General features: G+C 39.4%; 7 protein-coding genes, 2 long non-coding RNA genes and 2 other non-coding genes across 11 annotated transcripts; 4 read left to right on the top strand and 7 right to left on the bottom strand.

The window, feature by feature from the left end:
* Positions 1–3,537: 3,537 nt before the first annotated feature.
* Positions 3,538–5,314, bottom strand: LOC121746480. The gene is made up of 3 exons (XR_006039044.1): positions 5,186–5,314; positions 4,253–4,317; positions 3,538–3,784 (listed from the first exon to the last, which is right to left on the bottom strand). It is a non-coding gene; the product is annotated as an uncharacterized LOC121746480 (long non-coding RNA).
* A 5,996-nt stretch (positions 5,315–11,310) lies between these two features.
* Positions 11,311–15,059, bottom strand: LOC121746479. The gene is made up of 3 exons (XM_042140328.1): positions 14,676–15,059; positions 13,743–13,807; positions 11,311–13,274 (listed from the first exon to the last, which is right to left on the bottom strand). Exon 3 carries the CDS (start codon positions 12,124–12,126, stop codon positions 11,476–11,478), a length of 651 nt encoding a protein of 216 aa, XP_041996262.1. The 5' UTR covers positions 12,127–13,274; positions 13,743–13,807; positions 14,676–15,059; the 3' UTR covers positions 11,311–11,475.
* Positions 15,060–20,799: 5,740 nt separating this feature from the next.
* Positions 20,800–24,548, bottom strand: LOC121746478. Its single transcript, XM_042140327.1, has 3 exons — positions 24,165–24,548; positions 23,232–23,296; positions 20,800–22,763 (listed from the first exon to the last, which is right to left on the bottom strand). The coding sequence occupies exon 3, from the start codon at positions 21,613–21,615 to the stop codon at positions 20,965–20,967; it is 651 nt and encodes a 216-aa protein (XP_041996261.1). The 5' UTR covers positions 21,616–22,763; positions 23,232–23,296; positions 24,165–24,548; the 3' UTR covers positions 20,800–20,964.
* A 7,568-nt stretch (positions 24,549–32,116) lies between these two features.
* Positions 32,117–32,189, bottom strand: TRNAA-UGC. Its single transcript has one exon. It is a non-coding gene; the product is annotated as a tRNA-Ala (tRNA).
* Positions 32,190–35,358: 3,169 nt separating this feature from the next.
* TRNAA-UGC lies at positions 35,359–35,431 on the top strand. Its single transcript has one exon. It is a non-coding gene; the product is annotated as a tRNA-Ala (tRNA).
* A 2,388-nt stretch (positions 35,432–37,819) lies between these two features.
* On the bottom strand, positions 37,820–38,593 carry LOC121749209 (auxin-responsive protein SAUR21-like). Its single transcript, XM_042143797.1, has 2 exons — positions 38,361–38,593; positions 37,820–38,078 (listed from the first exon to the last, which is right to left on the bottom strand). The coding sequence occupies exons 1-2, from the start codon at positions 38,591–38,593 to the stop codon at positions 37,820–37,822; spliced, it is 492 nt and encodes a 163-aa protein (XP_041999731.1).
* Positions 38,594–42,175: 3,582 nt separating this feature from the next.
* Positions 42,176–42,818, top strand: LOC121749853 (auxin-induced protein 15A-like). Its single transcript, XM_042144505.1, has one exon. The coding sequence runs from the start codon at positions 42,360–42,362 to the stop codon at positions 42,624–42,626; it is 267 nt and encodes an 88-aa protein (XP_042000439.1). The 5' UTR covers positions 42,176–42,359; the 3' UTR covers positions 42,627–42,818.
* Positions 42,819–45,250: 2,432 nt separating this feature from the next.
* Positions 45,251–48,086, top strand: LOC121749851 (serine/threonine-protein phosphatase 7 long form homolog). The gene is made up of 5 exons (XM_042144502.1): positions 45,251–45,284; positions 45,360–45,447; positions 45,534–45,980; positions 46,077–46,314; positions 47,950–48,086. Exons 1-5 carry the CDS (start codon positions 45,253–45,255, stop codon positions 47,979–47,981), a joined length of 837 nt encoding a protein of 278 aa, XP_042000436.1. The 5' UTR covers positions 45,251–45,252; the 3' UTR covers positions 47,982–48,086.
* A 507-nt stretch (positions 48,087–48,593) lies between these two features.
* On the top strand, positions 48,594–48,978 carry LOC121749854. Its single transcript, XR_006039667.1, has 3 exons — positions 48,594–48,628; positions 48,712–48,827; positions 48,922–48,978. It is a non-coding gene; the product is annotated as an uncharacterized LOC121749854 (long non-coding RNA).
* Positions 48,979–53,470: 4,492 nt separating this feature from the next.
* On the bottom strand, positions 53,471–54,305 carry LOC121749852 (auxin-responsive protein SAUR21-like). The gene has a single exon (XM_042144504.1). The coding sequence runs from the start codon at positions 53,988–53,990 to the stop codon at positions 53,712–53,714; it is 279 nt and encodes a 92-aa protein (XP_042000438.1). The 5' UTR covers positions 53,991–54,305; the 3' UTR covers positions 53,471–53,711.
* A 995-nt stretch (positions 54,306–55,300) lies between these two features.
* On the bottom strand, positions 55,301–60,342 carry LOC121749850 (pescadillo homolog). The gene is made up of 13 exons (XM_042144501.1): positions 60,274–60,342; positions 60,098–60,183; positions 59,003–59,251; positions 58,782–58,919; positions 58,574–58,658; positions 58,389–58,496; positions 57,954–58,047; positions 57,537–57,787; positions 57,263–57,370; positions 56,672–56,793; positions 55,955–56,168; positions 55,608–55,811; positions 55,301–55,534 (listed from the first exon to the last, which is right to left on the bottom strand). Exons 1-13 carry the CDS (start codon positions 60,295–60,297, stop codon positions 55,448–55,450), a joined length of 1,770 nt encoding a protein of 589 aa, XP_042000435.1. The 5' UTR covers positions 60,298–60,342; the 3' UTR covers positions 55,301–55,447.
* Between the last annotated feature and the right edge of the window lie 10,741 nt (positions 60,343–71,083).

Here is a 71,083-nt window from a genome sequence, read left to right as displayed (position 1 = left end):
CTTTCTTACTATCGAGGAGAGTATAATCCAAGAGTTCAGTAAGATGCGCTTGGAAGTGGTGAGAATGCCCGAGACTGTGGAAGGGATAGTAGCCACGTTGGTGATGGAACCCGACTTAAGAGCCAGAATTGTGGAAGCTCAACGGCGAGATACGCTACTAGAAAGGATTCGCTCAGAAGTGAGGACGGGTGAACCCGGAAGTTTCCGTGAGGTAGCGGATAACGGTATCACCTACAAGGGAAGGTTGTGTGTGCCTAAGGATGAAGGCCTGAGGATGGAAATCATGAGAGAAGCACATGAAACCCCATACGCTGCTCATCCAGGGAGCACCAAAATGTATCAAGACTTGAAAAGACAGTTTTGGTGGAACGGTATGAAAAAGCATGTTGCAGCTTTTGTGGAGAGATGCCTAGCGTGTCAACAAGTAAAGGCGCTACACCAACGGCCCTATGGGAAATTGCAACCCCTCGAGATTCCGGAATGGAAGTGGGAACATATTGCAATGGACTTTGTGATAGGACTGCCAAAATCCCAGCGAGGGAACACGGTGATTTGGGTGATTATAGATCGTCTCACCAAATCTGCCCACTTTGTACCGGTTCGCGCTACTTATGGATCCGACCAGTTGGCTAAGGTATATGTACGGGAGATTATACGCTTGCATGGAGTTCCAGCGACAATCACATCTGATCGTGATGCTAAATTCACTTCTAGATTTTGGACAAGCCTGCAACGCGAGTTGGGGACTAAGTTGAATTTCAGTACAGCTTTCCACCCTCAAACCGACGGGCAGTCGGAGAGAACGATACAAGCCTTGGAGGACATGCTACGAGCCGTGGTGCTTGATCGAGGCTGGGGTTGGGAAGAAGTGTTGCCATTGGTTGAATTCGCGTACAACAATAGTTACCAGGCGACTATCAAGATGGCCCCATATGAGGCCTTGTATGGAAAGAAGTGTAGATCACCACTTTATTGGGATGAAGTGGGTGAGAGAAGAATTCTCGGACCAGACTCTGTAGAAGAGATGATAGAGATTGTCCGACAAATCCGTGGGAGGATCAAGGAGGCACAAGATCGACAGAAATCTTATGCGGATGTTCGAAGGACCGAGTTACAGTTCGAGGTCGGGGAAAAGGTCTTTCTGAAAGTTTCCCCTTCTAAGGGAATAACTCGTTTTGGAGTGAAGGGAAAGCTGAGACCCCGATTTATTGGTCCATACGAGATTTTGGATAGAGTCGGCGTGGTAGCATACAGGTTGGCTCTACCACCAAGCTTTGGAAATGTGCACAACGTCTTCCATGTGTCACAATTGAGGAAGTACGTGTTTGACCCCACACACATAGTTCACCGAGAAGAGATGATGGTCCTAAATCCCGATCTAAGCTATGAGGAGAAGCCCGAGGCCATTTTGGATCGAAGAGTGCAAGAATTGAGGAATAAGTCAATTGCTTCGGTGAAAGTACGGTGGAGGAATCATGGAACCGAAGAGGCAACATGGGAATCAGAAGATAAGATGAGAGAGAAGTTTCCAGAGCTGTTTGAGTAATCTAACAAATTTCGAGACGAAATTTTGTTAAGGTGGGAGGAATGTAATACCCGAAATTTGTGGAATTTTATTCTTTTAATTAAGGATGAAATTTTTATGTTTTTGTGTTTAAAATATGGTGTGGAAAATATTATTTGTGTTTATTTGATTGTTGTGGATGTGGTATTTTCTACCTAGGCAAATTAAAATGGAATTAAGTAATTAAGCTATGAATAAAAACTCCTAATTAACAAATTAAATCTCTCCCTCCCCAATTCTCTCTTCTTTTTCGAAAAAAAAACCTCCCCCATCACCCCATGATTCTCTCAACCGCCCCCACTCCCTCATAACCGATTTCCCCCCCCCTCTTTTCCATTCGTTCTCTCTTCTCGGTCTCTCTCTCTCTCTCGCTCTCTAGCTCTCATCTCTCTCGAAGTGTGCTCTCACGGTAAGCTCTCGCCCCTCTCTCTCTCGGTTTACCTTTCCCCATTCATCCCCTTCTCATCATCATCTTGGCTTCTTCAAGGTGTTACGCTCGTACGTTGTAAATCGGTGTAGGGAAAGCTTCGAATTTACGTTTGAACTATCCAAGAAAGGTAACCAAACCCTAACCCTTGTTTAATTCGAAAACTCATGCATATAGGACGTTTTGGATGGTTTAGATGCTGAATAGGGTTTGTGGCTATGTGATATGGTTGAGCATGTTTTTGGTAGTAACTGGCAGTGGGTTCTGACCCCTTTTTATCTAAGCAAACGATCTCCGTTGGGTACGAATTTTGAACTGTATAAAGGTTAATGTGGCTTCTGTGTGGTGTGTAATTTTCAGCCTCTTTGGATGTCGTATGAATTTATTATGATTTTTGCAAGTAAACTGCGCAGTTTCGCGAGTTGTATGTTTTTGGGAGATGTTTTCATGTGCAATTGGCGTGATTCTGAGTGCTATGTTTTTGTGATGAATGTGGGTGTGTTTGACCAAGAGATGGCTCGGGAAAATCAGTGTTTGGTTCGAGGGTTTTGCGTGGGTTGGCCGAGAGTTTTAGTGGCCAGCCTAGGGCAGTGTTGTGGGGGGGTTTTGAAGGGATGATCCCAGGTGTCTGGGTGTGTTTTGGGACGGAGAATGTGTGGTGTGAATGTTGTACAGGGTTTGAGAATCGGAAGTTGGAGGAAAGTGAGTATGCACGGGACGAGCCAGGCGGCCGAGGTGCCGAGCCAGCGGCCGAGGTGCCGAGCAGGCGGCCGAGATGCCGAGCCAGCGGCCGAGGGGCCGAGCAGGCGGCCGAGGTGCCGAGCCAGCGGCCGAGGTGCCGAGCAGGCGGCCGAGGTGCCGAGCAGGCGGCCGAGGTGCCGAGCCAGCGGCCGAGGTGCCGAACAGGTGGCCGAGGTACCGAGCCAGCGGCCGAGGCACCGAGCCATGTCGAGACGCCGATCCTTTTTCCGAGTTTTTCCGAACCTTTTCCGAGCCAAGTGAGCCGTTTGCACAGTAAGGGTATGCCAGGACTTGGAGTGCTGTGTTCGTGTGTCGTGTGCGCGTTTTGGGTACGTCGTTTGCGTGCGGGGTGTGTTTCGAACGTGTGACTTTGTGTGTTTGTTTTGTAACATGTTGTTAAGTGTATGTACGTGTAACGTGCTAGATGTTGAAGTCGTCCACGTAGGAATCATGCATTGTCGTTTAAAGTCTCGTCTCTTCTGACTCTAATCATGATACAATTTATCTTTCAAAAGGGTGATCGTTTACGAGGAAAGTGTGGTTGAAGAAGGGAATTATTTTAAAAGCTAAGCAATCGAGGTGGGCTTTTCTACCCTACTTTTACGTGGGTTGTTTTTAATACGGACTCTGTTCCGGAATTGTTTATGGAGGTGAACTGTTTGTGTCACGACCGCCCCTTAGGGTTAATAAAAGCGGGCGATCGCGACTTAAAGGGGTTTAGATGAACGGCATAGAAGACTAGGGTTTTCAATAAAATTTGACTAAAAACTAAGTCTAATAAATAATGCGACCAAGAGTATTAGGGTTTAATGAATAAAGACTAGGGTTTAGCATTTATTCAAAAAGTGTAACGAGTTTCAAACATCCCATCATAAAATAGTTTCAGAATTTAAATGAAAAGTATTCTAAGAAAAATATCACAGCGGAAGCATCCAAGAGAAGAGTGACGTCATGTGTGAAGACACAACGACACTCGAAATTTCAAAACCAAAACAACCACAGTTCATTATTAGTTCCTGCTCAACACCGCCAACCGCCCGTCGCCGCTCAACCTACATATAGGGAAAACATATGCAGGGCTGAGTACTATGAAATAATACTCAGTGGCTCATGCCGAAAACATTGTAAATACAGTTTATGATATCATGCCGTACGTAAGTAACCGTCGGGGTTTTTCTTTAGAAAGGCCCGAGGCACTCAAAATCATTTTTTCATTTCAAACATCGACTGATCAGTCATTTTTCCCATAGACGTTAACCATATCTGCCAATACATGACAAGGAATGCGGCCGCAAACCAGGTCACTAGACCGGCCAGCCCGTACGCTAGCACACAGTCTACCATAGGTGTACACTAATCCAAGTAGGGTTTGCTGCCCTACGAGGACCCGAATTCGATTTATAAATAGTGGCAAAAACCACATCAGATAGGCACGTAAAAACCAAAACAAGGCATGAAATCACATTTATTCTCATTGATAAAACATTAGGACATGGTCCTTATTTAAAAAGAGAGCCCACCTCGATCCTTTAGTTTTCAAGTTTCGCTTTTCCTTTGGTATCACGCGTCTCGCACAAAATTTCACCTTTGGATAATGTGTCCCCGATTAGTCACTAACATGGACTAAAATCATGCATGTCCTAGATCACTCCCCTTTCCCAATCAACAATAGGAATCACATCATATCACCCATCTTTGCATATCACATCACCTCATCACATATGTAAACTCATGTATGTCATTCAAGCATACAAATATAGTTGTTTAACCAAAGTAGAGATCTGGCAGCTCTGCGCAACTTTTTTGTAAAAATTATTTAAAAATCATCCGACCTCCGATGGGGCTAAAACTTTATGACAAGGCAGTAGACTCATCAAATAACATTCAGTTTAAATTTCATGTCAAAATACCACTTTTAAGTCGGGCAAACCAAAGGCGTAACCTACTGGTCGAGAAAACACGTTTTTGGCAGAATCGCGCAGTCAACTTTAAAAATTCACCATAAATTCATCGTTTAGCCAAATGGGTCGAAATTTACACACAATATAGAAGACATCACGAAGTTTACACAGGAAGAAGAATCGGTCAAATCGGAGTTCGTTTGGTTGGTCAAAAATACATCAGAACACACTGTTCGGAAATCACAGATTTTCATACTGATAGCAATTCGAATTAGGGTTTATCCCTACTCATTCAAAATCAATCTTTTCATGGTTTTGATATACAATCATGCTCAAAAGAGTCCTTAAACACATATTTTCATGAAATCGCACATCAATCACCGAGGATTCAATAAATCAACAAGCAATTGCAATCAAAACGCACTCACACATATGATTTCACATTCCCACCGATTAAACCCTTAGATCTTCATTCCCTACACTCTCTACATGCATGAGGGAGTCAAAGAAAGTCTAGATGGAGAGGATTGAAGAATATGGGTTTGAATTTACCTTTTCTTGGACGAAATAATCGGTAGGAAGCAATTAAAACCTTGGTTCTTCAACAATCTCTTGGAAAATTGATAGGATCTTGAGTGAAATGGATAACAAGTGGGAGAAGAGATGAAAAAGGGGGTGGGGGCGTGTGGTTTGAAGAAGTGGGCGTGTGATTTGTGTGTTAGGTTTAGGGGTTGATCCTTTGTTTATAGGATTAAGAAATATCCCACAATTAATTGAAGATTTGGGAGAATAATTGAAATAAATGATTGAGATATTTGGGAAGATTTTGGGGGAGGAAATGGCGTGTCATTGATGGAGAAATAAGGAGGATATTTTGTAAATCATGGCTATTTAATTAGCCATTGATTTAATTTAGTATTTTCACGGAGCAGAATAAAATAATACGGAGCAAGAAAATCAATAAAAACCCTCCCAAATAATATGAAAATAGGCGTGTTATTCAATTCCTCCCACAAGGAATAATTTCCAAATATTGATAAATAAAGTAGGGAAAGATTTGCTAGGATATTCCAATTAAAACATGGAAGGAAATAATTAGGGATCAAAATAATTAGTGAATAATTTCTTCTTCCACAAGCTAGGAGATTTCGAAATCTCCCTAATCAAAACAATAGGGGCCGATTTTATCAAGAAATAAATAAGATAATTAGGCTTTAGGATTTAATTTGGATAATTATCCCAAAACAAATAATTAAATCCAAGAAAAATAAATTCCTCTCCAAATAATAATAGTGGTCGAAAATTCCCTTCATAAAAGGGCAAGGTAATTATTTATGATCCTAATTAAATCTCACTCCCCGAAATAATATAATTCACCATGATATATTTCATTCCACATTAATTAATTTAAGCCACTTCATAAAATCAACGAATTTGACTCGATCAAATCAAAATTAGGTCACCATTTCAATCACATAATAAATCCGTCATTTAATTCGGCAATCAAAGCAATAAGTACAACATCTTAGGGTTCGAAAAATTAGGGTTCGAAAAGTGGGGCGTTACATCCTACCACTCTTAAAAGAAATTTCGTCCCGAAATTTGGTACTCTCATGGGAAGAGTTCTGGGTATAACTCCATCATCTTGTCCTCAAGCTCCCATGTGGCTTCTTCGTGCCCGTGGTTTCTCCACTGCACTTTCACGTAGGCAACTTGCTTATTTCTCACGTTCTGGACTTTTCGGTCTAAAATCGTTTGGGGTCTCTCCTCATAGCTCAGGTCCGAATTCAACGCGACCTCCTCGTAGTGAATCACGTGCTTTGGTTCGAACACGTATTTACGTAACTGTGACACATGAAAGACATTGTGCACGTTCCCAAGGTTCGGAGGTAGCGCCAAGCGATATGCAACAGGACCCACTCCTTCAAGGATTTCATACGGTCCAATAAATCGCGGTTTCAATTTTCCCTTGACGCCGAAACGTGTTATCCCTTTCGACGGGGATACTTTGAGGAAGACTTTGTCGCCAGCTTGAAATTGCAAGTCGGTTCGCCGTGCATCCGCGTATGACTTCTGTCTGTCTTGAGCTTCTTTTATCCTTTCACGAATTTGTCGAACGATTGCAACCATTTCTTCGACTGCGCCGGGCCCGAGTACCCTTCTCTCGCCAACTTCGTCCCAGTAGAGCGGGGATCTACACTTTCTCCCGTACAAGGCTTCGTACGGCGCCATGTTTATCGTTGCCTGGAAGTTGTTGTTGTAGGCGAATTCGATCAAGGGGAGTGCGGACTCCCAACTTCCTCCTCGGTCTAACACTACGGCTCTCAACATATCCTCGAGGGTTTGGATCGTCCTCTCGGATTGTCCGTCCGTCTGCGGGTGAAACGCCGTGCTAAAATTCAAACGAGTCCCTAGCTCCCGTTGTAGGCTGATCCAAAATCTTGAAGTGAACTTCGGGTCACGATCAGACGTGATCGTCACTGGGACTCCATGCAGTCGCACTATTTCCCTTATATAAATTTGAGCTAGCTTATTTGATCCATAGGTTATGGGAATCGGTATGAAGTGCGCACTCTTGGTGAGTCGGTCTATAACTACCCAGATGGCAGTATTCCCTCTTTGCGTCTTTGGCAATGCTGTCACAAAATCCATGGCGATATGCTCCCATTTCCACTCGGGAATTTCTAGTGGTTGCAACTTTCCGTACGGTCGTTGATGTAGAGCCTTCACCTGTTGGCAGGCTAAGCAGCGCTCCACAAATGCCGCTATATCCCTCTTCATACCATTCCACCAAAAGGTCTTCTTCAAGTCTTGATACATCTTCGTACTCCCTGGGTGGGCGGTGTAAGGAGTCTCATGTGTTTCACTCATGATTTCGTTTTTGAGTCCTTCGTCACTCGGTATGCAGAGTCTCCCTTCGAATGTGAGAGCATTGTCGGATTCCTCACGGAAATTCCCAGATTCGCCAGTTCTTACTTCGACTCGAATTTCTTCCAATTTCGCGTCCATGCGCTGGGCTTCAACAATTCTTGTTCTTAGATCAGGTGTAACCATCAAGGTGGCAATTCGACCCTTCACTGTTTCGGGTGCCCTTACCACTTCCAAACGCATCTTGCTAAATTAGCGTATCAAGCTTTCTTCTTTGGTGAGAAAAGCAGCCAGTTGGGAATGACTCTTCCGGCTCAAGGCATCTGCCACTACATTTGCCTTGCCGGGGTGGTAGTTGATGCCACAATCATAGTCCTTTACCAATTCGAGCCATCTTCATTGTCGCATGTTCAAATCCTTTTGCTCGACGAAATATTTCAGGCTCTTGTGGTCCGTAAAGATCTCACACCGAACTCCGTAGAGATGATGTCTCCAAATCTTTAAGGCATGTACCACCGCTGCCAGTTCCAAATCGTGGGTTGGATAGTTCAACTCGTGTGGCCTCAATTGCCGGGATGCGTAAGCAATCACCTTGTTGTTTTGCATCAACACACATCCAAGTCCCACCTTCGAAGCGTCCGTGTATACCACGTAGCTCATTCCAGGCTCTGGCACGGCTAAGATTGGTGCGGTGGTCAGTTTATCCTTCAAAAGTTGAAAACTTGCCTCACACTCCGGGGTCCAATTGACTTTTACCCCCTTCTTGAGTTGTTGGGTCATTGGTCTCGCTATCTTGGAAAATCCCTCTATAAATCTTCGGTAGTATCCTGCCAAACCCAGGAAGCTTCGAATCTCGTTTGGTGTCGAAGGTGCCTTCCATTGTTGTACCGCCTCAACCTTGGCGGGATCCACTCGGATTCCTTCTGCCGACACAATGTGACCTAGAAAGTTGACTTCTTTCAGCCAAAACTCACACTTGCTGAATTTGGCGTATAGCTTCTCGGTCCTCAACGTCTCCAAGGTAATTCGCAGATGCTCCTCGTGCTCTTTCTCATCCTTCGAGTAAACAAGTACGTCATCTATGAAGACCAAGACGAATTTATCCAAGTATGGGTGGAATACTCGGTTCATCAAATCCATGAATACTGCGGGTGCATTTGTCAATCCGAACGGCATTACAACAAACTCATAGTGACCATATCTTGTGCGAAAAGCGGTCTTTGGTATGTCCTCCCTTCGGACTCTCAATTGATGGTATCCGGACCTTAGGTCCATCTTTGAGAACACACCGGCTCCTCGGAGTTGATCGAATAGGTCATCTATTCTCGGCAGTGGGTACTTGTTTTTGAGGGTCATTTTGTTCAACTCCCTATAGTCGATACACATCCTCATCGACCCATCCTTCTTCTTGACAAAGAGCACCGGAGTGCCCCACAGTGAGACACTGGGTCTAATGAAACCCAGGTCCATAAGCTCTTGAAGTTGTATCTTGAGTTCCTCTAACTCTTTAGGCGCCATTCGGTATGGTGCCTTGGACACGGGTGCCGACCCTGGCTCTAGGTCGATTGTGAACTCCAATTGTCGATCTGGCGGTGGTCCAGGCAAAGCTTCGGGGAAGACGTCTGGAAACTCTCGTACAACGGCAACATCTTCCACTTTCCTTTCTCCTTTCTCCTCTCCTTGTAGATAGACAAGATAAGCAGGACGCCCTTTTCTCACCATCGCACTAGCTTGAAGAGCGGAGATGATAGACGTTCGCCGGTTCATCGAGATTCCATAGTATATGGTGGGTTCCTTCCCCGGGGCTTGCAGAGATATTTGTCTCTCCTTGCAACGAATAGTAGCAAAATTCGTAGCTAACCAATCCATTCCCAAAATTATGTCAATATCCCCCATTGCCATGACTTGTAGGTTGTGAGCGATTAACTTAAGTCCTCCCATAACAATTTCTACGTTCGAGCATGTTCGAGAAACCTCTATTACCCCTCCCACTGGTGAGGACACCATCATCTTATGTTCAGATTTGTAAGCAGGTAAACTTAAGGTGTCCACACACAATTCAGATATGAATGAATGTGATGCGCCCGTATCAAACAATACAACAATGGGTGTGTCGAGGATTTTGCCCATACCTGTCAGGTTTCCCTTCTCGTGACTCCCATGTTCAGTCTTGGGTTGTTTCTGACTCAAGGCATATGCTCTAGCCTGAGAAGGGAGTCTTGGGCGGTAAGGTTGTTGTTGTCGCGTAGGTTGATCGCGATTTCCCCTTGATTCAATTTGCAGTGCCCTTGGCTGCTGGCGGGATCCTTGAGTGTTCTGCCTCGACCCCATTCCCACATTCTTGCTCGGACACTCTCTAGAGAAGTGGCCATTTCCCCCACAGTTAAAGCACTTGGTGGTGTTCTGAATTCTACACTCTCAAAAATGGTACTTGGAGCACACATTGCATTGGGGTGGCTTGGGCCGGAAGTCGCCTCTCTGGTTGGATGAGTTTTGCCCTCCACCATACTGTGGTCGGTTCTGGGTGGGCTGGTACCTCTTGTTGTCATATGGGGTCCCATTCCCCTCCCACTTCCTCTTCTCTCGAGAGTGGTGTGGTGGAGGTAGTGCCAAAGTAGTGTTTTCCTTCATCCTCTCCTTGGGCATAGCTGCCTCAATATCTAGCGCAAGGGCTAACGCTTCCGCGTAGGAGAGTCTCCCACGACTAGCCAACGACATCCTTATCTCATGCCTTAGTCCCTCACGGAACTTTTCAGCCAGCTTCTCGTCAGTATCGACTTGGTCAGGTGCGTACCGGGTCATGTTGTTGAGCGCACGGTCATATTCGGTCACAGTCATGCGCCCTTGGGTCAAATTGTAGAATTCAGATGCCTTTGCCTTCCGGTAGCTCTTGGGCACGTACTTATTATATATTTCTGTCTTGAAGCCTTCCCAAGTCATCCCCGCTGCTTGATCTCGGGGCATTGTCTTCATCCTGGTATCCCACCAGAAGTCAGCAGACTCGGTTAGTTGGTAGGTCACACAACTCAACCGTTCCCTATCATTGCACCCTAAGATTGCAAAAATGCGCTCCAATGCGCGTATCCATGATTCAGCCTGGGCCGGTTCTCCCATTCCATCAAAGACGGGAGGTTTTTGCTCTAGAAAAAGCTTCACAGTTTCACGGTCAACCGGAGGTGGAGGAGGCGGTGGTGGAGGGATGGGTTGTGTCACACTCTCTTCCATCGTCTGAGGGGTAGGTTCGGGATTGTTACGTCTTATGTTGCGTCTTGGCGGCATTCTGATTCAGTACCACACGAGTTACTATCGCATTTATTCAAAATCCAAGAATAGTCATGTGGCATAGTTGAAAAGTGGAGATCAAGGGGCAATTGCATCATAAAGAGCTTTTGCAAAGGTATCAAATACAATTGCACAGAATGATAACAAGAGAGCAATTGCAAAATAGCATAGCAGGAGGTGATTGTAGAAGAAGGCGATTGCTCAACAGGGTAGAAAAAGGTAATTGTTTAATAATGTAACAAAAGACAATTGTACAATAGAATAGCAAAACATAAGGGCACAATTGGGATAGAAAAAGGCAGTTGCACAACAGAATAATACAATTGCATAATAAGACGGCAAAAGGCAATTGTACAATGGAGTGGTCAAAAGATAGTTGCGCAATAGTACATCAAAGGTAATTGTGCAATATGATAGAAAGTGACAATTACAATATAGTATAGCAAGAGGCCATTGCGTCATAGGCTAGCAAAAGATAATCGCACAAAAGATAATAAGGGATGGTACCAAATCATTACACAATAGGATAGCAAAAGACAAGAATTTCCCATAGAAATATGAAAAGTTGCCTCGAAGAGGTCTTAGTTCCATTATAACGAAAACAAATGACAAAACGATGTCAAGGTCAAGCAAAAATGGTAAAGTATCCAAAACATGGGAAATCGTAATAAAATATTATAGAATTATTATGTTTAATCCCTTCCATCCTCATCTTCCTTCTCCTCGGTCTCTCCAACGCTCTCTCTAATTGGGTCCTCCTCCTCTACGGGATCCTCTTCCTCGGGATCCTCTTCCTCACTTTCCTCCTCGACACCCGCAGGTGGAGGGGTCATCCCAAACCTCCCATTGACCTCTCTGTTGCTTCTTTGAGGGGCTGCGACACGCATCCCGAGTCTCCTTGTCTTAGGAACACGGGAGACGCGTGGCTCCTCGTCGCATCGATACTTCCGCATGCGGGCTGTACCCGGCGGATAGATATGTGGAGGTGGATCACGTGGCGGTCCATCAAATGCCGCTGTCATGGCCGGAAGCAGCACCTTTATAAGGCCAACCAAATCCCCTCGCGCGGTGTAATCGAGCGGGCTATACCATATGAAAAACTGAGACGCCTGAGCGGTCCACTCGCTCCAAGGAGATGGTAGAGTGTGGATGAGCTTTTGGATCCCCTCGTGATGGGTAGCTCCCCCATATGCATAGGCGTTCATCCATTTACTGTAAAACTCGGTGACGTAGGTCATGAGGAAGAGCTCCCCGTCCCACTCGTAATCTCGGTAGCGCTCAACCGGGTGGTCCCTTTCGCTGGAGTAGCGATTACGCATCAGAGCATAATACCGTTGGGCCATAAAAACTCAGCATCAGCACAAGGATCGAAAGAAATAACGGTGTATGAGGTTTCGAATGATGCTGAGAATATGATGGGTGCGTATATATAAATCTCCAATGATGGAGGTGTGCGGGTAGTATCATATCAAGAATGAATGGAATTTCATTTCCGAAGCAAAAAGGTTCGTGCGTTTTTGCATTTCGTTAAGTCGCGATATATATCCCCACGCGTCGCTTGCCTTGCGTTAGGCTTTTCCTGCCTCCACGTTCGACACTATCTCAAAATTTTTCATTCATACATGATTTACAATTATGTATAGCAGCATGCTCAAGTTCTTTCACATATTGCCTCATAAAGCAATTGAATAATCACAATCATATAACTTCATTCATCCAACGTATATAGAGTTATCACATATTTGCCAATTTTTCCTTATCAAGTAAAATACAAGTTCATCGCATAACGACATTCATCATCTTGGGCATAAGCGCAAATATCAATTCCATATCCATGCATTTTCATCCATTCATATTCCAAGCAAAAATTTCGAAAATATCATATCAACTTTGTTCCCCATCGAAAATTTCAACTTCGGTTAATCAAATCCCAAACTCACAAAAGTATTTTTACCTCTTTTTTTTTTGTGGTTGGGCGGAGACGAGTTGTGGTGTTGAGCTATCGATGTTTATCAATTTATCAAATTACACATGCATAGATTTTGACTCAAACAAGACTCTTGGGTCCAGAGCGGAAAGAACTGAGGCTCTGATACCAAACTGTCACGACCGCCCCTTAGGGTTAATAAAAGCGGGCGATCGCGACTTAAAGGGGTTTAGATGAACGGCATAGAAGACTAGGGTTTTCAATAAAATTTGACTAAAAACTAAGTCTAATAAATAATGCGACCAAGAGTATTAGGGTTTAATGAATAAAGACTAGGGTTTAGCATTTATTCAAAAAGTGTAACGAGTTTCAAACATCCCATCATAAAATAGTTTCAGAATTTAAATGAAAAGTATTCTAAGAAAAATATCACAGCGGAAGCATCCAAGAGAAGAGTGACGTCATGTGTGAAGACACAACGACACTCGGAATTTCAAAACCAAAACAACCACAGTTCATTATTAGTTCCTGCTCAACACCGCCAACCGCCCGTCGCCGCTCAACCTACATATAGGGAAAACATATGCAGGGCTGAGTACTATGAAATAATACTCAGTGGCTCATGCCGAAAACATTGTAAATACAGTTTATGATATCATGCCGTACGTAAGTAACCGTCGGGGTTTTTCTTTAGAAAGGCCCGAGGCACTCAAAATCATTTTTTCATTTCAAACATCGACTGATCAGTCATTTTTCCCATAGACGTTAACCATATCTGCCAATACATGACAAGGAATGCGGCCGCAAACCAGGTCACTAGACCGGCCAGCCCGTACGCTAGCACACAGTCTACCATAGGTGTACACTAATCCAAGTAGGGTTTGCTGCCCTACGAGGACCCGAATTCGATTTATAAATAGTGGCAAAAACCACATCAGATAGGCACGTAAAAACCAAAACAAGGCATGAAATCACATTTATTCTCATTGATAAAACATTAGGACATGGTCCTTATTTAAAAAGAGAGCCCACCTCGATCCTTTAGTTTTCAAGTTTCGCTTTTCCTTTGGTATCACGCGTCTCGCACAAAATTTCACCTTTGGATAATGTGTCCCCGATTAGTCACTAACATGGACTAAAATCATGCATGTCCTAGATCACTCCCCTTTCCCAATCAACAATAGGAATCACATCATATCACCCATCTTTGCATATCACATCACCTCATCACATATGTAAACTCATGTATGTCATTCAAGCATACAAATATAGTTGTTTAACCAAAGTAGAGATCTGGCAGCTCTGCGCAACTTTTTTGTAAAAATTATTTAAAAATCATCCGACCTCCGATGGGGCTAAAACTTTATGACAAGGCAGTAGACTCATCAAATAACATTCAGTTTAAATTTCATGTCAAAATACCACTTTTAAGTCGGGCAAACCAAAGGCGTAACCTACTGGTCGAGAAAACACGTTTTTGGCAGAATCGCGCAGTCAACTTTAAAAATTCACCATAAATTCATCGTTTAGCCAAATGGGTCGAAATTTACACACAATATAGAAGACATCACGAAGTTTACACAGGAAGAAGAATCGGTCAAATCGGAGTTCGTTTGGTTGGTCAAAAATACATCAGAACACACTGTTCGGAAATCACAGATTTTCATACTGATAGCAATTCGAATTAGGGTTTATCCCTACTCATTCAAAATCAATCTTTTCATGGTTTTGATATACAATCATGCTCAAAAGAGTCCTTAAACACATATTTTCATGAAATCGCACATCAATCACCGAGGATTCAATAAATCAACAAGCAATTGCAATCAAAACGCACTCACACATATGATTTCACATTCCCACCGATTAAACCCTTAGATCTTCATTCCCTACACTCTCTACATGCATGAGGGAGTCAAAGAAAGTCTAGATGGAGAGGATTGAAGAATATGGGTTTGAATTTACCTTTTCTTGGACGAAATAATCGGTAGGAAGCAATTAAAACCTTGGTTCTTCAACAATCTCTTGGAAAATTGATAGGATCTTGAGTGAAATGGATAACAAGTGGGAGAAGAGATGAAAAAGGGGGTGGGGCGTGTGGTTTGAAGAAGTGGGCGTGTGATTTGTGTGTTAGGTTTAGGGGTTGATCCTTTGTTTATAGGATTAAGAAATATCCCACAATTAATTGAAGATTTGGGAGAATAATTGAAATAAATGATTGAGATATTTGGGAAGATTTTGGGGGAGGAAATGGCGTGTCATTGATGGAGAAATAAGGAGGATATTTTGTAAATCATGGCTATTTAATTAGCCATTGATTTAATTTAGTATTTTCACGGAGCAGAATAAAATAATACGGAGCAAGAAAATCAATAAAAACCCTCCCAAATAATATGAAAATAGGCGTGTTATTCAATTCCTCCCACAAGGAATAATTTCCAAATATTGATAAATAAAGTAGGGAAAGATTTGCTAGGATATTCCAATTAAAACATGGAAGGAAATAATTAGGGATCAAAATAATTAGTGAATAATTTCTTCTTCCACAAGCTAGGAGATTTCGAAATCTCCCTAATCAAAACAATAGGGGCCGATTTTATCAAGAAATAAATAAGATAATTAGGCTTTAGGATTTAATTTGGATAATTATCCCAAAACAAATAATTAAATCCAAGAAAAATAAATTCCTCTCCAAATAATAATAGTGGTCGAAAATTCCCTTCATAAAAGGGCAAGGTAATTATTTATGATCCTAATTAAATCTCACTCCCCGAAATAATATAATTCACCATGATATATTTCATTCCACATTAATTAATTTAAGCCACTTCATAAAATCAACGAATTTGACTCGATCAAATCAAAATTAGGTCACCATTTCAATCACATAATAAATCCGTCATTTAATTCGGCAATCAAAGCAATAAGTACAACATCTTAGGGTTCGAAAAATTAGGGTTCGAAAAGTGGGGCGTTACATCCTACCACTCTTAAAAGAAATTTCGTCCCGAAATTTGGTACTCTCATGGGAAGAGTTCTGGGTATAACTCCATCATCTTGTCCTCAAGCTCCCATGTGGCTTCTTCGTGCCCGTGGTTTCTCCACTGCACTTTCACGTAGGCAACTTGCTTATTTCTCACGTTCTGGACTTTTCGGTCTAAAATCGTTTGGGGTCTCTCCTCATAGCTCAGGTCCGAATTCAACGCGACCTCCTCGTAGTGAATCACGTGCTTTGGTTCGAACACGTATTTACGTAACTGTGACACATGAAAGACATTGTGCACGTTCCCAAGGTTCGGAGGTAGCGCCAAGCGATATGCAACAGGACCCACTCCTTCAAGGATTTCATACGGTCCAATAAATCGCGGTTTCAATTTTCCCTTGACGCCGAAACGTGTTATCCCTTTCGACGGGGATACTTTGAGGAAGACTTTGTCGCCAGCTTGAAATTGCAAGTCGGTTCGCCGTGCATCCGCGTATGACTTCTGTCTGTCTTGAGCTTCTTTTATCCTTTCACGAATTTGTCGAACGATTGCAACCATTTCTTCGACTGCGCCGGGCCCGAGTACCCTTCTCTCGCCAACTTCGTCCCAGTAGAGCGGGGATCTACACTTTCTCCCGTACAAGGCTTCGTACGGCGCCATGTTTATCGTTGCTTGGAAGCTGTTGTTGTAGGCGAATTCGATCAAGGGGAGTGCGGACTCCCAACTTCCTCCTCGGTCTAACACTACGGCTCTCAACATATCCTCGAGGGTTTGGATCGTCCTCTCGGATTGTCCGTCCGTCTGCGGGTGAAACGCCGTGCTAAAATTCAAACGAGTCCCTAGCTCCCGTTGTAGGCTGATCCAAAATCTTGAAGTGAACTTCGGGTCACGATCAGACGTGATCGTCACTGGGACTCCATGCAGTCGCACTATTTCCCTTATATAAATTTGAGCTAGCTTATTTGATCCATAGGTTATGGGAATCGGTATGAAGTGCGCACTCTTGGTGAGTCGGTCTATAACTACCCAGATGGCAGTATTCCCTCTTTGCGTCTTTGGCAATGCTGTCACAAAATCCATGGCGATATGCTCCCATTTCCACTCGGGAATTTCTAGTGGTTGCAACTTTCCGTACGGTCGTTGATGTAGAGCCTTCACCTGTTGGCAGGCTAAGCAGCGCTCCACAAATGCCGCTATATCCCTCTTCATACCATTCCACCAAAAGGTCTTCTTCAAGTCTTGATACATCTTCGTACTCCCTGGGTGGGCGGTGTAAGGAGTCTCATGTGTTTCACTCATGATTTCGTTTTTGAGTCCTTCGTCACTCGGTATGCAGAGTCTCCCTTCGAATGTGAGAGCATTGTCGGATTCCTCACGGAAATTCCCAGATTCGCCAGTTCTTACTTCGACTCGAATTTCTTCCAATTTCGCGTCCATGCGCTGGGCTTCAACAATTCTTGTTCTTAGATCAGGTGTAACCATCAAGGTGGCAATTCGACCCTTCACTGTTTCGGGTGCCCTTACCACTTCCAAACGCATCTTGCTAAATTAGCGTATCAAGCTTTCTTCTTTGGTGAGAAAAGCAGCCAGTTGGGAATGACTCTTCCGGCTCAAGGCATCTGCCACTACATTTGCCTTGCCGGGGTGGTAGTTGATGCCACAATCATAGTCCTTTACCAATTCGAGCCATCTTCATTGTCGCATGTTCAAATCCTTTTGCTCGACGAAATATTTCAGGCTCTTGTGGTCCGTAAAGATCTCACACCGAACTCCGTAGAGATGATGTCTCCAAATCTTTAAGGCATGTACCACCGCTGCCAGTTCCAAATCGTGGGTTGGATAGTTCAACTCGTGTGGCCTCAATTGCCGGGATGCGTAAGCAATCACCTTGTTGTTTTGCATCAACACACATCCAAGTCCCACCTTCGAAGCGTCCGTGTATACCACGTAGCTCATTCCAGGCTCTGGCACGGCTAAGATTGGTGCGGTGGTCAGTTTATCCTTCAAAAGTTGAAAACTTGCCTCACACTCCGGGGTCCAATTGACTTTTACCCCCTTCTTGAGTTGTTGGGTCATTGGTCTCGCTATCTTGGAAAATCCCTCTATAAATCTTCGGTAGTATCCTGCCAAACCCAGGAAGCTTCGAATCTCATTTGGTGTCGAAGGTGCCTTCCATTGTTGTACCGCCTCAACCTTGGCGGGATCCACTCGGATTCCTTCTGCCGACACAATGTGACCTAGAAAGTTGACTTCTTTCAGCCAAAACTCACACTTGCTGAATTTGGCGTATAGCTTCTCGGTCCTCAACGTCTCCAAGGTAATTCGCAGATGCTCCTCGTGCTCTTTCTCATCCTTCGAGTAAACAAGTACGTCATCTATGAAGACCAAGACGAATTTATCCAAGTATGGGTGGAATACTCGGTTCATCAAATCCATGAATACTGCGGGTGCATTTGTCAATCCGAACGGCATTACAACAAACTCATAGTGACCATATCTTGTGCGAAAAGCGGTCTTTGGTATGTCCTCCCTTCGGACTCTCAATTGATGGTATCCGGACCTTAGGTCCATCTTTGAGAACACACCGGCTCCTCGGAGTTGATCGAATAGGTCATCTATTCTCGGCAGTGGGTACTTGTTTTTGAGGGTCATTTTGTTCAACTCCCTATAGTCGATACACATCCTCATCGACCCATCCTTCTTCTTGACAAAGAGCACCGGAGTGCCCCACAATGAGACACTGGGTCTAATGAAACCCAGGTCCATAAGCTCTTGAAGTTGTATCTTGAGTTCCTCTAACTCTTTAGGCGCCATTCGGTATGGTGCCTTGGACACGGGTGCCGACCCTGGCTCTAGGTCGATTGTGAACTCCAATTGTCGATCTGGCGGTGGTCCAGGCAAAGCTTCGGGGAAGACGTCTGGAAACTCTCGTACAACGGCAACATCTTCCACTTTCCTTTCTCCTTTCTCCTCTCCTTGTAGATAGACAAGATAAGCAGGACGCCCTTTTCTCACCATCGCACTAGCTTGAAGAGCGGAGATGATAGACGTTCGCCGGTTCATCGAGATTCCATAGTATATGGTGGGTTCCTTCCCCGGGGCTTGCAGAGATATTTGTCTCTCCTTGCAACGAATAGTAGCAAAATTCGTAGCTAACCAATCCATTCCCAAAATTATGTCAATATCCCCCATTGCCATGACTTGTAGGTTGTGAGCGATTAACTTAAGTCCTCCCATAACAATTTCTACGTTCGAGCATGTTCGAGAAACCTCTATTACCCCTCCCACTGGTGAGGACACCATCATCTTATGTTCAGATTTGTAAGCAGGTAAACTTAAGGTGTCCACACACAATTCAGATATGAATGAATGTGATGCGCCCGTATCAAACAATACAACAATGGGTGTGTCGAGGATTTTGCCCATACCTGTCAGGTTTCCCTTCTCGTGACTCCCATGTTCAGTCTTGGGTTGTTTCTGACTCAAGGCATATGCTCTAGCCTGAGAAGGGAGTCTTGGGCGGTAAGGTTGTTGTTGTCGCGTAGGTTGATCGCGATTTCCCCTTGATTCAATTTGCAGTGCCCTTGGCTGCTGGCGGGATCCTTGAGTGTTCTGCCTCGACCCCATTCCCACATTCTTGCTCGGACACTCTCTAGAGAAGTGGCCATTTCCCCCACAGTTAAAGCACTTGGTGGTGTTCTGAATTCTACACTCTCAAAAATGGTACTTGGAGCACACATTGCATTGGGGTGGCTTGGGCCGGAAGTCGCCTCTCTGGTTGGATGAGTTTTGCCCTCCACCATACTGTGGTCGGTTCTGGGTGGGCTGGTACCTCTTGTTGTCATATGGGGTCCCATTCCCCTCCCACTTCCTCTTCTCTCGAGAGTGGTGTGGTGGAGGTAGTGCCAAAGTAGTGTTTTCCTTCATCCTCTCCTTGGGCATAGCTGCCTCAATATCTAGCGCAAGGGCTAACGCTTCCGCGTAGGAGAGTCTCCCACGACTAGCCAACGACATCCTTATCTCATGCCTTAGTCCCTCACGGAACTTTTCAGCCAGCTTCTCGTCAGTATCGACTTGGTCAGGTGCGTACCGGGTCATGTTGTTGAGCGCACGGTCATATTCGGTCACAGTCATGCGCCCTTGGGTCAAATTGTAGAATTCAGATGCCTTTGCCTTCCGGTAGCTCTTGGGCACGTACTTATTATATATTTCTGTCTTGAAGCCTTCCCAAGTCATCCCCGCTGCTTGATCTCGGGGCATTGTCTTCATCCTGGTATCCCACCAGAAGTCAGCAGACTCGGTTAGTTGGTAGGTCACACAACTCAACCGTTCCCTATCATTGCACCCTAAGATTGCAAAAATGCGCTCCAATGCGCGTATCCATGATTCAGCCTGGGCCGGTTCTCCCATTCCATCAAAGACGGGAGGTTTTTGCTCTAGAAAAAGCTTCACAGTTTCACGGTCAACCGGAGGTGGAGGAGGCGGTGGTGGAGGGATGGGTTGTGTCACACTCTCTTCCATCGTCTGAGGGGTAGGTTCGGGATTGTTACGTCTTATGTTGCGTCTTGGCGGCATTCTGATTCAGTACCACACGAGTTACTATCGCATTTATTCAAAATCCAAGAATAGTCATGTGGCATAGTTGAAAAGTGGAGATCAAGGGGCAATTGCATCATAAAGAGCTTTTGCAAAGGTATCAAATACAATTGCACAGAATGATAACAAGAGAGCAATTGCAAAATAGCATAGCAGGAGGTGATTGTAGAAGAAGGCGATTGCTCAACAGGGTAGAAAAAGGTAATTGTTTAATAATGTAACAAAAGACAATTGTACAATAGAATAGCAAAACATAAGGGCACAATTGGGATAGAAAAAGGCAGTTGCACAACAGAATAATACAATTGCATAATAAGACGGCAAAAGGCAATTGTACAATGGAGTGGTCAAAAGATAGTTGCGCAATAGTACATCAAAGGTAATTGTGCAATATGATAGAAAGTGACAATTACAATATAGTATAGCAAGAGGCCATTGCGTCATAGGCTAGCAAAAGATAATCGCACAAAAGATAATAAGGGATGGTACCAAATCATTACACAATAGGATAGCAAAAGACAAGAATTTCCCATAGAAATATGAAAAGTTGCCTCGAAGAGGTCTTAGTTCCATTATAACGAAAACAAATGACAAAACGATGTCAAGGTCAAGCAAAAATGGTAAAGTATCCAAAACATGGGAAATCGTAATAAAATATTATAGAATTATTATGTTTAATCCCTTCCATCCTCATCTTCCTTCTCCTCGGTCTCTCCAACGCTCTCTCTAATTGGGTCCTCCTCCTCTACGGGATCCTCTTCCTCGGGATCCTCTTCCTCACTTTCCTCCTCGACACCCGCAGGTGGAGGGGTCATCCCAAACCTCCCATTGACCTCTCTGTTGCTTCTTTGAGGGGCTGCGACACGCATCCCGAGTCTCCTTGTCTTAGGAACACGGGAGACGCGTGGCTCCTCGTCGCATCGATACTTCCGCATGCGGGCTGTACCCGGCGGATAGATATGTGGAGGTGGATCACGTGGCGGTCCATCAAATGCCGCTGTCATGGCCGGAAGCAGCACCTTTATAAGGCCAACCAAATCCCCTCGCGCGGTGTAATCGAGCGGGCTATACCATATGAAAAACTGAGACGCCTGAGCGGTCCACTCGCTCCAAGGAGATGGTAGAGTGTGGATGAGCTTTTGGATCCCCTCGTGATGGGTAGCTCCCCCATATGCATAGGCGTTCATCCATTTACTGTAAAACTCGGTGACGTAGGTCATGAGGAAGAGCTCCCCGTCCCACTCGTAATCTCGGTAGCGCTCAACCGGGTGGTCCCTTTCGCTGGAGTAGCGATTACGCATCAGAGCATAATACCGTTGGGCCATAAAAACTCAGCATCAGCACAAGGATCGAAAGAAATAACGGTGTATGAGGTTTCGAATGATGCTGAGAATATGATGGGTGCGTATATATAAATCTCCAATGATGGAGGTGTGCGGGTAGTATCATATCAAGAATGAATGGAATTTCATTTCCGAAGCAAAAAGGTTCGTGCGTTTTTGCATTTCGTTAAGTCGCGATATATATCCCCACGCGTCGCTTGCCTTGCGTTAGGCTTTTCCTGCCTCCACGTTCGACACTATCTCAAAATTTTTCATTCATACATGATTTACAATTATGTATAGCAGCATGCTCAAGTTCTTTCACATATTGCCTCATAAAGCAATTGAATAATCACAATCATATAACTTCATTCATCCAACGTATATAGAGTTATCACATATTTGCCAATTTTTCCTTATCAAGTAAAATACAAGTTCATCGCATAACGACATTCATCATCTTGGGCATAAGCGCAAATATCAATTCCATATCCATGCATTTTCATCCATTCATATTCCAAGCAAAAATTTCGAAAATATCATATCAACTTTGTTCCCCATCGAAAATTTCAACTTCGGTTAATCAAATCCCAAACTCACAAAAGTATTTTTACCTCTTTTTTTTTTGTGGTTGGGCGGAGACGAGTTGTGGTGTTGAGCTATCGATGTTTATCAATTTATCAAATTACACATGCATAGATTTTGACTCAAACAAGACTCTTGGGTCCAGAGCGGAAAGAACTGAGGCTCTGATACCAAACTGTCACGACCGCCCCTTAGGGTTAATAAAAGCGGGCGATCGCGACTTAAAGGGGTTTAGATGAACGGCATAGAAGACTAGGGTTTTCAATAAAATTTGACTAAAAACTAAGTCTAATAAATAATGCGACCAAGAGTATTAGGGTTTAATGAATAAAGACTAGGGTTTAGCATTTATTCAAAAAGTGTAACGAGTTTCAAACATCCCATCATAAAATAGTTTCAGAATTTAAATGAAAAGTATTCTAAGAAAAATATCACAGCGGAAGCATCCAAGAGAAGAGTGACGTCATGTGTGAAGACACAACGACACTCGGAATTTCAAAACCAAAACAACCACAGTTCATTATTAGTTCCTGCTCAACACCGCCAACCGCCCGTCGCCGCTCAACCTACATATAGGGAAAACATATGCAGGGCTGAGTACTATGAAATAATACTCAGTGGCTCATGCCGAAAACATTGTAAATACAGTTTATGATATCATGCCGTACGTAAGTAACCGTCGGGGTTTTTCTTTAGAAAGGCCCGAGGCACTCAAAATCATTTTTTCATTTCAAACATCGACTGATCAGTCATTTTTCCCATAGACGTTAACCATATCTGCCAATACATGACAAGGAATGCGGCCGCAAACCAGGTCACTAGACCGGCCAGCCCGTACGCTAGCACACAGTCTACCATAGGTGTACACTAATCCAAGTAGGGTTTGCTGCCCTACGAGGACCCGAATTCGATTTATAAATAGTGGCAAAAACCACATCAGATAGGCACGTAAAAACCAAAACAAGGCATGAAATCACATTTATTCTCATTGATAAAACATTAGGACATGGTCCTTATTTAAAAAGAGAGCCCACCTCGATCCTTTAGTTTTCAAGTTTCGCTTTTCCTTTGGTATCACGCGTCTCGCACAAAATTTCACCTTTGGATAATGTGTCCCCGATTAGTCACTAACATGGACTAAAATCATGCATGTCCTAGATCACTCCCCTTTCCCAATCAACAATAGGAATCACATCATATCACCCATCTTTGCATATCACATCACCTCATCACATATGTAAACTCATGTATGTCATTCAAGCATACAAATATAGTTGTTTAACCAAAGTAGAGATCTGGCAGCTCTGCGCAACTTTTTTGTAAAAATTATTTAAAAATCATCCGACCTCCGATGGGGCTAAAACTTTATGACAAGGCAGTAGACTCATCAAATAACATTCAGTTTAAATTTCATGTCAAAATACCACTTTTAAGTCGGGCAAACCAAAGGCGTAACCTACTGGTCGAGAAAACACGTTTTTGGCAGAATCGCGCAGTCAACTTTAAAAATTCACCATAAATTCATCGTTTAGCCAAATGGGTCGAAATTTACACACAATATAGAAGACATCACGAAGTTTACACAGGAAGAAGAATCGGTCAAATCGGAGTTCGTTTGGTTGGTCAAAAATACATCAGAACACACTGTTCGGAAATCACAGATTTTCATACTGATAGCAATTCGAATTAGGGTTTATCCCTACTCATTCAAAATCAATCTTTTCATGGTTTTGATATACAATCATGCTCAAAAGAGTCCTTAAACACATATTTTCATGAAATCGCACATCAATCACCGAGGATTCAATAAATCAACAAGCAATTGCAATCAAAACGCACTCACACATATGATTTCACATTCCCACCGATTAAACCCTTAGATCTTCATTCCCTACACTCTCTACATGCATGAGGGAGTCAAAGAAAGTCTAGATGGAGAGGATTGAAGAATATGGGTTTGAATTTACCTTTTCTTGGACGAAATAATCGGTAGGAAGCAATTAAAACCTTGGTTCTTCAACAATCTCTTGGAAAATTGATAGGATCTTGAGTGAAATGGATAACAAGTGGGAGAAGAGATGAAAAAGGGGGTGGGGCGTGTGGTTTGAAGAAGTGGGCGTGTGATTTGTGTGTTAGGTTTAGGGGTTGATCCTTTGTTTATAGGATTAAGAAATATCCCACAATTAATTGAAGATTTGGGAGAATAATTGAAATAAATGATTGAGATATTTGGGAAGATTTTGGGGGAGGAAATGGCGTGTCATTGATGGAGAAATAAGGAGGATATTTTGTAAATCATGGCTATTTAATTAGCCATTGATTTAATTTAGTATTTTCACGGAGCAGAATAAAATAATACGGAGCAAGAAAATCAATAAAAACCCTCCCAAATAATATGAAAATAGGCGTGTTATTCAATTCCTCCCACAAGGAATAATTTCCAAATATTGATAAATAAAGTAGGGAAAGATTTGCTAGGATATTCCAATTAAAACATGGAAGGAAATAATTAGGGATCAAAATAATTAGTGAATAATTTCTTCTTCCACAAGCTAGGAGATTTCGAAATCTCCCTAATCAAAACAATAGGGGCCGATTTTATCAAGAAATAAATAAGATAATTAGGCTTTAGGATTTAATTTGGATAATTATCCCAAAATAAATAATTAAATCCAAGAAAAATAAATTCCTCTCCAAATAATAATAGTGGTCGAAAATTCCCTTCATAAAAGGGCAAGGTAATTATTTATGATCCTAATTAAATCTCACTCCCCGAAATAATATAATTCACCATGATATATTTCATTCCACATTAATTAATTTAAGCCACTTCATAAAATCAACGAATTTGACTCGATCAAATCAAAATTAGGTCACCATTTCAATCACATAATAAATCCGTCATTTAATTCGGCAATCAAAGCAATAAGTACAACATCTTAGGGTTCGAAAAATTAGGGTTCGAAAAGTGGGGCGTTACAGTTTGTCTTGCCAAATGTTTTGATTTGAAACCTATCTGAAGTGGTTTACCACATATGTTTAATCGAATTCGGGTCTGTTGGGCTGCGAACCCTCAGGCTAGTGTACACGAGACTGGGTGCCATCTGAGAGCAAGTTGGCCGGTCTAGATGACCTGGGGTGTGGCCACGCCCCTTGTCACCGTTTGGATCAGATAGTGTATGATTGAGGGAATAAGGGTGGCAATATCGGAAAATGACTGCGCAGTCGAATTTATGAAATATATTTTGGTGTACTTGGGTTATTTTCATTACACTCAAAACCCCAATGTTACACTGTTATGGCATGACAAACTATGATTTTGGCGTGTGTCCACTGAGTGCATTAAGTACTCAGCCCTGCATGTTGTTTTCTTAATGTGCAGGTTGAGCGGCGATGGGGAGGACGGATGTTGAGCAGTTAAAGTCAAAATGCGTTTCACTTTGTTTTGGATAATGTCGTGTCGTCATACCCGGCATTATCTGTCTCTTGATCTTTTTCCGCTGCTTGTAATCCGAAATAATGTTTTCATTTAAACTCTGGTTACTTAAACTTTTGAAATGTCGCTACAGTACCTTGTTTTAAAATGAATTTCCTTTTATTAAATGTCTTTGGGTCAAATATTCTTGTTTTTCCCCTTTCTTCCCCGCTTCTTTACTCCTCCCCTAGTCGTGGTCCACCGTACTTCCTATCCTTAGGAAATGCGGGCGTGACATTTGGTTTATGTGGGGAAGATGAGGTCTACATTGCAAGAGTTAGTTGGCAGACAAATCCATGTGATGATCCATTTGCTTATGTTTCCCAACTCTCATATCCATTATTTTACTAACCATTCTCTATTTCCAAATGGATGCAATATTACTGTTCCACCTATATATACAACACTTCTCAACTCAATCCCATCAAACAGATTCTTTGCCTTTCTTCTTGTTAATTACTTTCATAACCACTCTTCTCATTCTAACTTGAAAAGGGTTCAAAGAATGGCCATTCGCCAGATTCTCAGACGGTCATTGTCAAGTGAAAGAAGGTCGGCTGAAGTTCCAAAGGGGCATGTTGTTGTCTATGTTGGTGATAATGAAAAGAAGCGCTTTGTGATTCCAGTCGCCTACTTGAACCATCCTTCTTTTCAAGAATTGTTGTTTCAAGCTGAGGAAGAATTCGGGTTCAATCACCTGATGGGTGGCCTCACCATTCCTTGTAGCGAAGACTTATTTGTAGATTTCATCTGTGGTTTGAGTAGAAGATGATTTATAGCAAATTAGCAATAGTGTTTTAGAAATAGAACTTTGTAGATTACAAAATGTAGCCGATGAGAATACATAGAAATGTACATGAAGTATATTATTGAGAAACTTTTGTTTCCTTAATTCATATGGCTCTCTTGAACAAACAAAATCTTCTGATAAACATACAACAGAAGCTAAATAATTTTGGATACTGTTATATCTTAGAAGTAATCTGCATTTTCCCCAATCACATGTTGGTATATGTTTTAACACAATCGCTTTCTTTAGAACTATTGATTGTTAGGTTACAGAATCATGAGATTTCAAGTAATGGAGTTTATGTAATTAATCAATCTCGGCTGAATTAAGTTAAAGAACTTAAACTTTTTATTAATTCTTATTATCACTACAGACAATACCAACATAGATAAGGTCTGATTTGGAGATGCTTTCATGGTAGCAATGGAGTTTATGTAATTAATAAATGGGGCCATAAAAGCACATGCATTTGTATTTTCCATAATTTCTTCTCTCGTAGTATCATTTTCTACAAGAACTTAGGCAGATAAGAACACGCTCAACTTAATTTTCGAGCTTTAGAGGTGAAAATAGACATTAAAGTTTGATATGTGACAGTTCTTGTTGCCAATTGTTGCTATAGTAAATTTTAATCTGTTAATAGAAACTCTCTGCTAACTTCTTCTTTTCTTCCAATTTGTGTGTGCTTCTTTTCTTTTTCTGAAAAAAAATTGAAGTAAAAAAAATGTATATGGTTGTTATAGTAAAAATTTTGATCACAATTATTCTTGAGCACACAAAATCGTGCTTACCTTAAAAATCTCTATTGACATAATCATATGATACCTTTCACATTGTTAATCAGTTCCTGATTCAAACAATCTGATTTGAATCAATTATAATATATCAAAATCAAGAAAAAGTGTCTGTTAGTTACACCAGCTCATGATCAAGAGAGATAATAAACCTAAAAAGTTAATAAAGAATTAGTTAGAAAATCTCATTCATTGTCTAAACATAATGTTTCTATGTTTTCATAAGTTTTGCAGAAACCTAACCACTCGGGATGATACTTTCGCACCTGTTAAGGATCACAGTACGAGTTCCATCACATCCTAGCTCACATGGTGGGCCGGCCTCGTAGATTTTGAGAGATCAGCAGATTCACTGAGCCTTGGGAGGTGGAAATAAGGCATCAAATGTTGGTACCAGCTTGACAAAGTAGGGCCATTGCCGAGGACTGTGCTGCTAGAGTTGGTAGGAAACAATGATTCTTGATCACACAAATGCAGATGATTCAAAGACAAACCATGTGATTTCTCATATGCTTATGTTTCTCTAATTTTTCTTTTTCAAGAATGTAGCCTTATAGTTTCACCTATATATACATCACATTTCTTGATCATCACTACCAACACATTGAGCAAGAATCACTTAAGGTTTCTCAAAATTTAGAGGAAAAAAATCATTAATTCATACAACAACAACGATGGTGGCCATTCGCCAAATGCTGAGACGAACTTTGTCCAACGAGAGGAGATCAGCTGAGGTTCCAAAGGGGCACTGTGCTGTCTACGTTGGAGAAAATGAGAAGAGACGGTTCGTCATCCCTGTGTCGTACTTGAACCACCCCTCGTTTCATGAACTGCTGCTACAAGCTGAGGATGAATTCGGGTTCCACCATCCAACTGGTGGCCTCACCATTCCTTGCAGCGAGGATTTGTTCCTCGATCTAACATCCCAATTGAGTAGACCTTGAAGATCAAAGATTTACTTGCACTATTTTTTAGAAGAAATGTAAATACTCTTTTCAGTAGGAAAAGAAAAGAAATGTTAAGATTACTGATTCATTTTTGGAATCAAGAATTGGTATGGGATGCTTTGATTCAACTGTTACAACTTAACAAGTCATATTTTCTTGTTCAACTTTCAACAAACAAACCAAGAATTAGTAGAACAAATGTCATTCTTTGGCATAAGCTACTTTAATTCATCTGTTTTGAGTCATGTCTCCTTTTTGCAACTTTTTACAAGCCAAGTCTCTCAAGCATAAGAAATATGAACTTAAGGTTTATTTGTTTGGTGAAACATAATTATTACTCCGTATTATTCTAAACATAATTACTACTAGAATCATCTGATTCTAGTATTCATAGCCAAACTTCTTCTTATAAAACTTAAAAATGCTATGTCTGAAGTGGGAAAATAAATAAGTATATATATATATTGATTTTTTACATAAGGTCCATTTCTTGTTAGAATGTAAAAACAAAAATAATAAACCTGAGTTAGACTTTGATTGCTAATAGAAACTCAATTTTTAGGCACCTTATGCAAATCTTTAAGCATAAGTTCATGACCAGTTTTAGCCTTTATTCTATAAACAACACAAAGAAATAGAAAGTCATTTTGGTAAAGTTGCACAAACAATACATACAAATGAAAGAATTGTTAGTACTAGTACTAGTCAAAATTGTTATGCACACAAAATAATTGCATATAATTGAGTTTCTATAAGCAATCAAAATCTAACTCAGGTTGTGTGAGAAAGAAGTCAGAAAGTAAGCAACATGGAAGCACATGCTTTTGTCTTTCCCATATCCCCTTCTCTCATAATAGTCTCATTTTCGAGCTTTTTTAGGCGAAAACAGGCATCAAAGTTTGTTATGTGAGGGCCCAATTGCAACTGTGGTAGCCTACATAGTTTCTACATCACAAAAATTATTGTAAGCTTCAAAATCTTTTGTGGTTGGTAGAGTACTTTGTTGTAATGATTCAAAGACAATCCATGTGACTCCTCATGTGCTTGTGTTATTTCAACCCGGGGCCGTTGCATATCCACTTGTTATGTTAGCCTCTGCCTAGAGAAAAAAGATCATTTCGCAATCATCTATATATACACACCACATTTTCTCATTGCAACCATCAGTAGCAACTCTCCACACTACTTTCAGCTTTTCTTGCAAACAAGTTTTTCCGTTTCATTTAAGCAGAGTTCAAGTTTCTACAACAATGCCCATCCGACAGATGATGAGACGTTCTTTGTCTAGTGAAAGAAGATCAGCTGAAGTCCCAAAGGGGCATCTTGCTGTTTATATTGGTGAGAATGAAAAAAGGCGCTTTGTCATTCCGTTGTCGTACTTGAACCACTCTTCGTTTCAAGAACTGCTGTCTCAAGCTGAGGAAGAATTCGGGTTCCATCACCCTATGGGCGGCCTCACCATCCCCTGCCGCGAGGACTTATTCAATGACGTCGTCTCTAGCTTGAGCAGACGATGATTTAATGTGCAGTATATGTTTAGGAGAAGCACAATTTTGTAGTTTAGTAGCATCTCTTAGAAATGATAAACTAAATATACATGAAATTTATTGAGCCAATTTTCAGATTGCAAATAGTCATTTAAATTTGCTGTTATTTCTAAACAATATATATTCTTGAAAAGAGTATTATTGGTAGTAGTAAAATATTAAGAGCCAACAAAAATCTTGATTTCTTGCTAAATATGTTAATAGACAACTCCATGTGATGACCCATTTTGCTTGTGTTTCCCAACTCTCATATCCATTTTTTGTGCTAACCAATATCTATTTCCAAAGAGATGCAATATTTCTTTTCCACCTACTTATACAACACTTTTCTCTACTTCAACCCATCAACCAGTAGCAAAAGAAGGTAGATAGAAGTGAGAGCATTTCTAGTAATAGAAGTAAACATATTTACTCATCTTTTAGCAATCAATGTCTAACTCGTTCATAAACCACATGCATTTCCCTTTTACATATTTTCTTCTGACTTATCTACAAAACCTTCGACTTTGACAGATAAGAACGCGTTCAACATCTAATTATTGATCCTTTTACGTGAAAATAGGCATCCAAGTTTATTATGTGAGTGCCCTTGTTTGCTTCAAAATCTTAACGTTGATTCAAAGACAATCTCATGTGCTTCTCTTTCTCGACTTGCACTTCGCAGGCCATTGCATATCCACTTGCTGTCTTGTCATGTTAGCCACTCAACTATTATACGAATTCCTTTCTCGATCATCTGTATGTACACAACGCATTTCTTTGTTACAGCCATCAAAAGAAGCTTTCCTTCTCATTTAAACAAATATTTCGTTTCAGCTCAGAATAAATGTGTTGATTTTGGTTGTTTAATTAGACATGGCTTAAGGTAACAAAAGTTTCGGAATGATAATACATTCGTAATTATGTATGCTCATTGGATACATGTTCTAAGAGATTCTACTCTACAAAACTCTACTCCTAAAACAACGAGCTACATATCATCTTCTGCTCAAACCAGAGATGAAATCTACAAATAAGTCCTCGCTGCAAGGGATGGTGATGGAACCCGAATTCTTCCTCAGCTTGAAACAACAATTCTTGAAATGAAGGATGGTTCAAGTAGGCAATTGGAATCACAAAGCGCTTCTTTTCATTATCACCAACATAGACGGCAACATGGCCTTTTGGAACTTCAGCCGACCTTCTTTCATTGGACAACGAACGTCTTAGAATCTGGCGAACGGCCATTGTATGAACCTTTTTTGAAGTTAGAATGAGAAGAGAGTAGGTATGAAATAAAACAAAGTCAAGAAAGGTAGAGAATCTGTTGATGGGTTGAAGTTGAGAAAAGTATTGTATATATAGGTGGAAAAGAAATATTGCATCCCTTTAGAAATATATGTTGGTTAGCAAAGTAATGGATATGAGAGCAAATGGATCAATCATCACATGGATATGTCTAAACATATTTAGCAAGAAATCAAGATACTGAATGGCATTGTTCCCAACTAACTCTTGCAATGTAGACCTCATTTTCCCCACATAAACCAAATGCACCACAGAAATCAAATAGCTGCACAAAACATATCCCATGACCTGTTGATTTTTACAAATGTGAACCATTTTTTTTATAGCCCTATAATATAGGTTTGGAAAGATATATATATGTGAAGTATAGTGCAAAAATTGGACCATATTAATGATATGTTTACAATCAGCACAACCAAATGAATTATTAGAGTGTGGACAGATCCATGTGGTTGTGTTTGCCAAGTTTCATAGCCACCACTTATTCATTTGTGGTTATTGCTAATCAATTTCTATTCTTTAACATTTGTTTTCCACCTATATATACAACACATTTCTCAACTTCAATTCATCAACAAGCTTTCAAAATATTCTTAGCTTTCTTGATTTGGATTTCTTTCATAACAATCTACGTCGAGATAAAGTTCAAACAATGGCCATTCACCAAATTTTGAAACGATCTTTCTCCAATGAAAGAAGGTCAGCCGAAGTTCCAAAAGGGCATATTGCCATCTATGTTGGGGATAATGAAAGGAAGCGTTTCGTGATTCCTGTTGCATACTTGAATCAGCCTTCGTTCCAAGAATTGTTGTTTCAAGCCGAGGAAGAATTCGGGTTCCATCACCCTATGGGCGGCCTCACCATCCCCTGCAGTGAGGACTTATTCAATGACGTCGTCTCTAGCTTGAGCAGATGATGATATTTGATGTGCAGTATATGTTTAGGAGAAGCACAATTTTGTAGTTTAGTATCTTTTAGAAATGTAGTCAATGATAAACTCAATATACATGAAATTTATTGAGCCAATTTTCAGATTGCAAATAGTTATTTAAATAAATAACTAAAATAATAACGAAAAGTGGAGATGCGGGGGATCGAACCCCGTGCCTCTCGCATGCAAAGCGAGCGCTCTACCATTTGAGCTACATCCCCACGTTGTTGATATTTTTATTTCAATTATATTATAATCAAAATTGTGGACAGACTACTTAATTCCGTCATGTTGCCTAATCAAATACTAATTGTCTCATTCTTTTAACTCAAAGAAAAACTTTATTTCCAATTTAAGATGTGAGCTTTAACTTGATAGAACTCCATTAAAACGTGAGCTTTATTTTTTGGAATGGAGATAGTATTATCCTTTAACTAACTTTGTATTGTATCTAAATTTTAAAAAAATTTATTTTCAATCGATAAATTCATGAGCATTGAAGTATTTGATAAATAAAACTCAAGACATGTAGTATTTCTACACTCCTAACCAGCCTTGATCGGTGCATGTGAAATCAAACTCAATGAGAATATACAAGAGCATGGTATAATATTATTCTTCAATGTTAAAAAACTAAACATAATTCCAATCTATACGAAGTCTCGATCCTAGTTCGATTTTCTAGATTCGACTTGGAAAAAACTGACAAAGAAAATCCGAGAAGATAATGGCCATATAATAGATGATGAGATAACAAAGTAAATTTGTTTACTTGGAGAAAATTTGAAGAAAATTTGAATACTTTTAACTGAAAATTTTCCCTGTTTTACTTAGGGATATGAAAGCATCAGCAAAAATGTGTTTCTCTTTGATCATGTTGTCTGTAATGATAGATTGATAAATAAAAGTTATGTAACTTTAAGCACTTGTTCAATGCAGATAGCTACTTGAATTCGATTGAATCAAGATTGATAGTGTGACAAACTCCATCAATAACATGATTCTAAATTTTAGCACTCAATTGTGTTGATTTGACTGAGGCAGAAGAAAATGAGTTTTAAGATATAACAACGTCCAATCTGATTTCATTTCTTATGCAAGTTTCCACAGGATTTTGGTTGTTTAAGACAGACATGGATTTAAGGTAACAACAGTTTCTCAATGATATAATCCATTTTATATACATTCTTATACAATTTCATTGGGTATATTTTCTAAGAGATTCTACTCTACAAAATTATACTCCTAAAATTCATTGCTACAAATCATCTTCTGCTCAAACCAGAGATGAAATCTACAAATAAGTCTTCACTGCAAGGGATGGTGAGGCCGCCCATCGGGTGATTGAACCCAAATTCTTCCTCAGCTTGAAACAACAATTCTTGAAACGAAGGATGGTTCAAGTATGCGACTGGAATCACAAAGCGCTTCATTTCATTATCACCAACATAGACGGCAACGTGCCCTTTTGGAACTTCAGCTGACCTTCTTTCATTGGACAAAGACCGTCTTAGAATCTGACGAATGGCCATTGTGTGAACCTTTTCTCGAGTTAGAATGAGAAGAATAGTTATTATGAAGGAAATCAAAAATCAAGAAAGATAAGAATGTATTGAAGGCTTGTTGATGCTTGGAACTGAGAAATGTGTTGTATATATAGCTACACAAGAATAGTCGTATACCTTTGGAAATCACAGAAATGTGTTGTATATATAGCTACAAATGTTGACAAGTGTTGCATTGTTTGTTGCCATAGTTATCTCACACCACATATATATATGTGGTGTGAGATAACTATGGCAACAAACAATGCATTCAATTCATCAAAAATCTTCATTTTATTGCTTAAACATTGATCGACAAATCCATGTGAATTCTCATGTGCTTGTGTTTCTTCAAACTTCAGAGCCTACACTTGTCAACATTTCTGTGATTTCCAAAGGTATACGACTATTCTTGTGTAGCTATATATACAACACATTTCTCAATTCCAAGCATCAACAAGCCTTCAATACATTCTTATCTTTCTTGATTTTTGATTTCCTTCATAATAACTATTCTTCTCATTCTAACTCGAGAAAAGGTTCACACAATGGCCATTCGTCAGATTCTAAGACGGTCTTTGTCCAATGAAAGAAGGTCAGCTGAAGTTCCAAAAGGGCACGTTGCCGTCTATGTTGGTGATAATGAAATGAAGCGCTTTGTGATTCCAGTGGCATACTTGAACCATCCTTCATTTCAAGAATTGTTGTTTCAAGCTGAGGAAGAATTTGGGTTCAATCACCCGATGGGCGGCCTCACCATCCCTTGCAGTAAAGACTTATTTGTAGATTTCATCTCTGGTTTGAGCAGAAGATGATTTGTAGCAATGAATTTTAGGAGTATAATTTTGTAGAGTAGAATCTCTTAGAAAATATACCCAATGAAATTGTATAAGAATGTATATAAAATGGATTATATCATTGAGAAACTGTTGTTACCTTAATCCATGTCTGTCTTAAACAACCAAAATCCTGTGGAAACTTGCATAAGAAATGAAATCAGATTGGACGTTGTTATATCTTAAAACTCATTTTCTTCTGCCTCAGTCAAATCAACACAATTGAGTGCTAAAATTTAGAATCATGTTATTGATGGAGTTTGTCACACTATCAATCTTGATTCAATCGAATTCAAGTAGCTACCTGCATTGAACAAGTGCTTAGAGTTACATAACTTTTATTTATCAATCTATCATTACAGACAACATGATCAAAGAGAAACACATTTTTGATGATGCTTTCATATCCCTAAGTAAAACAGGGAAAATTTTCAGTAAAAGTATTCAAATTTTCTCCAAGTAAACAAATTTACTTTGTTATCTCATTATCTATTATATGGCCATTATCTTCTCGGATTTTCTTTGTCAGTTTTTTCCAAGTCGAATCTAGAAAATCGAACTAGGATCGAGACTTAGTATAGATTGGAATTATGTTTAGTTTTTTAACATTGAAGAATAATATTATACCATGCTCTTGTATATTCTCATTGAGTTTGATTTCACATGCACCGATCAAGGCTGGTTAGGAGTGTAGAAATACTACATGTCTTGAGTTTTATTTATCAAATACTTCAATGCTCATGAATTTATCGATTGAAAATAAATTTTTTTAAAATTTAGATACAATACAAAGTTAGTTAAAGGATAATACTATCTCCATTCCAAAAAATAAAGCTCACGTTTTAATGGAGTTCTATCAAGTTAAAGCTCACATCTTAAATTGGAAATAAAGTTTTTCTTTGAGTTAAAAGAATGAGACAATTAGTATTTGATTAGGCAACATGACGGAATTAAGTAGTCTGTCCACAATTTTGATTATAATATAATTGAAATAAAAATATCAACAACGTGGGGATGTAGCTCAAATGGTAGAGCGCTCGCTTTGCATGCGAGAGGCACGGGGTTCGATCCCCCGCATCTCCACTTTTCGTTATTATTTTAGTTATTTATTTAAATAACTATTTGCAATCTGAAAATTGGCTCAATAAATTTCATGTATATTGAGTTTATCATTGACTACATTTCTAAAAGATACTAAACTACAAAATTGTGCTTCTCCTAAACATATACTGCACATCAAATATCATCATCTGCTCAAGCTAGAGACGACGTCATTGAATAAGTCCTCACTGCAGGGGATGGTGAGGCCGCCCATAGGGTGATGGAACCCGAATTCTTCCTCGGCTTGAAACAACAATTCTTGGAACGAAGGCTGATTCAAGTATGCAACAGGAATCACGAAACGCTTCCTTTCATTATCCCCAACATAGATGGCAATATGCCCTTTTGGAACTTCGGCTGACCTTCTTTCATTGGAGAAAGATCGTTTCAAAATTTGGTGAATGGCCATTGTTTGAACTTTATCTCGACGTAGATTGTTATGAAAGAAATCCAAATCAAGAAAGCTAAGAATATTTTGAAAGCTTGTTGATGAATTGAAGTTGAGAAATGTGTTGTATATATAGGTGGAAAACAAATGTTAAAGAATAGAAATTGATTAGCAATAACCACAAATGAATAAGTGGTGGCTATGAAACTTGGCAAACACAACCACATGGATCTGTCCACACTCTAATAATTCATTTGGTTGTGCTGATTGTAAACATATCATTAATATGGTCCAATTTTTGCACTATACTTCACATATATATATCTTTCCAAACCTATATTATAGGGCTATAAAAAAAATGGTTCACATTTGTAAAAATCAACAGGTCATGGGATATGTTTTGTGCAGCTATTTGATTTCTGTGGTGCATTTGGTTTATGTGGGGAAAATGAGGTCTACATTGCAAGAGTTAGTTGGGAACAATGCCATTCAGTATCTTGATTTCTTGCTAAATATGTTTAGACATATCCATGTGATGATTGATCCATTTGCTCTCATATCCATTACTTTGCTAACCAACATATATTTCTAAAGGGATGCAATATTTCTTTTCCACCTATATATACAATACTTTTCTCAACTTCAACCCATCAACAGATTCTCTACCTTTCTTGACTTTGTTTTATTTCATACCTACTCTCTTCTCATTCTAACTTCAAAAAAGGTTCATACAATGGCCGTTCGCCAGATTCTAAGACGTTCGTTGTCCAATGAAAGAAGGTCGGCTGAAGTTCCAAAAGGCCATGTTGCCGTCTATGTTGGTGATAATGAAAAGAAGCGCTTTGTGATTCCAATTGCCTACTTGAACCATCCTTCATTTCAAGAATTGTTGTTTCAAGCTGAGGAAGAATTCGGGTTCCATCACCATCCCTTGCAGCGAGGACTTATTTGTAGATTTCATCTCTGGTTTGAGCAGAAGATGATATGTAGCTTAGGAGTAGAGTTTTGTAGAGTAGAATCTCTTAGAACATGTATCCAATGAGCATACATAATTACGAATGTATTATCATTCCGAAACTTTTGTTACCTTAAGCCATGTCTAATTAAACAACCAAAATCAACACATTTATTCTGAGCTGAAACGAAATATTTGTTTAAATGAGAAGGAAAGCTTCTTTTGATGGCTGTAACAAAGAAATGTGTTGTGTACATACAGATGATCGAGAAAGGAATTCGTATAATAGTTGAGTGGCTAACATGACAAGACAGCAAGTGGATATGCAATGGCCTGCGAAGTGCAAGTCGAGAAAGAGAAGCACATGAGATTGTCTTTGAATCAACGTTAAGATTTTGAAGCAAACAAGGGCACTCACATAATAAACTTGGATGCCTATTTTCACGTAAAAGGATCAATAATTAGATGTTGAATGCGTTCTTATCTGTCAAAGTCGAAGGTTTTGTAGATAAGTCAGAAGAAAATATGTAAAAGGGAAATGCATGTGGTTTATGAACGAGTTAGACATTGATTGCTAAAAGATGAGTAAATATGTTTACTTCTATTACTAGAAATGCTCTCACTTCTATCTACCTTCTTTTGCTACTGGTTGATGGGTTGAAGTAGAGAAAAGTGTTGTATAAGTAGGTGGAAAATAAATATTGCATCCCTTTGGAAATAGAGATTGGTTAGCACAAAAAATGGATATGAGAGTTGGGAAACACAATCAAAATGGATCATCACATGGAGTTGTCTATTAACATATTTAGCAAGAAATCAAGATTTTTGTTGGCTCTTAATATTTTACTACTACCAATAATACTCTTTTCAAGAATATATATTGTTTAGAAATAACAGCAAATTTAAATGACTATTTGCAATCTGAAAATTGGCTCAATAAATTTCATGTATATTTAGTTTATCATTTCTAAGAGATGCTACTAAACTACAAAATTGTGCTTCTCCTAAACATATACTGCACATTAAATCATCGTCTGCTCAAGCTAGAGACGACGTCATTGAATAAGTCCTCGCGGCAGGGGATGGTGAGGCCGCCCATAGGGTGATGGAACCCGAATTCTTCCTCAGCTTGAGACAGCAGTTCTTGAAACGAAGAGTGGTTCAAGTACGACAACGGAATGACAAAGCGCCTTTTTTCATTCTCACCAATATAAACAGCAAGAGGCCCCTTTGGGACTTCAGCTTGAGAGACTTGGCTTGTAAAAAGTTGCAAAAAGGAGACATGACTAAAAACAGATGAATTAAAGTAGCTTATGCCAAAGAATGACATTTGTGCTACTAATTCTTGGTTTGTTTGTAGAAATTTGAACAAGAAAATACGACTTGTTAAGTTGTAACAGTTGAATCAAAGCATCCCATACCAATTCTTGATCTCCAAAAATGAATCAGTAATCTTAACATTTCTTTTCTTTTCCTACTGAAAGAGTATTTACATTTCTTCTAAAAAATAGTACAAGTAAATCTTTGATCTTCAAGATCTACTCAATTGGGATGTTAGATCGAGGAACAAATCCTCGCTGCAAGGAATGGTGAGGCCACCAGTTGGATGGTGGAACCCGAATTCGTCCTCAGCTTGTAGCAGCAGTTCATGAAACGAGGGGTGGTTCAAGTACGGCACAGGGATGACGAACCGTCTCTTCTCATTTTCTCCAACGTAGACAGCACAGTGCCCCTTTGGAACCTCAGCTGATCTCCTCTCGTCGGACAAAGTTCGTCTCAGCATTTGGCGAATGGCCACCATCGTTGTTGTTGTATGAATTAATGATTTTTTTCCTCTAAATTTTGAGAAACCTTAAGTGATTCTTGCTCAATGTGTTGGTAGTGATGATCAAGAAATGTGATGTATATATAGGTGAAACTATAAGGCTACATTCTTGAAAAACAAAAACTAGAGAAACATAAGCATATGAGAAATCACATGGTTTGTCTTTGAATCATCTGCATTTGTGTGATCAAGAATCATTGTTTCCTACCAACTCTAGCAGCACGGTCCTCGGCAATGGCCCTACTTTGGCAAGCTGGTGCCAACATTTGATGCCTTATTTCCACCTCTCAAGGCTCAGTGAATCTGCTGATCTCTCAAAATCTACGAGGCCGGCCCACCATGTGAGCTAGGATGTGATGGAACTCGTACTGTGATCCTTAACAGGTCCGAAAGTATCATCCCGAGTGGTTAGGTTTCTGCAAGACTTATGAAAACATAGAAACATCATGTTTAGACAATGAATGAGATTTTCTAACTAATTCTTTATTAACTTTTTAGGTTTATTATCTCTCTTGATCATGAGCTGGTGTAACTAACAGTCACTTTTTCTTGATTTTGATATATTATAATTGATTCAAATCAGATTATTTGAATCAGGAACTGATTAACAATGTGAAAGGTATCATATGATAGGTCAATAGAGATTTTTAAGGTAAGCAAGATTTTGTGTGCTCAAGAATAATTGTGATCAAAATTTTTACTATAACAACCATATACATTTTTTTTACTTCAATTTTTTTCAGAAAAAGAAAAGAAGCACACACAAATTGGAAGAAAAGAAGAAGTTAGCAGAGAGTTCTATTAACAGATTAAAATTTACTATAGCAACAATTGGCAACAAGAACTGTCACATATCAAACTTTAATGCCTATTTTCACCTCTAAAGCTCGAAAATTAAGTTGAGCGCGTTCTTATCTGCCTAAGTTGGAACTCTTGTAGAAAATGATACTAAGAGAGAAGAAAATATGGAAAAGACAAATGCATGTGCTTTTATGGCCCCATTGATTAATTACATAAACTCCATTGCTACCATGAAAGCATCTCCAAATCAGACCTTATCTTTGTTGGTATTGTCTGTAGTGATAATAAGAATTAATAAAAAGTTTAAGTTCTTTAACTTAATTCAGCCGAGATTGATTAATTACATAAACTCCATTACTAGAAATCTCATGATTCTGTAACCTAACAATCAATAGTTCTAAAGAAAGCGATTGTGTTAAAACATATACCAACATGTGATTGAGGAAAATGCAGATTACTTCTAAGATATAACAGTATCCAAACTTATTTAGCTTCTGTTGTATGTTTATCAGAAGATTTTGTTTGTTCAAGAGAGCCATATGAATTAAGTAAATAAAAGTTTCTCAATAATATACTTCATGTACATTTCTATGTATTCTCATCGGCTACATTTTGTAATCTACAAAGTTCTATTTCTAAAACACTATTGCTAATTTGCTATAAATCATCTTCTACTCAAACCACAGATGAAATCTACAAATAAATCTTCGCTACAAGGAATGGTGAGGCCACCCATCGGGTGATTGAACCCGAATTCTTCCTCAGCTTGAAACAACAATTCTTGAAAAGAAGGATGGTTCAAGTAGGCGACTGGAATCACAAAGCGCTTCTTTTCATTATCACCAACACAGACAGCAACATGCCCCTTTGGAACTTCAGCCGACCTTCTTTCACTTGACAATGACCGTCTGAGAATCTGGTGAATGGCCATTGTTTGAACCCTTTTCAAGTTAGAATGAGAAGAGTGGTTATGAAAGTAATTAACAAGAAGAAAGGCAAAGAATCTGTTTGATGGGATTGAGTTGAGAAGTGTCGTATATATAGGTGGAATAGTAATATTGCATCCATTTGGAAATAGAGAATGGTTAGCAAAATAATGGATATGAGAGTTGGGAAACATAAGCAAATGGATCATCACATGGATTTGTCTGCCAACTAACTCTTGCAATGTAGACCTCATCTTCGACCGTATTAATGATTTTATTGTATGAAATCAGTTGTTTTAGCTAACATCACTAACTATAGCTGAATTCTGAATTTTCCCACGAAATTAAAAACTTGGTCGTAAATATCATGAATTTTGTTTGAGTTTCAGATTCTCCCTCTATCCATCTCGCCCAACTCTTGATCCCTCAGACACCTTCTGCAGTGAGAGTGAAGAAAAGCTCAACACCTTATCTCTCCTCACTTATTTCCCATCTCCCTCTCATTCTTCCCTTACCCTGCTCCGGGCGTCCCTTTTCTGCCACGGCTAGGCTGCCCAGAATATGGACCAAGACATACTGTTTAGGACTAGAAGCTATACACCTAAAGACTAAAGTGTAGGATCAAAAAGTTTTTTCAGACAAGTGTAGTTGACCAATTTTGGACTTTATTCTAGAATATATACAATTACATTTTTTAAGTCACAGCCGTAATCTTTTCTTGTATCGGTTCAGACAAATGCGGATAAGTTTGAGTGATAATAGCATCTAAACTTCTTTCAGATCGATTACAAGTTTAAGATTATGGAAGTTCAAGAAATCCATGGAGACGGAATTTTGAGCTAATCCTTTCAAGAAATAACACAATAGTTTTGCATTGAAAATGGCTAAGTATATTCATTCTTGTCATTACATACATTTCTAAAGTCTGATCTACAAAAATGTGTTTTTCCTAAAACATGGCTAGTGTATGTCATGTGCTTCTCAAGCCAGAGACGACGTCAATGAATGTGTCCTGGCTGCAAGGGATGGTGAGTCCGCCCATGGGGTGACGGAACCCAAATTCCTCCTCAGCTTGAAATAACAATTCTTGAAACGAGGGGTGGTTCAAGTACGAGAGTGGAACAACAAAACGCTTCTTCTCACTCTCCCCAACATAGACAGCAACATGGCCCTTTGAGACCTCATTTCTTGAGAAAGCGGATCTTCTCTCGCTAGATAAAGACCGTCTCAGCATTTGTTGCACGGCCATTCTTGTTTGAAACTGAGCTGAAATGAGCAACTTTTTGTGGGAGATAATCTCAAGTTTATATGGTGAAAGAGTTGATGATGGCTGCAATAAAGAAATGCGTTGTGTATAAATAGACTTTTCAGAAATGGTATATCGAAATGAAAAATGAAGAGAACAAGTAGATATGCAAATGGGGCATGATGCCAAAGTTGAAAGCATAAGCACATGGATTTGTTTTGGGATTTTCTTGAAGCAACAAGATATATGTGGTGTGAGATAATGTTATCTAACCAACTATGGAAACAAGCCATGGTCACATAATGAAATTTGGACAGAAGAAAAGCCATAATTTAAGAAGTTTTTGCTTCTATGGACAGAAGAAAACACAGGTAGATATGCAAAATGGGACTAAGTTGAAAACACAAGCACATGGATTTTGTCTCGAGATTTTATTGAAGCAACAACAGATATATATGTGGTGTGACATAACTATGGCAACAAACAGTGCATTCAATTCATCAAAAATCTTCATTTTATTGCTTAAACATTGATCGACAAATCCATGTGAATTCTCATGTGCTTGTGTTTCTTCAAACTTCAGAGCCTACACTTGTCAACATTTCTGTGATTTCCAAAGGTATACGACTATTCTTGTGTAGCTATAAATACAACACATTTCTCAATTCCAAGCATCAACAAACCTTCAATACATTCTTATCTTTCTTGATTTTTGATTTCCTTCATAATAACTATTCTTCTCATTCTAACTCGAGAAAAGGTTCACAAAATGGCCATTCGTCAGATTCTAAGACGGTCTTTGTCTAATGAAAGGAGGTCAGCTGAAGTTCCAAAAGGGCACGCTGCTGTCTATGTTGGTGATAATGAAAAGAAGCGCTTTGTGATTCCAGTGGCATACTTGAACCATCCTTCGTTTCAAGAATTGTTGTTTCAAGCTGAGGAAGAATTCGGGTTCAATCACCCGATGGGTGGCCTCACCATCCCTTGCAGCGAGGACTTATTTGTAGATTTCATCTCTGGTTTGAGCAGAAGATGATTTGTAGCATTGCTGTTTTAGGAGTAGAATTTTGTAGACTAGACTACAATCTCTTAGAAATTGTATCCAATGAGAGTATATGAAATATATCATTGAGAAACTTTTGTTACCTTAAAAACAACCAAAATCTGCAAAAGAAATGAAATCAATTTGGATGTGAGAATACAGAATCATGTGATTGTCTAATTCAAGTACCTACGATCATTGAATCAGTGTTTAAATATACTTAACTTTTTGATCCATCTATCGGGACTGACAGTATGAGCTATGAACAAAGAGAAAGACATTCTTGTTGATGCTTTCATCTCTCAAAGTTGCTAAACAAGATAGATAGAAATGAGAAAATTTCTAGTAATAGTAGTCAAGCTTTCTCCAAGTAAACAAATTTCCTCATCTAAATTCAAGTTTATGTTCGATCTGATTCTGCATACATCCATAAACTCTGATAAGATTAATATCATTGCTTTGTTACTCTACATTACAGTAACCTCTTTGGGTAGAAAAAGGGTCATAAATCGTAATTTAAGATGGTTTTTGCTTTTATGTGGAGTACCTACCTTAGTTGACTTTTGGATTCAATAATCATAATTATATCACTTACTTTCACCACAACTAAGCAAGATTTCACTTTGTATAAACAATGTCCATTCGCCAAATTCACGATCTTTGTCTGGTGAAAGAAGGCCAACCAAAGTCCCAAAAGGGCACTTTGTTATCTATGTCGGAGAGAATGAAAAGAAGCGTTATGTGATCCCAGTGTCATACTTGAATCATTCCTCGTTTCAAGAGCTTTTGCATCGGGCTGAGGAGGAGTTCGGGTTCAGTCATCCAATGGGAGGCCTCACCATCCCTTGCAGCGAGGGTCTATTCGCGGATCAATTCTTTTTTTGGTAAAGGATTTTAATGGAATTCCATTTTAATGAAGAGCATTAGTCGTATTCCGCTTCAGGGAGTGACGCATAACTCTTATGCGTCACTAACAAAAAGACGCATAATCCTTATGCGTCGCTATTAAACGACGCATAATCATTGTGCGTCGTTAGTTAATGACGCATAACCATTGTGCGTCGTTTATTAGAGACGCATAACACTTATGCGTCGTTTATTAGAGACGCATAATACTTATGCGTCGTTTAATAGCGACGCATAACTCTTATGCGTCTTTAGTTAGCGACGCATAATACTTATGCGTCGTTAGTTGAGTTTTAAAACGGGCAGAAGGCAGAATCAGGCAGAAACGCGACGAAAGAGGCGAAGCAGGCGAGGCAGGCGATTTCCGACGAATCCGAGCAAAATCCGGCGAATTACCACCATTTTGCAACCATTTTCCGGTAATTGTTCTTCAATTTGGCTAAATACATCCTTTAATGTTTAATTTGGGCAGGTTTTCCGTTATTTAGTAAAAGTAGGGTTTTTGATTAAATTGATGGATTTTTGGTATTTTTGTGTTGTTTTGTTGCATATAAGTAGCGATTATGATGAAATTATGGGTTATGATGAAATTGATGGAATTTTTGGACGACTTTCCGTAATTTGTGTATTTCATATGGATTTAATTTAGCAAAATTAGCGTTTATGATGAAATTGTTGGATTTGTTGGTCGATTTTCCGTAATTTGGGTATTTCATATGCATATAATTGAATGGGTAGTAGCAATTGATTAAGTTTTTGTAATTGTGCCCCTTTTGGTGGGCGATTTTATGCATATATTGTGCCCCTAAGTTGCAATTTAGTTAGCTTGTTGATTGTTGAGTTGTTATGAAAAAAATTTGAAGCATGGGTGAATGTTTTGAAGTAGATGGCATCTGCAAGTTCCGAACAACAGTTATGCTATGGACCTGAGGATCCATCACTACTGTTTCATCAGAGCGAACACATTTCAAGCTCGTTGTTGGCGAATGGCACAACAAATGTGTTGAGAAGTCGTAGGACGGAGAGTAAGGTGTGGGCATTGCCTATACATGAAAATGTGATGTATTGGCTAGGTGTATGGGGGTTCAGAGGCGTGGTTGAATGTGGAAGACCGATGAGGATGGACAATGAGCTAATAACTACCTTGATCGAGCGCTGGAGGCCTGAGACACACTGTTTCCACCTTCCAGTTGGGGAAGTTACTGTTACCTTACAGGATGTGCAAAGCCTGTGGGGTTTGAGAGCAGACGGTCGTGCTTTCACTGGCCGTGACTACCCTGTTGGATTTGAAGATTGGTCCAGCAAGTGTAGAGATTTGTTGGGATGGATACCTGACTCAGAAACCGAAACGAAGCACGGTGGTTTGTTGATGACGTCTCTGATCCACCAAGCGACGATGCCGTTGGGTGATGGGCTGCCTGTGTATGCATACATTCAAAGAGCACGCATACATGCTCTGATCCTGTTAGGGGGGCTTATTTTACCGGACACCACAGGGTGCAAGGTCCCCTTTATGTGGTTAAATGCCTTAGACGATCCGGAAGATGTGGCTAATATCAGTTGGGGTAGTGCTGCGTTAGCATACCTGTATCATTATTTGTGCGAGGCTTCTGTAGGCAGACAGAGAAGAGATGTCGGTGGACCTATGGTTCTCTTGCAGCTGTGGGCCTGGGAAAGAATGCCTACATTGAGGCCAGCCTTCTTGATATCGCCTATGCACACGCCGTATACCCCGTGCGGAGCCAAGTAATGTTTTTGTTTAAATTAACTCACATAATTATGTGTTTTGTTGATAACTTTTGACATTAATATTATGTATAGGTGGCACGGAGTTACTGAAATTGGAAATGCGCCCCGACATTCAGTAGCTCATTATCGTGATCAGTTATCACTGATCCGTCCTGGCCAGGTGAAATTTATTTGTGTTGTCTTAATTAATGAATTTACTTACTATAGTATGAAATTAATTGTGTTTTTTATTTTATTTGTTTGTAGTTTCTGTGGACACCCTATGCAGACTGTATCCTCCCTGAGTACTGCATTGATTCGACTGCATCCTACTTGTGCGATACTTATTTGGTGTGCTGGTCATTTGTCGAGGCACACGAGGCTGGACGCGTTTGTCGACAATTTAACCGCTACCAGCGTATTCCTCAGTACTGTGATAGGATGCTACATAGCTCCGGCCATTTGAGTAAAAGTCATCGCCGTGGGAGGAAGGGCGCTGATTGGGCTAAGGTACATAAGTTCTTCATTGATGAATGGGACTTGCGCCACGACAGGTTCCAAGCAACTTTTGACCACGCAACGGCGACACTAGGTGGTCGCATTAATCCGGGTTATATGGCGTGGTACAATAGGATCACCGTGTCGTACCTAGTTCAACCTGGGACACAGTCAACTGACGGGATGAACGAGGCAGCCTCTTCTAATTTATTGGCGGTATGTGATGTTTTTGTATATAAAAACGTCTTTAGTTTAGTTTAAAGTTTGTATTGCTCAAAGTGGTATGATGTCATTTGTATTTTTGTTATCTAGGTTGAGACCCTTCAGGGGATATGGCATTTGACCTCTGAGCATGACACAGACCCTCGGTTCATTCAGATTCGAGACATGGCTGCTTCGGCACTTCGTGCGATGAACCATGCTGATGCGATGGAGTATCCATCTTCTCAACGGCAAAATGTGGTCGTGCCGCCACGCCCACCAACTTCTCTTCGTCATGGACTGCCGGGTGTCCGGACGGGTGGGCACGGGATTACACGACAGCATAGGTTGGCGCAGCAGCAGCAACCGCAACCTGAGTATGCGGTACCAGAGCCCTTGAGTCCGGAGTACGATCCCCCAGGATGGTCTCAGTTGAGTGGTGCAAGCATTGAGCCCTCGCAATGGGGAGCACGCGCGTCATGTGATTCATTCTTTGGAGGTGTGTCTGATTGGGATGCATCTCAACAAGGACGTGACACGTACTTTCAGAATTATCAATTTATGGATCGTGTGGGGGAAGAAGAGGGTCAGGAAGAAGAGGGTCCGGAAGAAGAGGGAGGGGAAGAAGAGGGTCAGGAAGAAGAGGGTCCGGAAGAAGAGGGCGGGGAGGAACATGACGAAGTAATATTCCGACCACCGACCGCGGGATCCTCACGATCATCAAGTACGATTGGCCGGGCTATGCAGAATGTATTCAGGGGCTTCTCAACAAGGAAGAACAAAGGGAAGGCTCCGACAAAGTTCACGCCTCCATCTAGATAGATTTCGGGCATATGTCAGTATTTGTGTCTATTGAAACAGGTTGTGGTTGATTATTTTTTATGTGATGAAAAATAGGATCAACAAATATTATTTTGCTATGGTTGAATGAACAGTATTATGATTTTGATAAACAACTATATAAACGAATATCAACATATGACCGAGCGAAGTATTATGATTTTGATAAATCAGTATTATGATTTTGATATAAAATTCGGTTACAAATATAAACGAATACTAAATATAAACCGTATTATGAAACAAATAACAAATTTTGAATCATAAAATCGCCCGATCGGGCATTTTAGGCACGTAAATCGCCCGACCGGGCGAAGTTTCTGGACTAAACAGTGCTGAACGAAATTGCTTTTGTGACGCATAACTATTATGCGTCTCTATTTGGTGACGCATAACTCTTATGCGTCGTTACTTGGTAACGCATAAGTGTTATGCGTCGTTTATTGGTGACGCATAATGCTTATGCGTCACCAAGTGAATTTCGTTCGGTCATGCCCCTCTATCCCGCAATTTCTGCAACGACGGGGAGCTCTCGGTTCATCCTCCTCCTGGACATCCATTTGATTAAGTATCCTCCTTCTTCTAACTCGGCCACGCGTTCTAGGAATCAACTGCTGAGGGGTGATGCACAATTTCCATGAAGGTGCAACCCAATACTCTTCATGTCTTGGTGCATCAAATGAAACTTCACTATAGTACTGTGATCTCCATGTACCTAGGTAGTACTTCTCATCTATCAGGTCAATCATAACATGACCTCTGTCTCTAGCAACCGCACAAGCATGCGAACAAGGGATTCTCCACATCTGCCACTTACCACAACTGCAACTCGATTCCAAATACCTGACTATTTGAACATTGTTGCCCTTTGACACTCCTTGTACGATTCTTCCTCGAGTTCGGACATGGTACTTCCCTAGATCTCGGTCAATGACAGTGATGTAATGTTTTCGCCCCTTTGAGTCATTCTTAGCAAGTCTGTCCCTCGCCCATGGGGTTAATTCACCTTCGGTGTGTTCTATTGTTGTCTTCTTCTCCGCCCACCATTTTACCGTCCTCCAAAATGTCAAATCAACCAACGCTCTAATCGGCAACTCTCTCACACCCCTCAAGACGTTATTGTAGCACTCCGACATGTTTGTGGTGGCCACCCCCCACCTAAGTCCACCATCGTAGCACAGTGACCAACATTCTTTTGTAATCCTATTCAGCATTCGAACCGCACCACTGTTGACATCATATAGTGCTCGACGTCTTCTGGCAAATTTACGTTCCTGAGAACTGACCCCCAACTTCCATATAATGGCCTTCACATTGGGGCCCTTGTGCTTCTTCAACACATTTGCCCTCACATGAAGCAAACAAAATTTGTGGTGTATCTGCGGGGCCCTAGTCATGATTTCAGACTCCATTGCATTCAAGAGTCCTTTATGCCTATCTGATATAATGCACACCTCCCTCTCGTATTTCACTACATGAGTTCTGACATGATCCAAAAACCACGACCAACTGTCATTGGTTTCTTCATCCACCACAGCATATGCAATAGGCAAGCATGTCTTGTTAGCATCAAAACCACAAGCAACAAGCAACTTACCTTTAAATCTTCCTCGAAGGTGAGTCCCGTCCACTGTTAACACCGGTGCGGCCTTCTGGAACGCATGTATTGCAGGCCCAAATGCCCAGAAAACATAGTTGAACACCATTGTACGCCTCTGACTCAACAGATCGTTATGCTTCCACTCAACAATTGTGCCCATATTCTGTGACTGGAGTTCAAACATGTAGCTTGGCAACTGCCTAAACGACTCCTCCCATCCACCGTATACAAACTCTATAGCCTTTCTCTTTGCATACCACGCCTTCTTATAACTGATTAACACACCAAATCTGTCTTGAATATCAGCTATTATTGAGAAGACCTTGAAATCGGCACATTGTCGCACATGATGTCGAATCAACAGAGCTATCATTGGGGCTGAAAAGTTAGCATGATCTCTATTAGCACGATGGCCTATACAGGTATGTCGATTCTTCCACTTCCTAACTTCCCACATATCGTCATGCGACCTTTGTGTAACTGAAACCTCCCACTTACATTCCCTCGCCTTTTCAGCATCGGTGGTGCTGATGATGCCTGCCCCTGTGACTGTCGTTCCTGCTGGAAATTTGCATACAGCATGCCACCTTCTTAATTTGCTCTCGACAACCTTAAACTGTTTTTCATTCCATAAACTCCACATAGTTATAGCAGTTTTCACGTGTAGCTTGGAATCAAATTTTGTTCCCAACACAATCCGATGCGGCTCATTCTCATTCCAATACAAAAGGCTGTGTTCATTACCTCCCACATCATCCGATACTCCAGAAGGACGACTTGGTAATTCACGAAAGAATCTAAACCCATTAGGATTGTATTCCGGAAGTGGTTGTTCACCTTGCATAACAGGTTTACATGGTACTATCTCATCATCAGAACTAGCACCGACATCATCAGCACCATCACCATCACTGAGATCGGGGTCTGGCTCTGTCTCGGATAGTGGCCTTGGCTCATCAAGATCATCTGCATCATCTACCTCATCATTCAATCCAACACCAACATCAGCAACATCTACAACATCTACAACATCTACAACATCTCTCTGCTCATTCATTTGGTCCACCCTCGCAGATGATCCAATACCACACTCAAAACTCATTTGTTCAAACCTCGCAGATGCTCCAATACCATAATCAACAACTGGTGGGATTTCTTCACTCCTCACAGGTGAATACTCAACAAATAATTCAATACACCCACTTGAATTTTGAGCATTGTTGAACATAAACATTACACTATCATCATTGCGAATCACAGAACATGTATAACTCATACCGGAACCATAGACTATACATTGTCTCCATAATAATTCAATTGTGTGTTGGTTCATATCTATTCCCATCGCATCACAAATCATTGCTACCAACTCATAATAGGAAACACATGAATTTAATATAATGGAGCTCCTCGCACGAGGTGGGTCATAACCAATACCCATATGTGGTAGTTGAACTACTCTACCACCCCAATACAAACTCACAAATACTTGCATGATTTCTGCATCAAAAACATATAAACCAACGACAATTATGGACATTTTCCTACAAGCCCTAATTTGTATAAATTGGGTAAAACTAACAAATGAAAGCACAATAAACATGAATAATGATGAATGTAGCTAAATTGATGAACAAATTACCGGATCTTATGGAGAAATCGCCGGAAATTGCCAGAAAACGCCGGAAATCGCCGAGATAGAGGAATTGAAAGTGTATGAAGGTGCGTTCTGTGATCTGCGTGCCTCCAGATAAAAGCCGCCTTAACGACGCATAACCAATGTGCGTCGTTCATGAGCGACGCACAACCCTTATGCGTCGTTAAGCGACGCATAATCCTTATGCGTCATTACTTAACGACGCATAATGGTTATGCGTTTCATTAAGAACGACGCACAATCATTATGCGTCACTCCCTCAATTAGAATGAATATATTCTCCTTCATTAAATTGGAATTCCATTACTCTCTTAGCACAAAAGAAGAAAGACCTCCTCTATTCGCTGATCACGTCTCTGACTTGAGCAGAACATGATTTGCTGCTGAAACATGTTTTAGAATTCAGAGTATCAAAGTTTTGTAGAGTAGTTTCTTATAGCAAGATATATGTAGAGATTAATCAATTATTCAGTTCTTTTCATCATCTTGTTTGATTATGTGTCAAAAACATACACAGATATAAACATTCTTGAATTGAAGAAATGGTAGTTTTTAATTTGTTGAGTGGCATGGTAAATATTTGATCAGAATTTGGATACTCTTAATTTGTACTAATATGAAAATCACACTATTATTTTAATTTTTTATAAAAAGGAAGGACTGATGTTTAGAAGGCAAAACCATGTGATTCTAGCTGTACAGATATCCAAATGTAGTGTCGCACTTCAATTATTCTTCACCTAACTCTAAAATTTGATGTATGCCTTAATTTGCAACTGCATTACTTCTACTGCAAAATGGTATGCATCTCTGCTTTGCTATACTTATTAACAAATTAAAACTGCAACATTAGAAGATAAGAACTGAAAAATGGTTGTAGTTATCTGCTAATGTTTGAGTGTATATGTATCATTGTATGTAAATGACCAGTTTCTCACACAAAAACTGGCCATCATAAGCTTTCACTCTTCATATTTTTTAACAGACTTGCTGGTTTATACATAGACAAATCCATGTGATCTTAGTTTCATGTCTATTAACTCATGGTTGTGCTGTTTGGAAACATATCATTAATATGGTTGAATTTTACAACTATACTTCACATATTTATCTTCCTTAAATCTGCATTATACATTATAGAACAAAAAAAAGGAATGGTCCACATTTGAAGAAATGAACAAGTTATGGGATATGTTTTGTGCACCTATTTGATTTCTGTGGTGCATTTGGTTTATGTGGGGAAAATGAGGTCTACATTGCAAGAGTTAGTTGGGAACAATGCCATTCAAAATCTTGATTTCTTGCTAAATGTGTTTAAGACAAATCCATGTGATGATTCATTTTCTTGTGTTTCCCAACTGTCATATCCATTATTTTCTAACCAATCTCTATTTCCAAGGGATGCAATATTTCTATTCCACCTATATATACAATACTTATCTCAACTTCAACCCATCAACAAGCCTTCAACAGATTCTCTACCTTTCTTGACTTTGATTTCTTTCATAACTCCTCATCTCATTCTAACTTCAAAAAAGGTTCATACAATGGCCATTCGCCAGATTCTAAGACGTTCTTTGTCCAATGAAAGAAGGTCGGCTGAAGTTCCAAAAGGCCATGTTGCAGTCTATGTCGGTGATAATGAAAAGAAGCGCTTTGTTATTCCAGTCGTGTACTTGAACCATCCTTCGTTTCAAGAATTGCTTTTTCAAGCCGAGGAAGAATTCGGGTTCAATCACCCGATGGGTGGCCTCACCATCCCTTGCAGCAAGGATTTATTTGTAGATTTCATCTCTGGTTTGAGCAGAAGATGATTTATAGCAATGGTGTTTAGAAGTAGATTTTTGTAGATTAGAAAATGTATCCAATGAGAATACATAGAAATGTACATGAAGTATATTATTGAGAAACTTATGTTTCCTTCATTCATATGGATCTCTTAAACAACCAAATTCTTCTGATAAACTTGCAACAGAAACTAAATAAGGTTGGATGCTGTTAGCATAATGAAAATCATGTGATTTATCTTGACTAAATAGAGCTTCTACCATTAAACTGAATAGAGTTTCATTGATTTCACATCGAGCCTCAGCTGATCTGTTGTAGAGGAACAGAGTTTTGTAGAACTAGTTTTTTTTACAGATACTATTTTTCTGCAGCAAAGTTACAATGTATTGATGACACATGAAAAATCATTTGGTTTCAATTTTTTTTCTGTTAACTTGAAATATTTCTAGAAAGTTATGCATACAACAAAGGTTTATCATAATCCAGCTTGGTAAGAAGATCTTGAGAAAATTTGAAAATGTGGATTTATTTAGAATTTGTTATATGCTTCTTCTTAGGGCTAAGTTGGTAGCATAGCATGGCTCTCTATCACCACATATTATTGCTGCCTTAAAATCAGTATGTGATGACTAAAATACAAAATCATGTGCTTATGTTTCTAAATCTTGAAGAAGAAAATCTCAAGAATTAATAAAAAATGAGTTAGCAAATCTCATTCATTGTCTAAACATGAAATTTCCATGTTTTCATAAGTCTTGAAGAAACCTAACCACCCGGGCTGACACCTTCCCGTATGTTAAGGATCAGTATCGGTTAATTAGCAGTAAGAGTTCCATCACAGCTGAGCTCACATGGTGGGCCGGCCGCGTAGATTTTGAGAGCAGCAGATTCATTGAGCCTTGAGAGGTCGAAATAAGGCATCAAATGTTGGTACCAGCTTGCCAAAGTAGGGCCATTGCCTATTTTGGTAACTAGACCCTAAATTGCAACTTTCTAAATGACAGTTTTGGCTTAAAAATGAGAAATTTTCTGATTCTACTAATATTTATAGCCAAGATGCTTCTTACAAAACTTAAAAACGTCATGTCTCGAGTGGGAAAATAAATAAGTACATGTATTCATTTTCTTGAGAGAATGTCAAAACAAAAAAAATAAACCTGAGTTAGACATTTATTGCTAACAGAAACTCAATTATAGGATCATTATGCAATTCTTTCATTTCTATGTATTGATTTTAGCAACTTTAGAAAAACGGCTGTCTTTGTTTGTCTTGTTTTTAAGGATAAATGAGTCAAGACAATCATGCATCTTTTAGCATTCATTCTTATCTTACTATGTTAAGATTGAGATCCTTGCTTTGTAACTCATTTTCTATTTTTTCACAAGATCAAAATCCTCCTAGCTACTTAAATTCGATTAAATCAAGTAAGGCAGAGTTTGAATAATGTGATTGGTTTCGTCATTATAAATATGAGAACGTGAGGAATCTCGTGATGCTGTATTCTAACATTCAATAGTAGTACAGAAGAAGATGTTGTAAGAGACTAAGAATGACGATGTTAGAATATAAACAATGACATTTTGGAATTCACAGCCAAAATCATTTCTGAAATCGGTTCAGACAAATGCAGATAAGTTTGAGTGAAAATAACATCTAAACTTCTTTCACATCGATTTGAAGTTTAAGATTATGGAAGTTGAAGAAATCCATGGAGAGATTTTTTTAGCTAATCCTTTTAAAAAATACTTAAACAATAGTGTTGCATCTGAAAATGGCTATGTATTAATATCTTCTCATTACATACATTTCTAAATTCTGATCTACAAAAATGTGCTTTTCTAAAAACATGGCTAGTGTATATCATGTGCTTCTCAAGCCAGAGACGACGTCAATGAATGTGTCCTGGCTGCAAGGGATGGTGAGGCTGCCCATGGGGTGACGGAATCCAAATTCCTCCTCAGCTTGAAATAACAATTCTTGAAACGAGGGGTGGTTCAAGTACGAGAGTGGAACAACAAAACGCTTCTTCTCACTCTCCCCAACATAGACAGCAACATGGCCCTTTGAGACCTCATTTCTTGAGGAAGCTGATCTTCTCTCGCTAGATAAAGACCGTCTCAGCATTTGTCGCACTGCCATTCTTGTATGAAACTGAGCTGAAGTGAGAAACTTTTTGTGGGAGAGAATCTCAAGTTTTTATGGTGTAAGAGTTGATGATGGGAGCAATGAAGAAATTTGTTATGTATAAATAGACTTTTCAGAAATGGTATATCGAAATGAAAAATGAAGAGAACAAGTAGATATGCAAATGGGGCATGATGCCTAAGTTGAAAGCATAAGCACATGGATTTGTTTTGGGATTTTCTTGAAGCAACAAGATATATGTGGTGTGAGATAATGTTATCTAACCAACTATGGCAACAAGCCATGGCCACATAATGAAATTTGGACAGAAGAAAAGCCATAATTTAAGACGTTTTTGCTTCTATGGACAGAAGAAAACATAGGTAGGTATGCAAAATGGGACTAAGTTAAAAACACAATCACATGGATTTGTCTAGAGATTTTATTGAAGCAACAACAGATATATATGTGGTGTGAGATAACTATGGCAACAAACAATGCATTCAATTCATCAAAAATCTTCATTTTATTGCTTAAACATTGATGGACAAATCCATGTGATTTCTCATGTGCTTGTGTTTCTTCAAACGTCAAAGCCTGCATTTGTCAACATTTCTGTGATTTCCAAAGGGACACAAGCATTTCTTGTGCATCTATATATACAACACATTTCCCAAGTCCAACCATCAACAAGCCTTCACTACATTCTTATCTTTCTTGATTTTTGATTTCCTTCATAATAGCTATTCTTCTCATTCTAACTCGAGAAAAGGGTCACACAATGGCCATTCGTCAGATTCTAAGACGGTCTTTGTCCAATGAAAGAAGGTCAGCTGAAGTTCCAAAAGGGCACGTTGCCGTCTATGTTGGTGATAATGAAAAGAAGCGCTTTGTGATTCCAGTGGCATACTTGAACCATCCTTCGTTCCAAGAACTGTTGTTTCAAGCTGAGGAAGAATTCGGGTTCAGTCACCCGATGGGTGGTCTCACCATCCCTTGCAGCGAGGACTTATTTGTAGATTTCATCTCTGGTTTGAGCAGAAGATGATTTGTAGCATTACTGTTTTAGGAGTTGAATTTTGTAGAGTAGATTCTCTTAGAAATGTATCCAATGAGATTACAAAAGAATGTATATGAAATATATCATTGAAGAACTTTTTTTATCCATACAACTTTGGCAACAAGGCATGACCACATTATGAAAATTGATGCCTCTTTGATAGGTCATAATTTAAGACGGTTATGGTTTGATGTACCAAAAATGATTCTAATAAATTTCTTGGGCAGGCATATATGCGTAAGTAGAGAAAAAAAACTAGAAGATATTGATCGAAAAATGAAATACAACAAACCCATCCTTTCTTTGATATGATTTGCCAGTATTTAGATATATCAAACCCATCCTCCTTTCTTTGATAAAAACACATAATAATAATAAGATTTAAAGTGGATCGATCCTACAAACATCGATTTTACGAAGAGCTCTTCTTAGCTTGGTCGATTCTCCGCTTCCGTTCTTTTAGGAGATTTACTCCGTCCTCTTTCCTCTTTTTACCAATCTGAAACATAAGCAATGAGCTTCCATATATCAATACCAAGGACACCACATGAAAAATAAAATCTTTGTTTTACCTTCATTGCTTCTAGAAGTTTCCTCTTCTTGCGCGACATTGAAACCTCAGACATGCTATCAGCATCCTTGGCCCTTTGTTGCAGATCAGGTAAAGCATCTTCTTCAGCATCCTCGACTTCAACGCCACTTTGGAGAGAAGCTAACTGAGCACCTTGAAGCTCTAGCTTCAGTTCTTCATGGTACTTCTTCTCCTGCATTAACATCTGAATCCAAGGAACACATTTGAGTGTTTAATAACACTTGGATAGATATACGAAAGAGAATAACAAACCACACAATAAACAACACATCTTAGGGAATGAGAAACAAATCTAGCTTAGCCATGATAATGTTTCATGATGTGTACCTTCTGCTTCTTCTTAGCAGCCTCGATAGCTTCTGCCCGATCAATGATGCCTAGTAAACTTTGAGGGTCGTCCAAATCCTCTTTTCCCATGCCAGGCAATGGCAAGACTTCCTTTCTTTCAGCAGCCTTTAGTCGCTCAATAGCTTCAGCATACTCAGGAACATGACCCTCAGCATCATTATCTACAAATGGAGACAAATGCGGCGGAGGTACACTGCAATATGTAAACAAAAATGAAAACATCAAAATTTGATGCAATAATCGATGCAAACATTTTTTTAAATGACATAACTGGTAGGGAGAATCTTTTAGTCTAGAAAGTACAGGATACAAGAGTGAGAAAAAGATTCTACAACTCAACCGTCAAGAGTATTTATTACAAGAAACAGTAGATACTTAACTTGAACACCTAATTGTTTATTTTCGGATATGTTTTCATGGACACAGGCATCTAGTACAACCTGAATTCAGTCAGTACATATAAGCACAAAGATGTCTCCACGAGAATCATCGCAATTGGAAGCACTATCAACTATTGAGAAGGCAGTTCCATCAAAGTAAACATCATAGATCAACCAGATACTAAAGCTAATACGATCAACTAGATATTAAAACCATAAATTAGATACCAAAGCAAATAGTATTATCACAGTTTTTCCACAAATAAGAGAGCTCTTGATTATAAAATTGCAATGCAAAATTTGATATGGAGCTTACCATCCGACAATATATTTCTCAGTAGGCAAAATGATGTGTGCATTTATACAATCATAAACCCACTGAGGTTGGATGTATTCTCTGGAAAGGAACTTATGTCCTTGTGTTGGCCTATCAACAATCTGCACACAAAAAAATAACCTCAATATAATTCTGGATTTTTCTTCTCGGAGTTGTGGAATTGCAAAATACTATATACAGAGAATCCTAAACATGATTTTCTAAACAATAATAAAAGAAATCCAATTTCCATGTCAGAAACTCGCAAAAATCCTCTGCCCGCATATGAGCTTCTAAGAAGATTCAAGAGCGGTGTTGTCACAATACAAACTACTAAAAACACAACCTAAATACGGAAAGCAGATGAACATATACAACCCAGGAAAGGTGGTGGAAGCTAGCAAACCAAATTATTGTTGAAGTGAAAAAAAAAGAAAGAGAAAACTAGTATAATGTAAACTTTCATATTAAATCACCTAAACGATTAAATACATAAATGGCATATATACTGGTTTGAACACATTGTGAAGCACATCAGTCATCATTTACCAAACCTCAAAAACAATTAATGAAATATGTGGAGGAACAGACCTGATGAGTGATGCTTTGGTCAGACTCATCATAAGGTGCACCTGCACCTTCCCAAGAAACTTTGCCACCAAATGCAGGGATGATAAACAGCAACGACTCTCTAGGAGACTGACAAAGAAACAATTGAAAAGGTTGAGTTCAATAGTGAAGAGACGGGAGAAGGGTGTGAGTAGAAAGGAAAGCATCACATCACTGGGAAACAGAAATTGAAATAAAGGAGGAAATTGATCGAGGAAGACAGGGGGGAGCAGAAGAGATAATAACAATATGTAACCTCACGACTTAAGAAGAATTTGATGTTCCTGAAGAGATTTTTGCATTCCCTAGTTTCTGAATCTTCCTCATCCTCTCTAGAAGCATCTTCAAGAAGGTGCATCAAAGCACCAGGTTCATTAGAAGGAAGCTGTTGCATTAAAGCACCCGGTTCATCCTGTTGATGTTCAGCTGGCTCAGAGCCAGACGAGATGATGGCTTTTGTACTCATTTGGCCGTTGGCATCAAGATATCTTGACAATGCATAAAGATCTGCATAGTTCAAACATCAATATTGGACACTGCAGAACCAAAAATTGGTTCCTCATCTCATATGTTTATAACATCAAATCACAAGTAACTTCATGTATTCTCAAAGCCCTAATGTAATTAAGAAAAAATCCAATACATATGATTAATCATGAAAATATGAAATAACCTGCAGACAGAGCTTCCAACCGAGGGTCAAGAATTGGTGGATATGTCACATTTATTGAATGATACAGTCTGTGGTTAACAAATGCAAGAAGAGTCTGCAAACAAATGGATATAATTAAAAACGGAAGATAAATAATACAATTGCAGACACCATTACTAGAGACTAATCCAAGACAGAGATTGAGATATTAATCCATGAGCTTAATGGTTTCAACCAATGTTTAGTAAGATATTTTTAATTCTAATTGCAGCTCCCTTATGAGCTTTACTAACCCAGGTTATTGCATAAGACATTTATTGGAACAAATTTAGTTCTATTCCTAGAAGTTGCAGCAAATAGAAATATATATCCATTGTGTGTGGGTATACAAACTCAAAAATAAAAGAGAAGCATAGATAATAAGAATGACATCAGATCATATAAGTTATGACTAACCTCATAAAATTCCAAAAAGGTAAGCAAGACCCTGTAATCCACTTCAGGCAGTACTTGTTGTAATGCATGAGGAGTTAACCAAGTAACTTTTTGCCCCTCGACCTCTGCCTGCCAAGGATAAATTGACATTAATAAGATATCTATGATACATGAAGTGATTCAGCAATAGAGAATAACATGCATACTTGATAATAAATTCCTTTCACAGAAATGAAAGTCTTCCGTAGTTTATGGGTGCGAGAAATGTATGCCTGCCACTCTTGACTCAACCTACAACCATTGCAGGAGGACAGAACAGGCAGAAACAGGATAAGTACGTTGGCCCAAACATAACATGGTTGTCTGACTTAAAATTCTTAAATTGCAAATCCAGAAAGCTGCAAGAGCAGTAACCTTCGGCAATTATGGACACGGCTTACAGGAATCTTTTCTCCATCTACAATTCTATCCACAGCAGGCAATGCAGCAAATAGGTGTACCATACTAAGGCAGTCATCAAGGTCCCTTACTGCATCAATGAATTTTGGATACCTAATTCCAAACGAAAAATGGTAAAATAACACTATTTGTACAAAACAAGCACATCAGAACTCAAAGGAGAAACTGAATTCTACCTCTCCTTAATGAGCATATCAAGAGTGTAAGTGGGCTTCCGTCTCAACAGCCGTTCCGCGAGATCTCTATTCTTCTTTGACACGGCTTTCTTCACTTTCCTCTCATAAGTTCGCATGTCTCTAAATTTTTCAAGAAGAGGCTCATGTTTAAGAAACATGAGATCTTTTGTGTGATAATAAGAATGGTGGTTTCCCTTCACCTTCTTCTTTGGTTCCCGGGGAAATACACCTTTGAGGATGCATAGTCTCCTGAATGGTGGATAGAGAAGAATCATTAGCAGTCATAAGTGAACACTATCTCTCAAAATCCATATAAAGCATAGCACAAGTATACTCATAGCAAACGGACCAAACAACCCACAGCTCAACTAAACCCAAGACAAACATTTCAAAGCTCATACACATACACCATGTTAAATAGAAAAAACAGTCCAATCCAATCTCCATAGAGGAAATGAATCAACCATGTCAGATTGATTGACCATCTAAATTGGTAACAGCTCAAAAAGTTTAAACATTAATATTACAGGGTTGATTCCCAACTCAACTAACGTTACACACTTAATCCAACTAAATAGATTACGGGGAATATAAAAACTGGTGATATGACACGAGGAATTACGTAGATTTGTAAAACAAAACACAACTCTGAAGACGCGAAGTCAAACATCTTATTATTATCACAGCTACCAAAAACCCAAAAGCCCATCAACTACTAGTACAACACGATTCCTAGAACACCCTTAGCTGAAAGTAAACACAAACATGTGTACACGTAGACAAGTTAACTCCCTAGCGAGAAGTAACTCTTAATTTAAATTGCGCACGATACGAACATCACATGTCTGCTGCAGAAAAATGACGAGCATTAAACCCTACACTCGACCCCCTCACACACACGCAAAGATGAACTAACAATAGGTGCGTATTTCATGCTGCAAAAGCAAAAATAGCCGAATTTTTTTTAAATTTACAAAAACCAAAAACAAACTTATAACCGCAGCCTCACTGCATACATATTCAATTTATTCAATTTAAAAGTACAAGCTCACTTAAGCTAACATTACGACCAAACAAATGGAAAATTAGAGGAACCTGAATACAGGAAGGCTAACTTGGAGGTATTTAACAGCTTGTGACCTCGTCACATACTTGGCCGCGTTTCCCTCCTTCTTCTTCCCCTGAAAAAAAAAAAGTGCACGGTGAGATTCAGTTCATCTTGAGGTTAAGATCGTGCTGGAGAACATTTCCGGTGGTGAATTCAAACTTACGGCGGGGCGATAGTGCTTCGGCATGGCGTCGAAGAGGTGGGAGAGAGAGGAGACGAAGGAGGCGAGGGTTATAAGATTTTAAATAGGTTTTGTTTGATTTGGGCTTGAATGACTATTTTAATTGGGCTTTTAAAGCCCAAATACATAAATTTGAAAACAAACCCCTTAATCCCTTATTGGGTTCGCATTTATCATTTTTTTTAAGAGAATGATAATATTGGACAAAATAAATTTGGAAATGTAATTGTAAACGTTTAAAGTTAGTAAATATTATCCTCTATAAAAGTAGCGATATTGTAATTTTTTTTAAAGTTGGATCTGAATTTTCTCTTCAAAATCTTCATCTGGGAGTCTATAATACTCCCGCTGCTTCTGATTTAAAGTTTCATTTAAACTCATTATAATTTTCAAGAAATTGTATGACTATACGGAATTGGGTGAAAAAATTAATAAAATGTGAGTCTCACTTTCATATAATATTTATATAATTAACTATGGGTATAATTTAATGGAGTGTGGGTCCATTCATCAAAAAATAAATGAAATTTTAAATCGCATAATTACTAAAATAATAAAATGGGATATTAATTCGCAGACAAATGAATGTAATAAAATTCTGCGTGATTAAAGGTGATAAAAAGGAAAAGTAATTAAATAAATATTTTGTTTTGTTTGTACACATGCATGATTACTTAAAAGAGAAAGAGAATATTTTCTTGTGCAATAGTATCTCGCATTAGATAGAGTTGTTGCAAAAAAAAAAGGGAACAATTAGGTAAAATGTAGGTTTCTTCAAAATGTAACCATCTTTTTTTCAAACTCCAAATCAATTATATGCTTAAATTTAAATAAACTACAAATTACATGAGACATTGAATACACTTATACACATTCATTGTAAGATGTAGGTGCTTTATCGTTAGATAGCTCCAAAAGGCCATTTATAAAAAAAATTAACAAAGTTACAAAATATGGGCTATCTCCATTTCTAAAATAAATAAGTATTCAATTTCAAAATAAATGGAGTATATCCCACATATCATAATTCAGTACATAAATGGTGCTATCAAAACAAAAAAGGTAAATCTACTCACCAAATTTATATATATGAAACACTTATTCCGGGATGGACAGAGTAAGTAGTAGCCGCTAGAGAAAGGGAGAGAGGATCACATAGCAATGGAACTATGCAACAAAATTGAGACAGAGTAGAGTAAGTAGTAACCGTTAGAGAAAGGGAGAGAGGATCACATAGCAATGGAACTATGCAACAAAATTGAGACAATGTACAATACCAAGGCCCCCCACCCCCAACAGTTTGTGCTTTACAGATTTAAGTATAGAAAGCCACAAAAAAAACTTAAGGTTCAATGCACCTACAAAAAATTTAAATAAAAATTAAATATATATGTATGTATTGTCCACTCTCTCTCATCAACAAATTGCAATATGCTGGTAGACAGGATTTACTTGTCCAAAACAAGATTTTATTTTCTCCACACCAAACTGCATTTCCCCATTGTTGTGTTGGTAGGCCCAAATATCAAAATACTATGCCTATATATATCACTCAAAAGTAAGTAAAAAAAAACACCATCACATTATTTAATTTTCACCTGATATGTCTCCCCATACCCCTATATAAACCTCCTAACTCCAATTCCAACTCAAATAACCAAACACACAAATCTCAAAGCTCACTTCTACTACCACTTCAAAACCTTATCCTTTCCAAAAATGGGATTCTTGTCTAGTGAGACCAAGCAGAAGCTGAGGAGAAGCATATCACCCAAAAATGGGAACTTTTCGGCATGCCACGACGTCCCAAAGGGGCATTTCCCGGTGTATGTTGGGGAGATGCATAGGAGATTTGTGCTCCCAATTTGCTTTCTTAACCAACCTTTGTTTCAAGAATTGTTGCATTTGGCTGAGGAGGAGTTTGGATATCATCATCCAATGGGAGGCCTCACAATCCCATGCAGTGAAGTTTACTTTCTCACCCTCATCTCTCAACTCAACTCAACTCAACTCATCACACGTGGCCGTTTCTTATTGATGGCAAATGACGGCGGCGGTGTTTGAATGTCACCCCTCCATGAAATTGAGATCAAATAGACTAGTGTTAGGCAAATTTTGTGATCAAGAATTGATGAACTTTCTATATGTAGATTGATTGTTTGTTGTAGTAGTGGATTCATCAATGAATATTGATCATTTTTCTCATATATATCAAGATTTTTCATACATTTTCTTTAATTAGAATTTGTGTCACACTATGAATATCCTTGGCTTAAAAAGATGCAATTGTTTTACTTTTCATGATGTCAAATCTATTGGCATTTGACAGAGTTATGAATATGAAAGAAAGAAAGAAGGAAGGTAGGTAATAACTAACTGCATTATTTTGATGGATTTTTAATATGTTTTGTGATTGATTGAAAGACCAATCCATGTGATGACTCATGTCATGTGCATATATATCAATCTCACACAGTAATTTGAGGCTCAAAAATGATATGTCAAAACCAATAAATATTTATCAGCACAAAAATGGAAAATCAACTGGTTTATGTACTAATGCACCTACGCGGATAGGCGCCCGCTGCAGCCTCGTCCTCGCCACAAAACAACTCTCACAAGCGCTCGTTGCAGCCTCGTCCTCACCAGAAAACTATGTCTCACAGTCGCCCTCATCTGCATATTATTCTATTAGCCAAAAAATGCAGCAAAATTAAGACCAAATCCTTGTTTTCAGCAAAATGGTAGTAACAAACTAGTGGTGCAGGCAGGCAGCATCTGGCAATAGTGGTAAAAGACAATTGCACATGAGACATCACATGCACTTGGTTTTCCAACTAATTATCAAGAAATGTAGCAATGGATGTATATATGTAGAGGCGTTCGAACCCCACCACACACGCCAAAGCAACAGAATTTCTTTCCCCTATCAAAATTTTTTATAATGAAAATGACACAAAAAAAGTAAGTAAAAACTTCGCATTTAGCCGGTTTTAGAGCACGAAATGAGCTAATGCAGCTGTGAATATGTTATAACACAGCAACTGCTTCTGCTACCTTTAACACTATGAGGGATGTGTAAAAGGATCGACTTCGACTTAAAACAAGAACTACTATATAAATATATGAATCCATTAAATGAGGAAATTTCAAGAGCTGAGAATCAAAGTCTCAACCGAAATGAATGGCGTGGTTGGTTGAAGAATGGTGTAGCTGGTGAGAAGAAGACCGGGACAGCAGGGGCCTATACGACTCAATGATTCGACCACTCGAAAATATTTCATGCCTTCCATAACATGCTAAAGTTTTCATACTTAGCCTTATCCTTAGACAATTAATTATTTCAACAATGTCCTTAACTAATCCCATTGATTTTGCAGTCCAATTTGTCGATAATCCTCACGTGATCAAGTGGCTGCAAGGAGACACGGAAATACCAGAGGCTCTCATAATACATCTCATCTTCTTCTCTTGACTAAATTGTTGAATTTTTTTAAAAATAATTTTGGATAATAGTATGAGTTGTTTTTTTCATGAACTAGTTGCTTTCGTACTACATTTCTGTCTGAAAACTTGAATGCCTATTTGTTAGTACTTTCACTTGTATATTATGTACCTGAGCATGATGAGTTTGAGAGTTTGATGGATGATATAAAATTCTTGGATTTTATGCTAAATTGGTGATTAATGTATGCTGTGAAAAATCCATTGCTATAAATAGAGATAAATCAGTTATGTACTAAGTCTAAAGGTGTCAACAAATCAAAGCATTAGACAGATGGATCTTGATCAGATTTTGGATTTAAAAAAGTTGGCAAATCTTTCTCTATCATCACAAAATCAATGTATCATAAAAAGGCTTCTGACTTTTTTCTTGAATAACAACACTAGTAAACATGGGGTCCCCATCCAAGTGTAAGTAACTAAATTCAATGCTTCACTTACCAAAAATGCACCCCCCTTCTCTTCTCATTTAAATCACAGAGTAGAAACATCAAGAGCCATAATGATTAAAATCAGTTTGTGGTTGTTTTCTATACAACAACTTGGAAAAATAATAGTATAGTATTAAAGAAAAAATGAATTAAGTCAACAAATAAGTGTATAGTAGTAAAAGGGCAAAATGTCATGCTACTGAATGGTCAAAAACCATGTGCTTTCACCTGATATATGTGTACCAACTTCCTCAATTGTAACCTAAAAATAAATAAAATGGGAATAAAGCCCTAGAATAGTTGCAAGCAGCGTTTTAGGCTCGCAATAATTATTTTAATTTGTGTTTAATAGGATTTAATCCACAGATCAATAGATAAAGTATGAAACAACGCATTCACTGCATTATAATTATAACTACTCATATAAAATATCGAAATTTTAATTTCTTTACAAAAACTGTTAATTCGTGTTTGATATTACGGAGCAATATCTCTAATTTCCACTGAACGCGTGAACATTTTTTAAGGAATGAACTTCAAATTTAATCCCTAGAAAATGGGTATTGGTTATAATTTCAAATTCATGATATAATCTTAGGTGGTGTTCGGTTTGCAAGATAAAATAATATCAAGATACAATTTAGGATTGAGTTATGAGATTATTTTAGTCATAGGGGGTTAGTTATGACTAATTATCTTATGATTGTTCATTTAGGATTGAGTTGTGGGGTTGAATCTCGTGGACCAAATACACTACAAATTTAATTTCGGATACAATATTGCAAACCGAATACCCCTGGTGCAAATTAAGATTCACACAAGTACTAATTAATGAAAAGTAATATTAACATTCAGTTGACTTATACAGTATATTTTTTTAACATTTTACCACTTCATTGTTATTATTTATTATATGTATAATAGTAAAGAAATAATTATTGTAAATAGCATGTTATACATGAGTTATGGAATAAATTGATAGGCATGGAGATTAATTGCAGCCTGCCTTAAAAACTGCAGCAGCAAAATTGAAGGAGAGAGGAAAAAAAATTAACTAATCGAATACCAGGGTGCTCAATTATTGAGTCAAAACCAGGGATGGCCATAAATAAGAAAAGTTTCTGACATCACTTGAAAAAATATCAATGCTATATCGCATATAATTTTTATTTTTAAAAAATGCTGAGTTCTGGATTAACTCCATGATCTAATCCTTCAAGATAATTTAGTTTTGATCTCTTGACTTTGTCTTCACTCATCAATCAAGGAAACTTGAATTATTTATTATCATCAACGTTATTATTGTTGTTTGCAAAAGTATTAGTAGTTCATTTTAGTTAGTTGAATGAAACGCACAAACATTAAAAGTAAACAAATCTATCAGACTTATACGATAGGTTCGGATTAAAATTTAAAAGATCCATATTTTTAATTACTACTAGTCCCGGCCGTTAAAAATAGTACTATCAACTTTTGAGGGCACAAGTTTTAGGGCATAATTAGTAAAATTAGAGAGATAGAAATAAAAAGTTATTAAAATATTGTTAAATGAAAAATGAGTTCCACCTCATTAGAGATGAAAAGTTTCTAAGTAGAACGTGCATAATTTTAACGAACGGGCTAAAATAGAAATAGTTCTTATTTTTAAAGAACGAATAGCTAATATGCTCGTCCAAATGAACAAACGTGCATTAGAGCATCACCAACAAGAAAGGGTAAATAAAAGATGTATATCATCCATATACATCCTCAAAAAGTGAAATATACTCTTCAAAAAAGAAACATATTCCAAAGGAAAAGGTATATAGAAAGATAAATGATTTTTTAAACATGTAATAGTACAAAATGCATTAGGAAAACATAAAGTGTGATATCTTTTCAAATACCTTCTCCCTTGGAGAATGGTTTTTCATGAAAAGAAGGCAAAAATGGTAGTTATAAAATTTTACCTCTCCATTGGTGAAGAGGTAAAGATACCTCTTCAAAATGGGAAAAAGTATAATACTTTCTCAAATACCTCTCCCCTTGGAGAATGATTTTTCATAAATAAAAAGATAAATATGATAGTTATATAACTTTACCTCTACATTTACCTCTCTCCTTAGAGATGCTCTTAAAGAGCAAGTTCCTCAAAAAAGGTAATATGATCGAAATGAAATCCAAATGCCATAGAAACTATCGCTTTTAATGACTTATTTAGCACGCGTACCCTCACGCAATCTTTTATTGAGTAATGAAAATGCTTTAAATCAGAAATTTTGGCTAGTCAAATATAATTTCAACAATAAAACACAATCGTCCAAAACATAACAAAACAACATCACCCCAAGATTGAAAAGCAAACAAAAGACACAAAAACAAACACACCATCAAGAATAGTCTAGACCAAAAATGGGATTTACCACAGAAATACCAAGAAAAAGAGAAAAACATAGGGACGAAAACAACCGACAACAACCACCAAGAATTGACGACAACAAACAGACTCCAAAAGACGAACCTACAACAAAGAAAGAAAATCCATACCTCTTCTAGGCACCCCATGGGTAGAAAACCAATAAGAGACTTCAAAGCTACAACAATCGATTTTATGAGTCTATACAATGACATTACAAATATATTAGAAATTGTTGTCTGTACACGACTTAATTTTTCCAATATTTATAACTTAAAAGATAATTTGTCAGCACAAAAATATTGTGGTGTGATAGTTGAGACAAAAATGCTTATGTGCATGGTTATACTAATTTAATCTCATGCAAATTCAGTTTGACACAACATATTTGCTTCATGTCGAAAACGTGTTTTGTATTGCCAACCACAGCAAAATACTACTGATAATGAATGTGGTATGATTGTAAGAAGCATTCACATTATCATCTGTGGTTCGGCTAATGAGTTTGAAGATGCCCAAAGAGGAAGTTTCAGTAACAATGATTTATTACCGACTTATTACCAGTAACTTTTATAGTGAAAAATTATTACCCAATATTAGATTATCCGTTAAAGATTATCAAAGTAATTGTATGATATTTTGGCAAGATGATAGTGAATTATAGATTTGTAGATTTTGTAAGGATTTACGTGGATAGCTCCTCGATATAGAGTGCATGCATACCTCAATCGAATTTGGGTGCGAACAAAGACTAAAGGTTAGAGATGATCTAAGGATTATGCAACAGATGGTCCATTAGTGTACGTTCATGTATCTACTTCTTCAATCGAATTTAAAAAGCAATGCAATTAAGACTGAACATGTGAAAATAAACTAACAATTAAATTCTAACTTACAAAGATGCATTGGGGCGGATATTAATTTCTATACAACACGGTATTCTAATTCAGAACCTGTTACGGACGTTCTCCGTAACGAGGCCGGATGGCTAACTTCTCGGAGAGATAAGGTGATCGAACCTTCGACGTGCTCGAAGGAAAGCTCACGAATTGCTGTTTTTCGGACGTTCTCCGATGAACAACAATTTGGAAATGAAATATGATATTCTTGTTACTCAAGACAAATTTGTGGAAACTAATATATATTCATTGAATGATTAGAATGATAACAAGCTCTCCTATTTATAATACTAGAATACTACTACCCTAACTTAATGAACAAGAAACAAATATCTAAACAAATATGGGAAAGATATGGTGAATCACAATTAACTAAATAGAATAATATCCTATGAATATTCCCTAATAATATGTAGAGGATGATCGTATCAACTCCCCCACGGTTGAAATCCACCTTGTCCTCAAGGTGGAAACCACGAAGCAACAAAGAGAGTTAAAAGAAGAAGCATTGGTGATTTATCTCCTCCCGGATCAAATGTGCCTGGTCGCTGGAGTTGAGCAAATGCGGATCCGTTTCCTACCTCCTCCTTTATCTCTAACTCCCATTGTGTGGGATTAAGAAGATCACCACTTTTGACATCATCAAACACCACGTCAAATGTAAATTTCCTCCAATCAACGACATCTGTCATCTCCAATTCCTGATGTGGTGGAACAATAAAATCACCAATCTTCTCATCATATACCCCGACGAGCACTTGCCGAGGCATATTGTCGGTTTTGACGTTCACGATCTTTTCCAGGGACTCGTCGTTTGGAACATCAAGATTAGCGCCCCCGTTGTGAGCGGGGTTGTTGGAAACATCTTCAACTAGATTTTCGTCATCAATATTCTCCTCAAATACGCAATTCAACCGGACGAGAAGGGCGGCTTGCTCCAATCTATAAATACGCAATTTCTCGTTGTAATCACTTACGGCAGCTGGTTGGGCCGGGTAAGGCGAACGAACCTTGAGACTGGGAATATTGGGAAGACCATGTTGCTTCCCTGAATCAATAAACTTGCTGGACTGTTGAGGCCGGTGCGTGGAGCCAGATCGTGGCGGGGCGACAGTAGGCAACGGCTCTGTGCGGTTATCCAACGATCGGTTGCACCGTGGTGGCTGGTATGTAGGCTGCGTGTACAGCACTTCCGGCGGGTGGTAAGTCGGCTGCCATTGCTGATATCCTGCGTGGAAGGTCCCCTGGCGGCGATAGTCGGGTGGGTCCGAACACGAGGGCTGATGGAGCTGCTCGGCGTGGCCGTTTTGAGGCTGCTGGTGTCGCCACGGATAGTGTTCAGAACTCTGGCTTTGACGGTTGTTTCCACGATCGTGCCAGCCCCCCTTGATCCCAATTGTTATCAATGATTCGAGGTTGGGGTTGGTCATGAAAGCGCCCCTGATACCTCCTGTTAGGAATTTATGGAGGATCTTGTCCATCCGAGAACAGGAGCGACGGTGGTTCTCGCCATGGCTGACTTGCGCGGCAATGTTGGTCTCCATCGTTGGCCGTGAAATCATGTAGCCAATAAGGCGGCTCCTCTGTACCTGCTCGGTGGATCTTCCCGCCCATGTACCTATCCGGCGGGTAGGGCGGCGGACCGTGGGCCAGATAGTTGTGGTGGGTTCGCTGCGCGTACGGCGGTGCTGGAGTCAGAAGTGGGGGTGGCCGGTCGTTCGCGTTCATACGCGACTCCAATTTGTCCACCCGTCGATCCATACTGTCGAGGCGTGCATTTAATTTATCAAACCCTAATGTGATTGGGTCGACCGAAGCCTTCCCCGATTGGTCGGGACGACGCGGCGGGCCTATATGCAGCGCCGGCGTCGCTTCCCTCGTCGGCCGTTCCGACGTAGATGGGCAATGGTATGTTGACGTCATGAGAAGGGAATGAAAGCACCAGTTGTTACGGACGTTCTCCGTAACGAGGCCGGATGGCTAACTTCTCGGAGAGATAAGGTGATCGAACCTTCGACGTGCTCGAAGGAAAGCTCACGAATTGCTGATTTTCGGACGTTCTCCGATGAACAACAATGTGGAAACGAAATATGATATTCTTGTTACTCAATACAAGTTTGTGGAAAATAATATATTCATTGAATGAATAAAATGATAACAACCTAGCCCTATTTATAATACTAGAATACTAGCTTAGGGAACAAGAAAACAAGATACGAAAAGATACTATGAATCAAAAGATAACTAAACAAAAGATATGGAAGATAAAATATATCTAAACTAAAGGACTACTCGTATCAACCCCCCCTCGGTTAAAATCCACCTTGTCCTCAAAGTGAGAACCACGAAGCGACGAAAAGTTGAAAGCAGAAGCTTCGGCGAATCATCTCCTCCTGGATCAAACGCACACCGAACAGTTGAACGTCTCCCTTCATCACAGCCATAAAAAATCAACGAAGGAGACCCAATGTGGTCGGCAAAATTCCACGCCACAACGACAAGCTTGTCCACGCCTCCAAGAATGTTCGAATCCAACATGTCATTGCGCGGAGGGATCAACCTTGCATCGGTATCGAGCGATGTTGATCGATGATTCATACTTGTAACATCACTGATACTCAAATCCACATAGACACCAACAATTATGCACAAACCGGTGTAAGCACTATCTCCTTTCTTGCCCCAACAATTCTCAACAATAGATTTGGATTGCACTTGAACAACAGGGAATGAGGCGATGACCTTCGGCACTTCCTCTATGGAATCGTCCTCCTCTACATCGTCTAACGATGCCTCTTCCTCATTGTTTTTACTTGAATCATGAAGACCATCATCGTCATCAATTTTATCCACCTCTATAGATCGTACTTCATCATCTACTAATTTCTTCTCATTGAGCCGCAAGTCAACTTGATTCAACACTTTTGCATCACCCTCAATTCCCAAGTATTTCTCTTCACAAGAAACAAGCTTCGTAGCGGAGTGGAGGCTCGGGGAACGCAGGCAGGAGGGCGGGCGTTGGAGCAGGGGCTGCTTCACAGTAGTGGACAATTTGAGGCAGGCCTCAGCTCTACGGAGGCGAGTCGTAGGATGGCCGCAGGATGGCGATCGTTGCTGATCCATGTGCAGCGGCGGGGACGGTGCAGCCGCAGGGGCCGGTGGCGCTGCTGCACGGCGGTGACTTGGCTGTGGTTGTTGGTCGAGCACGTGCTGCAGCGGTGGCTTCTGGTCGAGAACGAGCTGTGGATGTGCGGGGGTACGAGGGCTTGGGAATGTGGGGTGCAGGTGCCGATTCCGGGTTTGGGGCTACTCTCGTTGCTGGCCAGTATACGCGCTAGGTGGGAATCGTGACGACACGTCTGAATCAGCGTGAAGAAAGCCTCGGGGGCCGAAAGAGGGGCGCGTCGTGTGTTTTGACTCGGGAGTGTCCGACGTTCCATGATGCGTCGGGCCATAAAACAATTCTGGTTCTGGTATCGGCTGTGGCGGTGGTTCCGGCAGCGGAGGAGCGCGAATCTCTCCCACATGACAACCGGATGTATAGGAGGGCGGATCCCAGCAAG

This window comes from Salvia splendens, chromosome 9, assembly GCF_004379255.2.
Source record: "Salvia splendens isolate huo1 chromosome 9, SspV2, whole genome shotgun sequence".
In the NCBI taxonomy this organism is placed as follows: domain Eukaryota; kingdom Viridiplantae; phylum Streptophyta; class Magnoliopsida; order Lamiales; family Lamiaceae; genus Salvia; species Salvia splendens.
Note: the sequence above shows the minus strand (reverse complement) of the source record. Positions and strands in the feature narration are given on the sequence as shown.

Coding starts and splice junctions, on each gene's coding strand:
- LOC121749853 (XM_042144505.1), top strand. CDS start 42,360: ATGGCCATTCGTCAGATTCTAAGACGGTCTTTGTCTAATGAAAGGAGG.
- LOC121749851 (XM_042144502.1), top strand. CDS start 45,253: ATGCACACGCCGTATACCCCGTGCGGAGCCAA. Junction 45,448..45,533: donor CACTGATCCGTCCTGGCCAG/GTGAAATTTATT, acceptor ATTTGTTTGTAG/TTTCTGTGGACACCCTATGC. Junction 46,315..47,949: donor GATTACACGACAGCATAGGT/TGGCGCAGCAGC, acceptor ACATGTTTGTGG/TGGCCACCCCCCACCTAAGT.
- LOC121749852 (XM_042144504.1), bottom strand. CDS start 53,990: ATGGCAGTGCGACAAATGCTGAGACGGTCTTTATCTAGCGAGAGAAGA.
- LOC121746479 (XM_042140328.1), bottom strand. CDS start 12,126: ATGGCCCAACGGTATTATGCTCTGATGCGTAATCGCTACTCCAGCGAA.
- LOC121749209 (XM_042143797.1), bottom strand. CDS start 38,593: ATGGTGGCCATTCGCCAAATGCTGAGACGAACTTTGTCCGACGAGAGG. Junction 38,079..38,360: donor ATTCCTTGCAGCGAGGATTT/GTTCCTCGATCT, acceptor ATCTGTTTTTAG/TCATGTCTCCTTTTTGCAAC.
- LOC121746478 (XM_042140327.1), bottom strand. CDS start 21,615: ATGGCCCAACGGTATTATGCTCTGATGCGTAATCGCTACTCCAGCGAA.
- LOC121749850 (XM_042144501.1), bottom strand. CDS start 60,297: ATGCCGAAGCACTATCGCCCCGCC. Junction 58,048..58,388: donor CCTTTTTGGAATTTTATGAG/GTTAGTCATAAC, acceptor ATTTGTTTGCAG/ACTCTTCTTGCATTTGTTAA. Junction 56,794..57,262: donor ACCAAAGCATCACTCATCAG/GTCTGTTCCTCC, acceptor TTTTGTGTGCAG/ATTGTTGATAGGCCAACACA.